The 72,089-nt window shown below is 35.8% G+C and overlaps 1 protein-coding gene across 2 annotated transcripts; it reads left to right on the top strand.

The window, feature by feature from the left end:
• The first annotated feature begins 37,374 nt into the window (after window positions 1-37,374).
• Window positions 37,375-66,116, top strand: LOC144321579 (tRNA-uridine aminocarboxypropyltransferase 2-like). Of its 2 annotated transcripts, none has more exons than XM_077910934.1 (5): window positions 37,375-37,414; window positions 39,912-40,002; window positions 45,800-45,894; window positions 48,089-48,281; window positions 66,078-66,116. In XM_077910934.1, exons 1-5 carry the CDS (start codon window positions 37,398-37,400, stop codon window positions 66,093-66,095), a joined length of 414 nt encoding a protein of 137 aa, XP_077767060.1. In that variant the 5' UTR covers window positions 37,375-37,397; the 3' UTR covers window positions 66,096-66,116. The 2 variants fall into 2 exon arrangements, with proteins under 2 accessions (XP_077767060.1, XP_077767059.1); XM_077910933.1 differs by lacking the exon at window positions 66,078-66,116 and adding an exon at window positions 62,467-62,571.
• Window positions 66,117-72,089: the final 5,973 nt, after the last annotated feature.

Genomic DNA, 72,089 nt, shown 5'->3' with positions numbered 1-72,089 from the left:
GAGTCACAGAATATGGATTACAATTCGATGTCAGAAAACCAATCAGAAGCACAATTATAAAGCTACTGGTGGCTCTGGAAAAAAGCATAAAGGATTCAAGAAACTTCATGACTGCAGAATTTAGATCTAATCAGGTTGAAATTAAAAACAGACTAAAGGAGATGCAATCAAAACTGGATGTCCTAACTGCTAGGGTTAATGAGGTGGAAGAAAGAGTGAGCGACATAGAAGACAAGTTGATGGTAGGGAAGAAAGCTGAGGAAAAAAAGATAAAAACAATTAAGAGCCCATGAGGAAAGGCTTAGGGAAATAAATGATAGCTTCAGAAGGAAGAATATACGTCTAATTGGGGTTCCAGAAGAGGCTGAGAGAGAGACAGGAACACAAAGTGTATATGAACAAATCATAGCTGAGAACTCTCCAACTCTGGGGAAGGAAACAGGCATTCAGATCCAAGAGATAGAGAGGCCCTCCCCACAAAACCAATAAAAACTGTTCAACACATCAACATTTAATAGTGAAACTTGCAATTTCAAAGATAAAGAGAAAATTCTAAAGCATCTCGAGACAAGAGATTCTTACCGTATATGGGGAGAAATACCAGATTAACAGGAGATCTCTTCACAGGAACCTGGCAGGCCATAAAAGGGCTGGCATGACATATTCAGGGTCCTAAATGAGAAGAAAATGCACCCAAGAATACTTCATCCAGCAAGGCTGGATTCCATTCAGAATAGAAGGAGAGAGAAAAAGCTTCCAAGGTAGGCAGAAACTGAAAGAATATGTGACAACCAAACTGGGTCTGAAGGAAATATTAGGGGGAATGCCGTCAAAGAAAGAGGGAGCCCAATGACATAATCCACAAAACGGGAGCTGAATAGGTAATATGATGATGACACTAAATTCATACCTTTCAATAGCAACTCTGAACATGAATGGGCTAAATGATCCCATCAAAAGATGCAGTGTATCAGACTGGATAAAAAAGCAGGACCCATCTATTTGCTGTCTACAAGAGACTCATTTTAGACCTAAGGACACCTCCAGCCTGAAAATGAAAAGGTGGAGAACCATTTACCATTCAAATGGTCCTCAAAAGAAAGCTGGGGCAGCAGTCCTCATATCAGATAAAATAAAGTTTATCCCAAAGACGGTACTAAGAGATGAAGAGGGACACTATAGCATGCTTAAAGGATCTCTCCAAGAAGAGGACCTCACAGTCATGAATAGTTATGCCTCTAATGTGGGAACTGCCAAGTATATCAATCAATTAATAACCAAAGTAAAGACATATTTAGGTAATAATACACTAATAGTAGGAGACTTCAACACGGCACTTTCTGCAAATGACAGATCTTCTAAGCGGAATACCACCAAAGAAACCAGGGCCTTAAATGACACACTGGAGCAGATGGATTTCACAGATATATACAGAACTTTCCATCTGAACGGACTGAATACACATTCTTCTCAAGTGCATATGGAACCTTCTCCAGAATAGACCACATACTGGGTCACAAATCAGGTCTCAACTGATACCAAAAGGTTGGGATTATCCCCTGCATGTTTTCAGACCACAATGCTTTGTAACTAGAACTCAAGCACAAGAAGAAACTTGGAAGAAATTCAAACACATGGAGGTTAAAGAGCATCCTACTAAAAGATGAAAGGGTCAACCAGGAAATTAGAGAAGAATTGAAAATATTCATGGAAACTAGTGAAAATGAAGATACAACCATTCAAACTCTTTGGGATACAGCAAAAGCGGTCCTCTTTTGGAGGATCGCAATACATCGCAATACAAGATTCTCTCAAAAAATTGGAAAAATCTCAAATACATAAGCTAACCTCGAACCTAAGGGAACTGGAGAAAGAACAGCAAGTAAAGCCTACACCAAGTAGAAGAAGAGAGATAATAAAGATTTGAGCAGAACTCAATGAAATAGAGACCAGAAGAACTGTAGAACGGATCAACAAAACCAGGAGTTGCCTCTGAAAGAATTAATAGGATAGAGAAACCATTAGCCAGCTTTATTAAAAAGAACAAAAGACTCAAATTAATAAAATCATGAATGAAAGAGGAGAGATCACAACCAATACCAACGAAATACAAATGATTTTAAAAATGTATTTTAAGCAGCTATATGGCAACAGAGTAGGCAATCTAGAAGAAATGGATGGGTTTCTGGAAAAGCACAAATTACCAAAACTGGAACAGGAAGAAATAGAAAACTTGAAGAGGCCAATAACCAGTGAGGAAATTAAAGCAGTCATCAGAAACCTCCCAAGACACAAAAGTCCAGAGCCAGATGCCTTCCCAGGGGAATTCTATCAAATGTTTAAAGAAGAAATAAAAACTATTCTAGTAAAGCTGTTCCAAAGGATAGGAAGGGAGGGAATACTTCCAAACTTGTTTTATTAGGCCAGTATCACCCTGATTTCACATCCAGACAAAGACTTCACCAAAAAAGGAGATTTATAGACCCATATCCCTGATGAACATGGATGCAAAAATTCTCAACCAGATACTAGCCAGTAGGATCCAACAGTACATTAAGAAGATGTGGGATTGACCACATGGGATTGACCACCATGACTAAGTAGGATTTATCCCTGGAATGCAAGGCTGGTTTAACATTTGTAAAACAATCAACATGATAGATCACATCAAGAAGAGAAAAAACAAGAACCATAGGATCCTCTCAGTGGATGCAGAGAAAGCATTTAACAAAATACAGCATCCATAAAAAAAAAAAAATTCGGAATCCAATCCTGATCAAACCTCTTCAGAGTATAGGCATAGAAGGAACATTCCTCAGCATCTTAAAAGCTATCTACAAAAAGCCCACAGCAAATATCATTCTCAATGGGGAAACACTGGGAGCCTTTCCCCTAAGCTCAGGAACACTACAGGGATGTCCACTCTCACCACTGCTATTCAACATAGTACTAGAAGTCCTAGCCTTAGCAATCAGAAAACAAAAAGAAATAGAGGGCATTCAAATGGGCAAAGAAGAAGTCAAACTCTCCCTCTTTGCGGATGACATGATACTGTACGTAGAAAACCCAAAAGACTCCACCCCAAGATTGCTAGAACTCATACAGCAATTTGGCAGTGTGGCAGGATACAAAATCAATGCCCAGAAATCAGTGGCATTTCTATACACTAACAAGGGGACTGAAGAAAGAGAAATCAAGGAGTCAATCCCATTTACAATTGCACCCAAAAGCATAAGATACCTAGGAATAAACCTAACCAAAGAGGTAAAGGATCTATACCCTAAAAACTACAGAACACATCTGAAAGAAATTGAGGAAGACACAAAGAGATGGAAAAATATTCCATGCTCATGGATTGGAAGAATTAATATTGTGAAAATGTCAATGCTACCCAGGACAGTTTACACATTTAATGCAATCCCTATCAAAATACCATGGAGTTTCTTCACAGAGTTAGAACAAATAATCTTAAGATTTGTGTGGAATCAGAAAAGACCCTGAACAGCCAGGGGAATATTGAAAAAGAAAACCAGAGCTGAGGGCATCACAACGCCCGATTTCAGGTTGTACTACAAAGCTGTGATCATCAAGACAGTGTTAATAATCTTCTCTATCATTCTTCCTGATAGATAGTTGCAGAGGTAAACTCATGTAACACAGTTCTAGGTCAGTAGGGGAGGGAGGAAGGAAGGGAAGAAATGGTTCTTCCTACCGCTACTAAAAATGCTTTGGGATGCTATGTATATAGTCAAGGGTGATAATTAAATATATAGGGCCCAACCGTCCATTCAGAATGGGTGCAAATAGCAGGGCTGGATCAGGGTTCCAGATGCCTCCTGCTGTGCTAAGTTGACCTCTTTGGTTGCTAGACCAAGAGTAGAGAATGTGGGCCTCTAGGAGGCAACTACCATGGATATGGCTGTATCTATGCATATTGGCTGATCACCAGGTCTGCACTCAGTGGTACCATGATCTAACCCCTTCAAATCTTTCCTTCTCTCATGTCAACAATCACTTTGAAGTCAAAGGCAAATAACCTGTCTTTATCTTGAGAAGAGAGTGATGGATTTTGTTAGGTTTTTCAAAATTTCATTAAGTTGGTTTTGGCACACAAATGTTTTATAGTCTTTTTTTTGTTTTTGTTTTTGTTTTTGTTTTTGTTTTTTTTTATAGTTTTATGTAACCATTTAACATTTATGCTTTTGTTGCATTGCCTTTACGCTTATAAGGACCTCCTTTATATAGATATTAGCTCAGTAGTCAGCTGACTTTTCTCTTAGTTATTAAGGATGATATATATATTTTTAAGGATGATATATTTATTTTTATTATTATATTTTTAAAGATTTTATTTATTTGTTTGAGAGAGTGAGCAAGAGAGAGTGAGCATGACTAGGAGAGGAGGCAGAAGGAGAAGCAGACTCCTTACTGGGCAGGGAGCCTGACATGGGGTTTGATCCTAAGATCCCAGGGATCATGACCTGAGCCAAAGGCAGATGCTTAACCAATTGAGGCACCCAGGGCCCCCAATGATATAATTTTTAAATTCAACTCTTATTTGCTATCTTTTAGTAGCAAATAGTTTTTGATGTCCTATGCAGCTTTTATCTGCTTTTCCAGTCTTTCTCAACATCACTATTTGAATAAGGTGATTTTCCCTTTGATTCCAGTTGCATTCTTTATCATGTTTTAGGTTCTTTTATATACTGTAAGAATTATAAGAGTTCAGGAATTATCCATTTTGTTCCATTAATTGGTCTCAATTATCATAGTTTCACATGGGTTACTATAAAAAAAATGCCCCCCCAGGAATTGTACAACATGACAGTACAATTGAATTTTACCTGAGCCTGGGCTCCTGGAAGAGAGCCAAGGTTAAGAAATTTCCCACCCTCTTGTGTTCCACAAGAGGCTTGCTTCCAAGAAGCACCTTTCCCAAATACCTTAGGTAAGACTACAGATGCCTCCTTTCTTTACTTACGACAAGGCCACATACAGTCCTCCAAATTCCCATTCATAAATGATTAACTGAACTGTTTTGTCCTATCCATCAATGGGAACAAAATGCTTGCTCTTCAAACTTTGGTTAAGATGCTTTCCTGCCTCCAGGCTTCTAAACTTTGATTTATCCTCAGTCCAAAGCCAGTATACAACCCCTCCCTAACTGCCTCTTCCAAGACTAGGCTGGCCTCAGAGTAAAAATAATTTTCCAATCCCACTCTTACTATTCTACCTCACACTGCCCCATTCTAACCTTGTTTATTCCTTGTATAAAAAAACAAATTCTTTTTACTCTTGAGACTCTGGCAGAGCTGATGGTAATAGAGTTCTTGTATTGCAGTCATTTCTTTCCCTCCGTGAGAAACAAGCCTTTCAGTAACATCTCTCCTTACTAAATCTCCATTTGCTTTTTATTTGAAAGGTCTTGCTCATGACCTTTTAGTACCAAATTTTTCTTCCCTATTCTTACATACTTCTAAGGAAAAAATTATTTTGTTAAATCTGTTCCCCTTCAATTTAAGCTTTTAAAAAAATTTATTTAAATTCAATTAATTAGGAGCACCTGGGTGGCTCAGTGGTTGAGCGTTTGCCTTTGGCTCAGGTCATTATTCTGGTGTCCTGGGGTGGAGACCCACATTGGGCTCCCTGCAGGGAGCCTACTTCTATCTCTGCCTATGTCTCTGCCTCTCTCTCTGTCTCTGATGAATAAATAAAATCTTTAAAAATAATGATAAATTCAATTAATTAACATATAATGTAGTATTGGTTTCAGAGGTAGATGCCAGTGATTCATCAGTGTTATATAACACCCAGTGCTCATCACATCATGTGCCCTCCTTAATGCTCATCACTCAGTTGCTCCATTTCCCACCCCCTCCCTGCCAGCGACTCTCAGTTTGTTTCCTATAATTAAGAATGTCTTATAGTTTGTTTCTCTCTCTGATTTCATCTTGTCTTCATTTTTCCTCTCTTCCCCTATTTTGTTTCTTAAATTCCACATATGAGTGAGATTCTATGAAATTGCATTTCTCTGATTGACTTATTTTGCTTAGCATAATATCCTCTATTTCCATCCACGTCGTTGCAAATGGCAAGATTTCTTTTTCTTTTCCTTTCTTTCTTTCTTTCTTTCTTTTTTTCTTTTTGATGGCTAAGTACTTAAAACCAACCAACCAACCAACCAACAAACTAACCAAAAAAGCAGAAACAGATCCAAGAATACAGAGAACAAGCTGATGGTTGCCAGAAGGGAGGGAGGTGGGGGAATGGGCAAAATAGGGGAAGAGGAGTGGAAAGTACTTACAGGCTTCCAGTTACACAATGAATAAATTATGGGACTGAAAGTCAGCATAGAGAATACAGGCAATAGTATTGGAATAGTGACATATGGTGACAGATGGGAGCTACGCTTGCAGTGAGCATAGTGTCATGGTATAGACTTATTAAATCACAATGTTTGACACCTGAAGTTAATGTAATATTGTGTGTCAACTACATTTCAAAAAATTATTGAGGTATAATTGATATACAACTACTACATCCATTTAAAGAAAACAGTTTGATGAGGGATGCCTGGGTGGCTCAGTGGTTTAGCACCTGCCTTCAGCCCAGGGCATGATCCTGGAGTCTCAGGATGGAGTCCCACATCAGGCTCCCCACATGGAGCCTGCTTTCCCTCTGCCTGTGTCTCTGCCTCTCTCTCTCTCTCTCTCTCTCTCTGTGTCTCTCATGAATAAACAAATAAAATCTTTAAAAAATAAGTTTGATGAGAATTGACTTGTGTACAACCTCTATTTAACTTCCACTCCAATCAATACATAGAACATTCCTATCATCCCTAAAAGTTTCCTTGAGCCAGTTTGTATACAACCCTTCTTCTGCCCTTGGCTTCATGCAAGCACTGGTGAGGATTTTTTGTCATTATAGATTCATTTGAATTTTCTATAAATAGAATCATACTAAGCATCATGATTTTTAGATTCAAACATGTTGTTACACGTGTTCGTAGTTCATTCTTGTTTTTCTCCATTGTTGTTTTCTATTCTTCCATTAGTATGGGTATACCATGTTTTGTTTCTTTGTTGGTTTATTGATAGATATTCATGTTTTCCCTCCAGTTTTTGGATATTGTGAATAAAGCTACTGTGAACATTTAAATAAACATTTTTGTGTGGACATACATATTCATTTCTTTTGGGGAGGAGTAAAAACGTTAGCTCCGAAGGCAAGTATATATTTAACTTTTGAGAGAGGGAGAATGTGTGTGCATGTTTGTGAGTGGGAGGGGGTGGACAGGGAGAGAGGGACAGAAGCAGACTCTGGTGGCAACTGTGTAGTGAGTCCAATGCAAAACTCAGTCCCCAGAGCCTGTGATCATGACCCCAGCTGAAACCAAGAGCCAAGGGCCAACACTCAACTCACTGAGTCAACCAGGTGCTCCTATCATTTTATATTTTTACCAAGTCATGATCCCAGAGTCCTGGGATCTAGTCCTGCATTTGGGCTCCTTGCAGGGAGCCAGCCTACTTCTCCCTCTGCCTATGTCTCTGCCTCTCTCTCTGTCTCTCATGAATAAATAAATAAGATCTTTTAAAAAAATTGTAAAGCTGGTACAGGAAGTTCCTTTATGTCTAGCACCCACTTCCTCTATTGTTAACACCTTACATTATTATGGTATATTTGTCACAATTCATAAGCCAGTATTAATACATTTTTAATGTATTAAATTTTATTTAGATTTCTTTTGTTTTTACCTGATGTCCTTCTTCTGTTCCAGGATCCCATCCAGGACCTTATACGTCTGCAACCATGTGTCTTTTGGCTCCTCTTAGCTGTGAGAGTTTCTCAGACCTTTTTTCGGTTTTTGGGTTTGTTTGTTTTTTTTGTTTTTTTTTTTTTTTTTAATCACCTTGATAGTTTTAAGAAATATTGGTCAGGTCTTTTGTAGTAAGTGCCTTGACTTGGAATTTGTTTGATTTTTTTTCAAATTAGATTGGAGCTATGGTTTTGGGAAAGGAAGAACTCAGAGAACAATTGCCATTTTCACTATAGCGTCTCTCATCATGACTTATCACTGTTTCATGTTGACCTTGATCATCTCATTGAGGGAACATTTGTTAAATTTCACCACTGCAAAGTTACTCTCCCCTCAGTCCCTTTCCAAACTATTCTTTTTCAGGAAGTTACTATGCACAGATTATACTTAAGGAGTGGGGAGTTATGTTGACATAAATTATTACATATCTACATAAATTATTTGGGGTTCTTCTGCATGGGAGATTTGTCTCCTCTTCCCCATTTTATTTATTTACTGGCTATTTATTTATATCTACATGAACTCATAGATTTTTATTTATATGTTGGGTTATTTATTTTGTGGCTCACATTGTTCTAGTTTTGGCCACTTGGTACTCTTTCAGTTGGCTCCTGTGTCCCTTTTTTACATATTCATTGTGTATATTTAAAAATTATTTTTATCACTTCCTTATTTTCCGGCACTCTAAAATGCCGTGTAGGTTCATTTTGTATATTTGCAGTCATAGTCCTAGAATTTTCCATTTCTCCAGGGATCCCTGGTTCCTTTTATTACCGAATAGCATTAGAAAGCAAGAGGTGGGTGTAGGTGTGCTTAGTGCTATGGGGATATGTTGCTCCTGAGTCCTGTCAGCTGACAGAACAAGGAAATATGTGCGTTGTACTGTGCATATACATATCTACACATTTTTCTCTGTGTCTGCCATCTGTACCCATCTTAAGCCAAACCTGAATTTATACTGATGTCTCCAATTCTGATCTATTACCATATGTATCATTCACACCTCCACCTCTTCTTACCTGTAAACTCACATATTAAAATTTCTTTCCAAAGATTCCCTTTCTATAAACCTTAGTGGCTTTAATGATATACTTTTTTTAATCCTCAGAAACCTTAATTTCTACTGGAAACTAAGTAGTAATTGTGAGCTATCTGTTGTACCAGCATTCTTTAGATGTGCAAATTTATGAATATATTTCATACTTTTTAGAGGATATGCCTTTTTTCTCTTTTTTAAACAATTTAAATTTATTTATTTATTTATTTTTATTTTTTAATTTATTTTTTATTGGTGTTCAATTTACTAACATACAGAATAACCCCCAGTGCCCATCACCCATTCACTCCCACCCCCCGCCCTCCTCCCCTTCTACCACCCCTAGTTCATTTCCCAGAGTTAGCAGTCTTTACGTTCTGTCTCCCTTTCTGATATTTCCCACACATTTCTTCTCCCTTCCCTTATATTCCCTTTCACTATTATTTATATTCCCCAAATGAATGAGAACATATAATGTTTGTCCTTCTCCGACTGACTTACTTCACTCAGCATAATACCCTCCAGTTCCATCCACGTTGAAGCAAATGGTGGGTATTTGTCATTTCTAATAGCTGAGTAATATTCCATTGTATACATAAACCACATCTTCTTTATCCATTCATCTTTCGTTGGACACCGAGGCTCCTTCCACAGTTTGGCTATCGTGGCCATTGCTGCTAGAAACATCGGGGTGCAGGTGTCCCGGCGTTTCATTGCATTTGTCTCTTTGGGGTAAATCCCCAACAGTGCAATTGCTGGGTCGTAGGGCAGGTCTATTTTTAACTGTTTGAGGAACCTCGACACAGTTTTCCAGAGTGGCTGCACCAGTTCACATTCCCACCAACAGTGTAAGAGGGTTCCCTTTTCTCTGCATCCTCTCCAACATTTGTTGTTTCCTGCCTTCTTAATTTGCCCCATTCTCACTGGTGTGAGATGGTATCTCATTGTGGTTTCAATTTGTATTTCCCTGATGGCAAGTGATGCAGAGCATTTTCTCATATGCATGTTGGCCATGTCTATGTCTTCCTCTGTGAGATTTCTGTTCATGTCTTTTGCCCATTTCATGATTGCATTGTTTGTTTCTTTGCTGTTGAGTTTAATAAGTTCTTTATAGATCTTGGAAACTAGCCCTTTATCTGATATGTCATTTGCAAATATCTTCTCCCATTCTGTAGGTTGTCTTTGAGTTTTGTTGACTGTATCCTTTGCTGTGCAAAAGCTTCTTATCTTGATGAAGTCCCAATAGTTCATTTTTGCTTTTGTTTCTTTTGCCTTCGTGGATGTATCTTGCAAGAAGTTACTATGGCCGAGTTCAAAAAGGGTGTTGCCTGTGTTCTTCTCTAGGATTTTGATGGAATCTTGTCTCATATTTAGATCTTTCATCCATTTTGAGTTTATCTTTGTGTATGGTGCAAGAGAGTGGTCTAGTTTCATTCTTCTGCATGTGGATGTCCAATTTTCCCAGCACCATTTATTGAAGAGACTGTCTTTCTTCCAATGGATATTCTTTCCTCCTTTATCGAATATTAGTTGACCATAAAGTTCAGGGTCCACTTCTGGGTTCTCTATTCTGTTCCACTGATCTATGTGTCTGTTGTTGTGCCAGTACCACACTGTCTTGATGACCACAGCTTTGTAGTACAACCTGAAATCTGGCATTGTGATGCCCCCAGCTATGGTTTTCTTTTTTAAAATTTCCCTGGCTATTCGGGGTCTTTTCTGATTCCACACAAATCTTAAAATAATTTGTTCTAACTCTCTGAAGAAAGTCCATGGTATTTTGATAGGGATTGCATTAAACGTGTATATTGCCCTGGGTAACATTGACATTTTCACAATATTAATTGTGCCAATCCATGAGCATGGAATATTTTTCCATCTCTTTGTGTCTTCCTCAATTTCTTTCAGAAGTGTTCTATAGTTTTGAGGGTATAGATCCTTTACATCTTTGGTTAGGTTTATTCCTAGGTATCTTATGCTTTTGGGTGCAATTGTAAATGGGATTGACTCCTTAATTTCTCTTTCTTCAGTCTCATTGTTAGTGTATAGAAATGCCACTGATTTCTGGGCATTGATTTTGTATCCTGCCACGCTACCGAATTGTTGTATGAGTTCTAGCAATCTTGGGGTGGAGACTTTTGGGTTTTCTATGTAGAGTATCATGTCATCGGCGAAGAGGGAGAGTTTGACTTCTTCTTTGCCAATTTGAATGCCTTTAATGTCTTTTTGTTGTCTGACTGCTGAGGCTAGGACTTCCAGTACTATGTTGAACAGCAGTGGTGAGAGTGGACATCCCTGTCTTGTTCCTGATCTTAGGGGAAAGGCTCCCAGTGCTTCCCCATTGAGAATGATATTTGCTGTGGGTTTTTCATAGATGGCTTTTAAGATGTCGAGGAATGTTCCCTCTATCCCTACACTCTGAAGAGTTTTGATCAGGAATGGATGCTGTATTTTGTCAAATGCTTTCTCTGCATCCAATGAGAGGATCATATGGTTCTTGGTTTTTCTCTTGCTGATATGATGAATCACATTGATTGTTTTACGGGTGTTGAACCAGCCTTGTGTCCCAGGGATAAATCCTACTTGGTCATGGTGAATAATTTTCTTAATGTACTGTTGGATCCTATTGGCCAGTATCTTGTGGAGAATTTTTGCATCCATGTTCATCAGGGATATTGGTCTGTAATTCTCCTTTTTGGTGGAGTCTTTGTCTGGTTTTGGAATTAAGGTGATGCTGGCCTCATAGAACGAATTTGGAAGTACTCCATCTCTTTCTATCTTTCCAAACAGCTTTAGGAGAATAGGTATGGTTTCTTCTTTAAACGTTTGATAAAATTCCCCTGGGAAGCCATCTGTCCCTGGACTCTTGTGTCTTGGGAGGTTTTTGATGACTGCTTCAATTTCCTCCCTGGTTATTGGCCTGTTCAGGTTTTCTATTTCTTCCTGTTCCAGTTTTGGTAGTTTGTGGCTTTCCAGGAATGCGTCCATTTCTTCTAGATTGCCTAATTTATTGGCGTATAGCTGTTCATAATATGTTTTTAAAATCGTTTGTATTTCCTTGGTGTTGGTAGTGATCTCTCCTTTCTCATTCATGATTTTATTAATTTGAGTCTTCTCTCTCTTCTTTTTCATAAGGCTGGCTAATGGTTTATCTATCTTATTAATTCTTTCAAAGAACCAACTCCTGGTTCTGTTGATCTGTTCCACAGTTCTTCTGGTCTCGATTTCGTTGAGTTCTGCTCGAATCTTTATTAACTCCCTTCTTCTCTTGGGTGTAGGATCTATTTGCTGTTTTTTCTCTAGCTCCTTTATGTGTAAGGTTAGCTTTTGTATTTGAGTTCTTTCCAGTTTTTGAATGGATGCTTGTATTGCGATGTATTTCCCCCTCAGGACTGCTTTTGCTGCATCCCAAAGATTTTGAACGGTTGTATCTTCATTCTCATTAGTTTCCATGAATCTTTTTAATTCTTCCTTAATTTCCTGGTTGACCCTTTTATCTTTTAGCAGGATGGTCCTTAACCTCCACGTGTTTGAGGTCCTTCCAAACTTCTTGTTGTGATTTAGTTCTAATTTCAAGGCATTATGGTCTGAGAATATGCAGGGGACAATCCCAATCTTTTGGTATCGGTTCAGACCCGATTTGTGACCCAATATGTGGTCTATTCTGGAGAAAGTTCCATGTGCGCTTGAGAAGAATGTGTATTCAGTTGAGTTTGGATGTAAAGTTCTGTAGATATCTGTGAAATCCATCTGGTCCAGTGTATCATTTAAAGCTCTCGTTTCTTTGGAGATGTTGTGCTTAGAAGACCTATCGAGTATAGAAAGAGCTAGATTGAAGTCACCAAGTATAAGTGTATTATTATCTAAGTATTTCTTCACTTTGGTTAATAATTGATTTATATACTTGGCAGCTCCCACATTCAGGGCATATATATTGAGGATTGTTAAGTCCTCTTGTTGAATAGATCCTTTAAGTATGATATAGTGTCCCTCTTCATCTCTCACTACAGTCTTCAGGGTAAATTTTAGTTTATCTGATATAAGGATGGCTACCCCTGCTTTCTTTTGAGGACCATTCGAATGGTAAATGGTTCTCCAACCTTTTATTTTCAGGCTGTAGGTGTCCTTCTGTCTAAAATGAGTCTCTTGTAGATAGCAAATAGATGGGTCCTGCTTTTTTTATCCAGTCTGAAACCCTGCGCCTTTTGATGGGGTCATTAAGCCCGTTCACATTCAGAGTTACTATTGAGAGATATGAGTTTAGTGTCATCATGATATCTATTCAGTCCTTGTTTTTGTGGACTGTTCCACTGAACTTCTTCTTAAAGGGGAATTTTAAGAGTCCCCCTTAAAATTTCTTGCAGAGCTGGTTTGGAGGTCACATATTCTTTCAGTTGCTGCCTGTCTTGGAAGCTCTTTATCTCTCCTTCCATTTTGAATGAGAGCCTTGCTGGATAAAGTATTCTTGGTTGCATGTTCTTCTCATTTAGGACCCTGAATATATCCTGCCAGCCCTTTCTGGCCTGCCAGGTCTCTGTGGAGAGGTCTGCTGTTACCCTAATACTCCCCCCCCATAAAAGTCAGGGATTTCTTGTCTCTTGCTGCTTTAAGGATCTTCTCTTTATCTTTGGAATTTGCAAGCTTCACTATTAAATGTCGAGGTGTTGAACGGTTTTTATTGATTTTAGGGGGAGATCTCTCTATTTCCTGGATATGAATGCCTGTTTCCCTTCCCAGATTAGGAAAGTTTTCAGCTAGAATTTGTTCAAATACATATTCTGGCCCTCTGTCCCTTTCGGCGCCCTTGGGAACCCCAATTAAATGTAGGTTTTTCTTTCTCAGGCTGTCGTTTATTTCCCTTAATTTATCTTCATGGTCTTTTAATTGTTTGTCTCTTTTTTCCTCAGTTTCCCTCTTTGCTATCAACTTGTCTTCTATGTCACTCACTCGTTCTTCCACCTCGTTAACCCTCGTCGTTAGGACTTCTAGTTTGGATTGCATCTCATTCAATTGATTTTTAATTTCTGCCTGATTAGCTCTAAATTCTGCAGTCATGAAGTCTCTTGAGTCCTTTATACTTTTTTCTAGAGCCACCAGTAGCTGTATAATAGTGCTTCTGAATTGGCTTTCTGACATTGAATTGTAATCCAGATTTTGTAACTCTGTGGGAGAGAGGACTGTTTCTGATTCTTTCTTTTGAGGTGAGCTTTTCCTTCTAGTCATTTTGCTCAGTGCAGAGTGGCCAAAAGCAAGTTGTATTGGGAAAAAGAGAAAAAGAGAGGAGAGAAAGAAGGAAAGAAAAGAGAAAGAGAAAAAAAAGGGAAAAAAAACGAAAAAAAAAAAAAACGAGGAAAAAGAGAAAGAAAAAGAAAGGAGGAAAAAAAGGGGGTGGGGGAAGGAAACAAATCAAAAAGCACAAAAAAAAAAAAAAAAAAAAAAAAAGAACCACGGGGGAGTATCTTCTGATTCTGTGTACTTTAAGTCCCTTGGCTTCTCCTGGAAGTTGTCAGTCTAGCTGGTGTTCTGGGGGAGGGGCCTGCTGTGCTGATTTTCAGGTGTTAGCAGTTGGGGGAGCTGCTGTGCCCCTGCCTGGTGCAGGGCTCAGTGGGGGTTGTTCACCCCGTGAGGCCGCAGGAGCAACAGCCCCAGTGGCGGGGCAGCTCTGGAAACCTGGATTCAGCTCCGGCAGGAACTCCGTCTGCAGGGCCTGGAGGCTCCGGGCGGGGCCGCTGATCTGCTCAGCTGGGGCAGGAGCGTCCTCGCTGTCCTGGGCCCTCCCGGCCTCTGCCTGTCCCGGGGGAGGCGGGATCCTGGGCTGTGTCCCGGCGCCCTGTGCTCCGGAGCCTGCGCTGGTGGATTCGCGCTCCCGGGCCGCGCAGCCCCCTCCGCGGAGCCGCCGCCCGAGCCCCTCCGAGCTGCTCCCGGGGCCGCGCAGCCCCCTCCGCACGGAGCCTCTTCCTCTGCCCGAGCCCCCCGAGCTGCTCCCCCCCCCTCCGCAGCCCCCTCCGGAGCCGCCCCCGAGCCCCCCGAGCTGCTCCGGGTCCCGCCGTGCGCGCTGCAGCCCTTAGGGAGCTCGGCGCACTCTCCTGGGCGCACAGTTGCTCTGTTAGTGTCCCCGGGAGCCCGAGGGCATCCCCGCCCTCCTGGGTCCTGCTCCAGCTCCCCGCGAGCCCCTTTCCCCCGGGAAGGTCGGTGCAGCTCCTGCTCCTCCCGGACGGGGCTCTCCTGTCCTGGGGACACTCGCCCCGGCCTCAGCCCGGCTCCTCGCGGGCCCCTCCCCCTTGGAGGCCTTTGTTTCTTTATTTCTTTTTCCCCGTCTTCCTACCTTGATAGAAGCGCGAACTCTTCTCACTGTAGCATTCCAGCTGGTCTCTCTTTAAATCTCAGGCCGAAAAAAAAAAAAAAAAAAAAATCTCAGGCCGAATTGATAGATTTTCAGGATAATTTGAAGGTTTTCTAGGTAATTTGGTGGAGACAGGTGATTTGGGGACCCTACTCTTCCGCCATCTTGCTCCTCCCCCCAACAATTTAAATTTAATTAATTAACATATGGTATATTATTAGTTTCAGAGGTAGAGTTCAGTGATTCATCAGTCTTATATAGTACCCAGTACCCATTATACTATGTGCCCTCTTTAATGTCCTTCATCCAGTTACCCCATCACCCCAGGATATGCCTTTTTCAATTTTCTTCTTTTTTAAACAAGATTTTATTTATTTATTTATGAGAGACGCAGAGAGAGAGGCAGAGACATAGGTAGAGGGAGAAGCTGACTCCCTGCGGGAGCCTGATGCAGGACCCATTCTGTGACCCCAGGATCACAACCTGAGCCAAAGGCAGATGCTCAACCACTGAGTCACCCAAGCGTCTTCTTTTTCAATTTTCTAACGTAGCAGTAACACAACCAAATATATTTTAGTTTCTCTAATAAGAAGCTAAATGTAGATAAACCTATGCTTGGTATTTAATATTTCAGTATTTTATCTTATTTGGAAATGATCTAAAAATTTAATTGTAAGCAGAAAGCATTAGAGGTCTCTGGAAAAAGATAAGACATAGCTTTCTTGACATAAGAGTCATTTTAGGCTCCCTGCCATCTTGTGATCTGAGCCTGACCAACACTACTGGCCCAAAGCACCTTTCTTGCAGAACTTCCTGGAATAGGTAGAAATTGCATAAGAATAGACTTCAGCAGTCTGAAATAATTTTAAGGGAACAAAAGAATGCAAGAAGAAACAGCCAGTATTAGGCCAGGAGATAGCCTAATCATATCAGGAACAATAAATCAGTGGTAAAACTTCCAGAGCTGGTTCAGAGGTAAAGATCTCCCTGAAGCTCATTCCTGAGCTATCTTTGCAGGATTTAAACTCCTTTGAGCACCTGATCTGGTCCACCAGATCCTGGACCAACTCAAGGCAGAGAATTGATGGTGTTGAGCTTTGTGGGCCCTCGTGACTTCAATCCAACTCCAGTTTTATGCTGAATTCCCCCCATTGCTCAAGCCCCTTCACGAATATGTATGCAACCTTACCTTAAAATTTTCCCAGTTGTGCTATTCTGGGAGACACTGCTACCTTGGAAAATAACCCTAATGTCCTCCTTCACTTATAAGATCGTTCCTTTCCCTATTCTTTGGTTTGGTTGTATGTTTTGGCTCAGAAAGGGGAACCCAGTTCTGGGTAACATAATGACTCTCCAGAGTTTAATTTAACTTAGCCAAACTCTAAGGTTTTAAGTTACCAAAAAGATTTGGGGGAAACTATTTAAGAACAAACAAGAAGACAACAAATATTACTGAAAACTTCATTTATAAGCTTTGATCTTGCTTTCATCTATTTAATTCACTTGTTCTTAACAATCATTTTTAGATTACCTATAAAATTTTTATTAAACATTAGACAAAATCAGCCATTATCCCAAGTTATTATTTTTTTGGTTGACAGATCTTTTAGGACTTTAAAGGAGCTTATTTTGCTAGTAAACTGAGGTGGAATAAAACCTTTATATTTAATGCTGATAACTTTAAAGATACATCTCTTTTAATTAAACCATCAACCTTAAACTAGCTTTCATAGTGAATATTTTCCTGCATCACTTGAACATGAACTGTATTTGAATTAGTTTCTATTATATTTCTGATAATTTTTATGAATACTAATTTATATAATCTCTTGTTTAAACCAATCAACCAATTAAACAGAATTCTTTCACAATGAATTTTGACAGTACCATCCAGAGGTAAAAAAATTTCACACATCTGCTGTCACCAACTAGATGCCAACACCTGACCTTTAACTGCCCACCGGCTTGCACTCAATAACCTTTGTCCCACATTATTCCTTAAATTCTTCTTTCTGGCTCATCCCCCCCACCCCACCCCCCATTCATCCCTTAACTCAGGGCAAATGGAAAGCAAAATTGCCCCTCCAGCAATAGCGACTGTCCTGACAAGACCTCCAGCCAGATCAGGCCACCCAGACCAGTTTGAACTAAACCCCTGACCTTGCCTACAAAGGTAGACCTTGAAGTGACCTCTAGATTGACTTATGATTGCCTTTCGCTAATTATAATGAGATAAAGGAGGAGCACAAGCCTCATTTACAACATAATACACAGTATGTCCCACAGTACATTTCCTTAAGGTGCATGTGTGGCTTAATGCTTGCCTCTGCATAGGATGACAAAACTTCTCCATCTAAATATTCATCCTAACCCCAAATAAAAAGAACCCATCCACCTTTACTCCGAGAGGCTTTGGAAGTTTTCTCCGTGCTGCCTAAAGTTTTATTTGTGTGACAACTCAACCTGCGGTGCGGTTTCTGACTCACCAAGGAGCAAACTCATGGTGGTTTGGTTACACTACCACACATATATAGACACATATGAACGTACAGATGCAAACAGAGACCTTACAGCTTTTGTTTGACATTTAAAGCCAGGAAATAAAATAGGTACAAAATTCACTAGTTATAAAAGAAGTTGGCCCCAAATTACTTTCTCTTGTAGACAGAATAAGTTAACTTTACTTGTCTGGATATATAAAACTTTTTAAATTTAATATGTGTGGAGAAGATTTTTAAGATTAGTATTTGCCTCTGGAATTAATCTTGAGGAGGCTGTGCTAGAGTTTGGGCACAAGAGCCCTTTTAGTAGTTTTTATTTTAAAAAGGCCTTTTTTTCCTTTTGCCCCCTACTGTTTCAGAAGGTTGGGGGCTATGTTTATATTTCAAAGATATGACAAGATTTATAACTTAAAGAGACAGGGAAAGAAGGGTGAGTTCCTCCAAGAAGGTCTTTGCTTTCCTAAGGCAAATAATTTAACAGTCTTTGAGATAACAGATGTTTTGCAATTGGAAAAAGGAATGGGTTAATTGTGAATTGCTTTTAGAACTGACTTTTGCTTTGCAAAAGATTTGTAAGATAAGGACAGTTACTCTCAATTCCTCAAAAAATTAGATTGTAATTTAAATAACTTAAGTTGATCCACCTACCCAAGTACATTATCTTCAATTTGCTTCCTTTCCTCTGGATATAAAGTTGTAATTTTAAGTATTTCTGGCAGTACTGAGTAACTCTCCTTTGGTGCAAGAGGGGTCCCCAAAGAGGGTCCTAACTTCCCAAGATTCAGGGTCACTTGCAAAGAAAGCCAGAAGGAACTGATAACCTGTATATCCTAAGCAGACAAAAAGCCAAGCCCTTTCATGTAAAATAAAAATCACTATCCCTGGAAAGAAAAAGATCAATCAATAACCAATTGGTCTGAATTTGGATGGGAAGAGACAATTTGAAATTTTATATTCCTCTTTAGATTGGACACTATAGACAGAAATTCAGAGGAACAGATTCTGGTAAGAATTTTCATCTTTCACTGCCTTCTGCCAGTTTTTCCAGGATCCTCTCTTTAGGCTCTGGTATCTACCAGAGTTTCCCATTAGGTGTTTAAGGGAATAATGTAGCAGTTTACCAGAATGTCCCTCAGTTTTGTAAACTCTGGCAGGGGCCCATGTGAGTGCCCTCCTTTGAAGGTAGCTTTGTGGGTATTTGCGAGGCCATTTATTTGGTAGACTTTTGATTATGGTTGTGTGGTCCTTTCAGAGTGGAAAAATAATTCAGACAGAGGATTAGTAGGATGAGTACTTGAAGGAGCAAAGAGGGGAGCAGTAGGAGTTAGCCAGACTTACAGCCTTGTTTTAGGTATCTCTTAGGCTCAATTTTTCATGAGCCTTTTGCAATGAATCTTTCAATGAAACTTTCAAAGTTCTTTTTGGAACTTCAAAACCTTTTGGAGGTTTCTGCTTGGCAATTAAAAAAGGAATCCCATTCTGTGTAATTTGCCTTGCTTTCAGGTGTACTTCTCAAATGAAGATATCTAATTGGAGCATTCCCCCAGTAGAGACTATTGTATTTCTAGGCTGTAATTCCCCTGAAGGCTGATAGCAGTTTGGTAGGACCCTGGGTGCAAATGGAGGTAACCCCCATTTCTTTCCCATCATATCTAGCTACAGATAGGGTGCAACTCACATTTCTGCCCAGCCTTTTTGCCCCACCCCAACCAGCTCAAACTGGTCTGGGTGGCCTAGTCTGGCTGGAGATCTTGGGGGTGGTTTTGCTTCCCATTTGCTGGAGTTAAGAGGTAAGCCGGAAAGAAGAACTTAAGAATATGGGGCAGAGGTCGGTGAGTACAAGCAGGTGGGCAGTAAAAGTCAGGTGTTGGGGTCTAGCTGGTGACATAACTAAAGAACTAGGGACTAGGGGAAGGATGAACCAGCAGACTTCAAAGAATGGAAACTACAGGGCAGTCCGGGTGGCTCAGCAGTTTAGCACCACCTTCAGCCCAGGGCGTGGTCCTGGAGACCTGGGATTGAGTCCTGCATTGGGCTCCCTGCATGGAGCCTGCTTCTCCCTCTGCCTGTGTCTCTGCCTCTCTTCTCTCTGTGTCTCTCATGCATAAATAAATAAAATCTTAAAAAAAAAAAAAAAAGAGTGGAAACTGCAGGCTGATTTTCAAACCAGGGGAGGACTATAGCTGCCCATCAGCAGTTCCCAATATGGAAACTGAGGACAGAATTGAAGGCTGGGGTTTTGATTACCTGGACTGTGCAATGGAAGCCCCTGAGCACGACACGAGCAATTCCCAGCATGGCCAACACCAGCAGACTCCCCTGGTGGAGGCAGATTAGGTAACTTCGCCCATTATCAGCATCCCCTGCCAGGGGGGTACATTTGCTAAATTGGATGAATGTCATTGTAACTCAATGTCTGTAGTTTTACATTAGGGTTTACCCCTGGTGTTGTATATATTTTGATTTTGGACAACTTTATAATAACACTTTATAATATCCACTATTATGGTATAATACAGAGTATTTTTATTGCCCTAAAAGTTCTTTTTGCCTTTTCATTCCTCCTTAAAGCGTAAGGCTTTAACCTAATCTGCCTTTTTTTTTTTGTTTTTTTTTTTTAGATTTTATTTATTTATTCATGAGAGACAGAGAGAGAGGCAGAGACACAGGCAGAGGGAGAAGCAGGCTCCATACAGGGATCCCCATGTGGAACTGGATCCTGGGATCACACCCTAGGCCAAAGGCAGGCACTAAACCGCTGATCCCCCCAATCTGTTTTTTAAAAAATAAAAATGATGTGGATATTAGCTTGTTTTCAGTTACATTTAGTTAATATTTTAGGATTATGATTCATTCCAACAATTCTGCATTTTGCTTTTTCTAGTGAAATTTTACACCTTTTAAAAACTCTTCTCTGCCTTGGCATAGTATGTATTTTGCTTGTTTTAATTGGTTAGATTACAGTTCTAGAAATCAGAGAATACTTAGGTGTTGTTAGTGAAATATGACTAATTGATGGCTCTTTATATTTTATTTCATTAAGCTCTTGGAATTTTACTGCCCTGGGTGAACTTACCTACATTTATGCTTATAATAGTTTTTAAAACTAAAATGCATTTTTAAAAAAAGATTTTATTTATTTATTAATGAGAGATAGAGAGAGAGAAGCAGAGACACAGGCAGAGGGAGAAGCAGGCCCCCTGCAAGGAGCCTGACGTGGGACTCGATCCCGGGGACTCCGGGATCAGGTCTTGGGCCTAAGGCAGGTGCTTAAACTGCTGAGCCACCCAGGGAGCCCCTGAAATGAATTCTTATATTTGGGTGACCAGCAAATATCAATTATTTGGCCATTTACTTAAAACAGTATTCCTTTCTCTAAACATGTAACTGTCATAGCCTAGGGAGTTCCAAAAATTGGTTTTATTCAGCCAGTCCAAACAGTTTAACTTTAGAGCAGAAGCTTGCTAGTTGGAAGTATAAGATCTCTTCAACATGAACAGGATATTTAAAAAAAATCCCAAACTGGTTTGTTATTGCTAGATATATATTTTATTAGAAGTGTGTTCCTGTTGAGTAAACAGAATGTACAGGTGTACAGAGTATAGAAAAGAGTGTGTTTAGAGAGCTTGTTGGAAAGGAAGGAGAGGAGATAGCTATAGAGGTTAGTGGTGGTTGCATTGGGAAGGGCCAGGTAATCTGTGTTAGGGAGGTTAAGAAGAATTCAGCCAAATGTATTAGAATCCACCAAACTAAGCCCTGGAGTATTTTTAATATTTGAATGGTTGTCACAAGTGTGATTTCATCAGGTGACTTTTAGCTATAATAATTTCTATTTTATTAAAAAACACAGACTGATTTGTGATATAGTGGTAAAAGTCTTGACTGAGAAGAGTTCGAGCCTCATTCTAGTAAAGAAGTGAGACATCTTAATTATACTTTTATATCTTCTATAATTACTGCCATGAGCCTGAGGATAAGAGTTAGAAATCACTGACAAATCATTGATCCTTAGAATAATGGAATAATGTCAGACCACCCAGTATTTTTTAATTGAGGAAGGGAAACAGCAAGGGCTTGCACACCTACGAGGCCTAGGTATTTTATATGCAAGATTTTATTTTTCATGACAACAATTTTAGTGTTGGTTTTGTTGTTAGCTTTTATTTTTTATTTAAAAAATTTTTAAGAAGTTTTTTTGTTTAATCTCTATGCCTCATGTGGGATTTGAAATCTCTATACCTCATGTGGGATTTGAACTCGTGACCCAGAGATTAAGAGTCACACATTCCTCTGACTGAGCCAGCCAGGTGCCCCTGTATGGTTAAGTATGAAATTATGGAGTAGGTGCAACACCCAAAAAAAAAAAAAAAACAAAAAAAACAAAACCCAAATAATCAGATTAAAATGGGCAGAAGACCTAAATAGATATTTTTCCACAGAAGACATATGAATGGCCAACACACACATGAAAAGATGATCAAACCACTCATCAGGGAAATGCAAATCAAAAACCACAATGAAAGATACCAATTTATACCTTTCAGAAGGGGTAAAATTAAATTAAAAAGTTGCAAAATAGCAAGTATCAGTAAGGATGTGGAGAAAAGGAAACCCTGGTGCACTGCTGGTGGGAATGTAAATTTGTGCAGAAACTGGAAAACAGGATGGAGGTTCCTCAAAAAATTAAAAACATAAATACCATCTGATCCAGTAATTCTATAACTGGATTCTTATGCAAAGGAAGTGAAAACCCTAATTTGAAAATATATATGCACCTCGTATCTGTTGCAGCATTATTTACAGTAGCCAAGTATGGAAACAACCAAAGGGTCTGTCAATTGAGAAAGGGATAAAGGCTATATGGTGTGTGTACACATACATATGGTATGTATAGTGGAATAGAGAATCTTATATAGATTATATCTTATACAGATATAAGATATAGATAATCTTATATCTTGTAAGTGGAATCTTATACAATATGTATATGTTTATATGTATTTGAAATAGAATATTACATGACCAAAAGAGACTGAAATCCTGCCATTTGCAACTACATGCATGGACATAGAGGATATAATGGCATGTGAAATAAATTAGACAGAAAGACAAATACCATATGTTTTCAGTACATGAAATCTAAAAAAACAAAACAAGTGGACAAAGAGACAAACAAAAAAACCCAGACTCTTAAATGCAGAGAACAAAATGGTGGTTGCCAGAGGGGAGGTTAAAGGGGGATGGGTGAAATAGGTGAAGGGGATTAAGAGGTACAGGCTTCCAGCTATAAAATAAATAAGTCATAGGGTTAAAAAGTACAGCATAGAAAATATAGTCAATAATATAATAATGTTGCATGGCGACAGATGGTGATTACACTTAATGAGCACTGAGTAATGTATAGAATTGTTGGATCATTATGTTGTACACCTGAAACTAGTAAAACATTGTATTTTAATCATACTTGAGTAAAACAAAAAAATTAATGATGAGGAGGTAGAGGTAACAAGTAAGTAGCAGAGTTGGGTCTCCAGCTCCAGTCTGCCTGGCTCCTGGGCTCAGCAAGCACTTAACCTAGCTCCATGTTTGCTGCAAAAGTCTTATGATTTTGTTGGCAGAGTAGATAGATGTAGTCACTAGTTAAAGTGGAGCCACCAAGTCTGCAAGAGTAGCTCTGATTTTCATACTATGTATATATGTATGTATTTTTATTTTTTAAAAATATTTTATTTATTCATGGGGGTGGGGTGGGGCAGAGACACAAGCAGAGGGAGAAACAGTCTCCATGCAGGAAGCCTGACATGGGACTCAATCCCAGGTCTCCAGGATCACATCTTGGACTGAAGGCGGCGCTAAACCGCTGAGCCACCCGGGCTGCCCATATGTATTTTTAAAGTAGGCTCCACCCTGGGGCTTGAACTCACAACCCTCATGCTGTACCGAGCCAGCCAGGCACCCTGATTTTCATATTTTTAAAACTTAAGTATGTTTACTTCAAGCTTAGTAACAAGATACCCCAGCTTTAGTGTTCTCTAGCTCCTTTTCTAAAAAAAAATTGAGGTGTAATTTGCACATAACATTATCTAAGTTTCAACTATGCATTGTGTGGATTTGATGCATTTTTATGATACAGTATGATTAGCACTGGTAGTGTTAGCTTTGGTCACATAATTATCCTTTTTTTTTTTTTTTTCTGGTGAGAAGATTTAAGATCTAGTCTCAGAAAATTTGAAGTATAGATGGTCCCTGCCTCACAATGGTTCATTTTAGGATTTTTTGACTTTATGGTGGTGTGGGTGCAGGAGCAATATGCATTCAATAGAAACAGTACTTTTGATTTTTGAAGTTTTGCATTCTCCTGGTCTAGTGACATGTAGTATGATACTTTCTCATGATGCTGGGTGGCAGCAGGGAACTACGTAGCCTGGAGAACAACAACCAATGCACTTAAAACCATTCTTTGCCCAGCCAGTCATTCGGTCTTTCACTTTCAGTACGATAATCCATAAGTTACATGAGATATTTAGCATTAGTAAAAATAGTCTTTGTTAGATGATTTTGCCCAACAGTAGATAAGTGTCCTGAGCATGTTTGAGCAACGTTGGCTAGGCTAAGCTATGATGTTTGGTAGGATAGGTGTATTAAATGTGTTGTGACTCAGGATATTTTCAACTTGATGCATTTATGAGGATGTGACCCTGTCATAAGTCGAGGGAGGTCTATATATCATACATTACTGTGACTATAATCACTATACTGTGTATTTGATTTTTAGATTTTTAGAACTTACTCATCTTCTAGTTCCTGGTTCATACCTTTTAGCAACATATAGCTCCTTGATTCCACATCTTAATCTTTCCTTATTCTTTAGGTTTGCATATTCTGGAGAAAAAGGTGGTGGGGATAAAATCATGAAAGAGGGACAGAGGGGAAACTGCAGATGTTTAAGAATGCAAGAGCCACACACATTGGCAGCCAGCAGATGTTTTGTTTTGAACTGGTGTTTTACATTTTTAAATTAGTTCTAACAGTTGAAAAACAAGACGTTTTATATATATAAAAAAATCCAGATTTCTGGCTTCTGTGAGAATAGGAAGATCTAGCAGCTCAGGGACCACCTTTTGGAGCAGTAATTGATTGAGCTGAGCATTGGTTATGACGTTGGGTCCGGTGTGATCTGTCCAGGGCACTGAAGCTCCTAGCTATTCCTGCTTGATTCATTCTTATTAACTACCTGCCCTTTGTAGGCATTTGCTTTTTGATTCTAGGTCTCATTTACCATTATGGCTGGTCTGCTTAAGCAGCAAAGTAAATCAGCCTACGAGTTTGGTAGGTACAAGTGAAAAATGATGATTCCCAAGGCAATTAGTTTAGGATATATTAAGAGTGTTGAACTGGTATCAGCAATTAGGTTTAGAAAACAAACTATTTTGGTAAATTTAAAGTCACCTAATTCTTGATGATAATTTTTAGATTAAAATTTAGATAATTTAAAAATTTAATTCTTTGTTCATATCAAAAAAAAAGTATCGTATTCCTAAGAGAAAAGTATTAAGTTAATATGTTCTTTCCTATTGGTTTAGAAAATATATTTATTCTTTGAAGTTGTTAATTTGTAATATATGTGGAAAGCTAACTGATTTACAAATTACTGTGCAAGCTAATCTTATGTTCAAAGTTCAGCAAAGATGATATATGTCAAGAGGGATTTTTTTTTCTTAATTAAGTCTCCAAAGAGGAGTGACCAATTTTAAAAACCACATTAGAGCTTTCTAAATGTTTGATTTATTTTCCCTAAGAAAAATAAGAATTATATCATTACCTTCCAATGGATAGAAGTTTTCTTCAAAGAACATCAAAGCACATTAATTTTTAAAGTACATTTGCCCAAAATTAATAATTCATTGTTATGTTCGTACTTATATAGTGAGAGAAAATATTCAGAAATAATCTAGTCCAAAATTTGGTATCATTTAAAAGGGGTTCACAGGTTATAAAGTGCTCTTATGTACGTAATTTATTTAATACATGAGACAACTTTGTGATTTTAATAGTTATTCCCTTTTATAGACCCTCAAGGTGAGGGAACTAGTAAGGGGCAGACTGCTTTAGCTTTCCTACTTCTATTATTACACCACTTAATAAAGGATTGTAATAAAGGAAGCAAACAGTATAACTAACCTTGTTTTCCTGCTACATATAATAAATACTTCCAGTGAGGTGTTTATTTGTGGTCTTCAAATCCATAGATTCTTTTCTTTTTCCTTTTCTTTGGCTATTGTTATTTTGGGAAAGGGGATTTTTAATTACTATTTTTTTTTTTTAAGGTTGAGCTTTTATTTCTTAAATCCTTTACTTGGCTAAGGTCAGCTTCTTATTTCTGTTGATAGGTCCTCATTTTTTCAGTCAGAATGGCAAATTTGAAGATATTACTGATAGGAATTTATTTTGTTTTCCCCTGTTTTTTGTTTTTTTTCCTTTCTTTTGGTTTTTCTCTGCTGGAAGCCTAATGGGAATGCTGTGGGAAAAAAAGCAGCAGTGAAATGAAGTAAATACAAGTCTTCTAGAGTTAGGGGGGAAAAAAAGAAAAGTTATAGGAGGAGTCTTTGGACTTTGCAAAGGTTGAGAGAGATTAGCCTGTGGGAGAAATATCTGACCTGTTCGTTTATGTAGACATGTTACTTGGCAGGCTACTCTCTCTTTCTTTTTTAAAAATTGTGCTAATATATGTATAACAATATTTACAATTTTTATGATTTTAACTGTATAACTCAGCATTATTAGATACATTCATAATATTGTATAATCATCACTACTATCTGTGCACCAGACTTTTTCATCATCTCTGACGTTAACTCTGTACCCATTAAATAATCATTTCCCATCCTCCATCCCCCCCAGCCCAGCCTCTGGTAACTTCTACTCTATTTCTATGAATTTTCTTTTTCCAGATCCTTTTTATATCATATAGTATTTATTTTTCTATGTCTAATATTTCACTTGGAATAATGTTTTCAAGTTCCATTCATATTATAGCTTATCAAAATTTCTTTCCTTTTTATGTTTGAATTGTACGTATATATCACTTTTGTTTATTGAGTATTTTTTTTTTTTTGCTTATCTATTATCCATTCACTTGTTGATGGACACTTGTGAATAGTGCTGCTATGAACATTGGTACGCCTGATTCTGTTCTAATTCCTGTTTTCAATTTTTTTGGTGGTATATACCTAGGAATAGAATTGCTGGGTAGCATAGTATTTCTGTGTTTGCCTTTTGGGGTATTTTCAAACTGTTTTCCAGCTCCTTTTCAAAAAAGCTTATTTGATTTTTAACATTTGGGTATGCTTATGTTTATTCCTTTCCTGGAGACCTTCCATGCTTGTATTTCAGGTGAAGAATGGAGTCCAGGCTCTAATGTGGCTTGCAAAGCCTTGCACATTTCTTCTTCATTATACCCTTCCCATACCCTCTTCTCCAGCTACCTGGAACTAATCCCCCAAAATATGTTTTTTTGTGTTGTAATTCATGCCTTTGTTCTGTTATTCCCTTTGTATCAAATGCTGTTTCCTCATCCCTGGTGTCTGAGATGCTATTCTGTTTCAGGGTCCAGCTTAAATACCTGTCTTCTAAGTTTGAATTATTTACTCTTCTGACTGTTTTTTCCATGATACTAGTGGATTCCTGTGGCTTAGCCTTTTCCTACTTCTTGTGTCTTTAACCGTATATTCGTAATTACTTGTAGACATTTTGAAGAGTTTAAAAAAATCTTTTTTTTTTTTAATTTTTATTTATTTATGATAGTCAGAGAGAGAGGCAGAGACACAGGCAGAGGGAGAAGCAGGCTCCATGCACCGGGAGCCCGACGTGGGATTCGATCCCGGGTCTCCAGGACCGCGCCCTGGGCCAAAGGCAGGCGCTAAACCGCTGCGCCACCCAGGGATCCCTCAGCTCAGGTCTTGATCTCAGGGTTATGAGATCGAACCCTGTGTTTTGCTCTGCACTCAGCCTGGAGTCTGTTTGAGATTCTTTCTGTCCCTCTCACTCTGTCCCTCCGCCTTCTCACATATGCACGCATGCTCTCTCTCAAATTATAAATTAAAAAATTCTTCCTCTTTATCTTTTCCCTCCATTTTTTCCTCATTTTCTTCCCTTCTCTTCCTCTACCTTCTCCTTCCTCCTTTTCCCTTTTCTTCCCCTATTCTCCCTCTTTTTTTCCTCCTCCATGAAATATCATTATTATTATTTATGAAATTGGTCTATTTTGGAGTTAGTTAACTCTTTCCATGTTAGAGTAGTTTTTCTAGATTTAGAGATTAAGGGCAAGTAAATAATGTTACATGTATTGTGCTCACTATGTATTGTGGTCACTATAAATAAATTGCCTCATGATGGAGATTTTGTTATTCTGGGCTTTCCAAGGTATTCATTTTCCAACCACAAATAAATGTTACATTGATGAAAAACACTTTTTTAGGTACATCAAAATCAGTGACTTACTCCATAGCATTATTATAGTCCCTTAAGTATGTAAGCATCAGTAAATTAAACCTTATATTTTCTCTTTTATATCAAAGAAAATTCTCAGGTCTCTTGAGAGTCCTAATTTTATATAAAATTAGGAGGAATACTTCCTTAATGAATCAGCTATATAAGGATCTGTATTTTAAAATACAGTTTTTAGGTAAGGAAAAGAAGAAGAAAGAATAAACAAAATGAAGATGTTTTTAGTAATGTCATCACTTAATTCTGTACTGTTCTTTGTAAAACATCTTTAATGAGGAAAGCTGGTCCTTGAGACTTTAGTATTTAACTGCGTGCTTGTCAGGGTGGACATTCATGCAGTTGACTTTCCTTGGCCAGTGGATAAGAAATAAAATTCTGTTACACACAGACCTTGAAGCTCACTTTGATAAATCATGTGGATATTCTTTATTCATTCAATCATTATTAGTTCAATATCCAGTTTCCAATAAATGTATAGGTTGGGCCATAGAAAATGATTGAGAGATTATCTCCTCCAAAATTTGTAGTCAACTGAGTGTAAGTGCAAATATATCTAAGTAATATTTAAGACAAATTATGAAATCATAAAAGAAGAGTTTGCAGAGGAAAGAGTGATTTAATTTGCTACTAAGAAGGTTGTTTTGTTATTTTTGTATTTGTTTATGTTTCTATAAAAGAAAATAGAAAGTAAATAGTATGATAGCAATATAGATGATTATTTATGATTACTTAAGATTCTCAGTCTTAGCTGATTTGTCACTTTGTCATTGAAGTTTTGGTAGGGGCTTTATATAGCTGTTCTGTGTAGTCATTGGTCTGGACACAAGGCTTTGTTATCCAGGCATCTGGCTCTTCTTAAGGCTTCTTATATGTAATAAAATTTACTAAAAATTTTCTTGATTATAGTTTCTGTAGTTGGAACAAGCTTATCTCTAGGCCAGTGATTCCAAAGTTGATTACATACCACAGTTAGTTAAAAAGTTTAGGATGAAATTCTAATAGATATTTTTTCTATGGTTGTGTGTATTTATTGTATATTAATGTATGATGTGCCTCATAAACCATACACACACACACACACACACACACACACAGATTTTAAAAAGGAAGAGGCAATGTTGAAATAAACCATTTAAAAATGTTTTGCATATTGTGATGGAGTCATGCTACCATTACCTGTTATTTTGAGGCATAATGTATATATATGGTGGGGTTCACTGTTAAAGGCAGTAAGATGTGAATCCACGTTCAACTAATCTTTATATTGCTTTTTAAAGTTACTGTCATAAACTAAAAAATGGAAGAACAGATAAATGAAACCAGGAGCAGGTTCTTTGAAAAGATCTACTTTTCAAAGAAGATCAACAAAATTGATCAGCCTCTAGCCAACCTCATAAAAAAGAGAGAGAGAGAGAGAGAGAGAGAGAGATAAGACTCAAACAAAATCACAAATGAAAGAGGAGAAATAACAACCAATACCAAAGAAATGCAAACAAGACTAAGAGAATATTATGAAAAATTATATGCCAAAAAATTGAACAACCTAGAAGTAATGGATAAATTTCTAGAAACATATACCTACCGAAAACTGAAGCAGGAAGAAGTAGAAAATTTGAACAGACCAGTTACCAGCAATGAAATCAAATCAGTAAACAAAAGTCCAGGAACAGATGGCTTCATAGGTTAATTCTCTCTAACATTTAAAGACAAGTTAGTACCTATTCTTCTCAACAATTCCAAAAAATAGAATAGGAAGGAAAACTTCTAAATTAATTCTGTGAAGCTAGCATTACCAAAACCAGCTAAAAATACTACCAAAAAAGAGAACTACAGGCCAATATGTCCGATGGACATAGATGCAGAAATCCTCAACAAAGTATTAGCAAACTGAATCCAATAATACATTAAAGAAATCATTCACCATGATCAAGTGGGAAATATTTCCAGGATGCAAGGGTGGTTCAGTATTTGCAGATTAATCAATGTGGTATATCACATCAATAAGAGAAAGTATAAAAAACATATGATCATCTCAATAGATGCAGAAAAAACATTTGATTTTATTCATTCATGATAAATTCCTCAACAAAGTAGGTTTAGAAGGAAATAGAACTGAATATAACACAGGCCTTATATGACAAACCCATAGCTAACATACTCAATGGGGAAAAACTGAGAGCTTTTCCCCTAAGGTCAGAAACAGGGCAAGGATGTCCGTTCTCACCACTGTTATTCAACATAGTACTGGAAGTCCTAGCCACAGCAATCAGACGAGAAAAATTAAAGATATCCATACTGGTGAGGAAGAAGTATAACTCATTCTTTGCAGATGACACGATATTGTATATAGAAAACCTTGAAGACTCTACCAAAAAACTGCTAGAACTAATAAATGAATTCAGTAAAGGCATAGGATACAAAATCAATGTACAGAAATGTTGCATTTCTATACACTGAAAATAAAGCAGCAGAAAGAGAATTTAAGAAAACAATCCCATATACAACTGTACCAGAGATAATAAAATACCTAGGAATAAACTTAACCAAGGGGGTGAAACACCTGTACTCTGAAAACTATAAAACATTGATGAGAGAAATTGAAGACAACAAAAAGAAGTTGGATTTCATGCTTATGGATTGGAAGCACAATTATTGTTAAAATGTCTATACTACCCAAAGCAGTGTGTAGATTTAATGCAATTACTATCAAAATATCAGCATTTTTCACAGAACTAGAACAAACAATCCTAAAATTTATATGGAACTACGAAAGATCCTGAATAGTTAAATCATTCTTAAAAAAGAAGAAATTGGAGGTATCACAATCCATACTTCAGGTTATAATACAAATCCCTAGTAATCAGTATGATATGGGCACAAAAATGAACACATAGATCAATGAAACAGAATAGAAAGCCTAGAAATAAATCCACATATGGTCAATTAATCTTTAGCAAAGGAAAGAATATATAATGGGAAAAAAGTGTGTCTTCAACAAATCGTGTTGGGAGAATGGGACAGCTACATGCAAAAGAATGAAACTGAAAAGAATGGAATATTATGCAGCCATAAAAAGAATGAAATCTTGCTATTTGCAACAGTATGGGTAGAGCTTCAGACTATGGGGCTAAGTGAAATAAGTCAGAGAAAGATGAGTACCATATGATTTTATTCATGTGTGGAATTTAAGAAACACAATAAATGAGGAAAGGGAAAAAAGAAGAGTGAAAAACCAAGAAACAGACTCTTAACTATAGAGAACAAACTGATGGTTACCAGTGGGAGGCGGGTGGGAAGATGGGGGAAGTAAGTGAAGGGATTATAGAGTACACTTATCATAATTAACACTGACTAATGTATAGAATTGTGGAATTATATTGTACACCTGAAACTAATATAACACTGTATATTAACAATAATGGAATTACAATGAAAAACTTAATAGAAAATGTTATTGTCATACCAGGTTTTATTTCTTAACTCTGATGAAGTACTTGAAGTAGGAATAGGTAAGAAACAGCTCTCCCACAAATTTACTCATTTGTGATTGTGTGATCAGAACTTCTTCAATATAGATTCTTTGACAAGTGTATGTCGTTTCTTTGTGGGTGCTATTGTTAACACTCCATGTTATGGAATGCCTTGTTTTCTATCAGGATCTCACTTATCTAACACATTACCATATGACCTATCAGCATAAGGAGGGAGTGTTAATCCATATACTAAATATTAGTAATGCTTAATTCGAAGTAGAAGTGGTAATGACCCATTTGCTCATTTTACTTAATCCACTTCGGAAATCACTATTGTAGACATGCCCTCTGGGGGCACAGGTCTTTGAAAGTCTCATCAAAACATATTCTCTTTATGGAGTTATTTTTTCTCTTTTAACAGTGATTTTCTTTTCTTTCTAAGCCTATCCTTCCTTTACTCCTCGAAGAAGTTATAAAATAAGGTAGTGATAAAAGCAACCTTGGCAGGTATGAGAATATCATTGTTATTTATATTTGAAGTAGTCAGATATGGTAGATGTTAACTGTTTTTATTCCCTTTATGAAATGAAAATTTATTTAATGTATTTATTATACAAAAATTTAATTATAGTAAAAAGGAGATGTTTCTTCTCTCATTGGTTATATTGAATATAGTTTGAGAAATTTAAAAACTAGTTTATTTTATAGATTAACTTTCTCTAAAATGACAGTAGAGGGCACTGTGGTATTTGGTTTTTCAAAGCCTATCTTAAAATTAGAAAGTTGTTGGCATTTTTGTGTGTAATATAGTGTATCTATTCAACTAATCTGTTGAAAAGCTATGCAACTCTTTGTTCTTTGCTTTTTCTCTCCATTAGGACTAAAAAAAATTTTGTTGAGTACTGGGAAGTGTGACGTATACTCTTTTTCTGGGTTCTACATTTGCCTTTGTTTAGTGGATGAAAGAAATCCTTTAAAAATAGTCATTCTTGTAAATCTCTTCACTAATTTTTAAAGTTTGCCTATGTGAGATTTTCTTGATTAAAGTCAGTACGATGAGAAAAATAGCTTTCAGTGAACATGATATAAGAATTTAATTAAACTTTTGAAAGATGATTTTTTTAAGTCCTAGCATCTCTAACCGTATGTCAGATATAATTTTATTTGCCTCCAGCCTGTCAGAGATAGCGTGCCCAGAGTGACAGATTACCCGTGTATTACAGCATTCACTGAGGAAGCCAGTCAGTCTGAGTCTGACAGGAAGCCTACATATTTATTCCTACCTCCTTAACGAGAAAAGAAGAAAAAGATTATTCCATAAAATTTCCTCAGGGAAATTATTTGAAAATCCCATTTATATTTTAAGAATGTAATTAACCTTAATTGGGTTGTATAGATTTTAAAGAAGATAAATCTCAGTGATGGAAAACAGTATTTATAACACATTTGCAGTGCACTGTACATTTTTCTCTCTTCTCCATTTACAAAGCATTGCAAATCTAGAAGACAGAATGATCTCAACTCCTTCTTTGGTCATTCTGTTATAAATTAGCTGGAAACTACTAGTATTAATGATTATATTTTTATAACCTTTGTCTGCAGTTCAGGAGCTATTCCAGGATCTACTTGATGTGTTACCAGTTTTATGAAGGTGGACACTGAGAATCTGTGATGTGTTCAAGATCACATAGCAAGATAGTGAATGACTTTGTCAGTGATATACCTTAATAGTTATTCCCTAAACCTATACCCAATTGACCAGTTGATATTTCTTCAGATATTAATATTCTTCAGAGCTATATAAATTCTGGAAGTAGCTTGATTTTTATTTAATTAATTTATTTTTTAAGACTTAATTTTTAAAAGTAATCTCTCCCCCCCAACATGGAACTCGAATTCATAACCTGAGATCAAGAGTTGCATGGTCTACTGACTGAGTCAACCAGGCATCCTTTGATTGATTTTTTTTTTTTTAAGATTTTATTTGAGAGACAGAGCACAAGTGGTAGGGAGCAGCAGATTCCCCACCGAATAGGAAGTGCGATGCTGGGAATCGATCCCAGGACCCTGGGATCATGACCTGAGCTGAAGGCATTTAACCAACTGAGCCACCCATGCACCCCAGGCACCGCTTGATTTTTATTTCAAAATGAATGTTTACTATTATAAATAAATAATCAGTTTTGATGTGTAGTTGTTTGGTATTTATTTTCCTATCACCTGTAATAGTTCATAGGAAGCAAGGATCTTTAAAAAATTCCTTCTGGCACAGACAGAATAAATAAGTTCCATGAGGGCAGGAAATTTTGTCTGTTTTATTGTCCCAAGTGTCTAATGTCTGGCACACAAGTGTGCAGTAAATATTTGAAAAAAATTGGTTGAAGTTGGGACACCTGGGTGGCTCAGTGGTTGAGTGTCTGCCTTTGGCTCAGGGTGTGATCCTGGGGTCCTGGGTTCAAGTTCTGCATTGGGTTCCCCTCAGGGGGCCTGTTTCTCCCTCTGCCTATGTCTCTGTCTCTCTCTCTGTCTCTAATGAATGAATGAATGAATGAATGAATAAATAAACATAATCTTAAAAAATTTGTTGAAGTTATAAGTTATTTAATCCATTATCAATTTAAAATATTTAAACCTCCTAGAGTTAAGTTTGGATATAGCAAGACTTTTTTGTTCTTTGGAAAAGGTTTTATTTATTTATTCTTTAAAAAGATTTTATGTATTTATTTATGAAAGACAGAGAGAGAGCGAGGTAGAGACATAGGCAGAGGAAGAAGCAGGCTCCCTGTGGGGAGCCTGATGTGGGACTCCATCTGAGGACCCTGGGATCACAACCTGAGCCAAAGGCAGATGCTCAACCACTGAGCCACCCAGGTGCCCCTGGAAAAGGTTTTAGAATGAGGAGAGGGGCACCTAGGTGGTTCAGTCAGTTAAGCATCTGCCTTCAGCTCAGGTCATGATTCCATGGTCCTGGGATGGAGCCCCATGTTGGGCTCCTTGCTCACCAGGGAGTCTACTTCTCCCTGTCCCTCTGCCTCTGCCTCTACCCCTGCTTGTGCTCTCTCTCTCTCAAATAAATAAATAAAATCTTAAAAAAAAAAAAAAAACATAGAATGAGGAGAACAAGTACTCTGCTACTTATCCAGCAGTGGTAAGAGATGGTTTGACAGTTTGAACAGCTAGGCACCAGAGTAGCATATGCAGACCATTGTCAAAGAGGAAATTATGAGAAAAAGTGCTGTTAAAGTAGTAAATAAGCACAAATTTATATTGTAAAGTAACTTGCTAAACATAAAGTTGATCAGTTGGAATGCAAAGTGTTTTAAAGTACTATAGTTTTATTAGTTTGAGCTAATTGGAAGTAGAATTAGGTTAATAAAGGGAACATGCTTTAAAATAAATAGGTAATGATGTTTTATGAGCCTGTCAAAGTAGAAGCCAAAATAATTAGTTTTAGCTTAAATCATAGTTATGGTTTTTACTCATAAAATGCTGTGTTTTTTAAAAATAAATATTTCCTTCAGTAAATATTTTTGCCCCTTATGTATTGTTGTTTGGCCAGAATGATCACAAATTACAGCAAAGGGAGATCTGAGATTCTGAATTTCATTTATAATACAAACTAATTGCTCAAGTATTAGGGAAGAAATGAAGGGGAGATCAATATTTGGTATGTTAGACAATGAAGAGGTAGGATAAGAAATTGTGTAGGAGAAGAAAGGCATCCCAAGGTGGAGCAAGGGGAAGAGCAAAGCTATTCCTTCATGTATTGAACAGTATTTATTGATAGCACAGTATTTACTGTGCTAGGTGCTGGGGTGAAAAGTGAAAAGGCAAAGTCTTTGCCCTCCTGCAGCTTAACACTGTAGGGAAGGAAGCCCACCTTCAGAAAACATGATGCTAAGTAGTAACAAAATGCCTCTCTCTTACTAATTAGGTTAAACATTCTGTTTCCACTGCATTTTTACATTTTTTTTAAAACAACAGCTGTATTGAGATATGATTCACATACCATGGCATTCATTCTTTTAAGGTATACAACTCAGAGGTTTTTATTAATGTTAGCAGAGTTGTGCAAACATCACCACTATCACATGGTTTTAGCAGGATTTTCTTTGAAGACCTCTTTTCCAGATCTTTCTCTTGAGCTGCCTTCTTCTTTTGGTATCACATCCTGCTTGTTAGGCTCCACTAATTACTAGCTGATTGTCCTGTCATTTTCGTACAGTGCCTTCAGCTGTAAATTTCTCAGCCTGATCCCGTTACATTCAGGCAGGGATAGCTTTTGAGGCCCCCTCTTTGAGGTTTGCTCTGACTGCAGGTGTGCACTTCTTAGCTGTCTCTTCCCTAGGTTCTTGCTGGTTTATCATACAGCTTACTGGTCTTCATTAAGGGGAGTTATTATCTTTGAAAGCACATGGAAGCTTGAATTTGCTCACACTCTGTTTCAAATGAATTTCAGTTCCTTGGGGGAAGAGCTTTAGAGCCCTGTTTTCTTATAGTCTGCCTGTCTTGGGCAGACTGTCTTAGCCACTATTCTGGGCACAGGGTTGAGCAATAGCCTCGCTGCTTCTGGAATAGAACTTTTGTCCTGAGGGCAAACTAGGTTGGTTGAAGACGCTTGGGGCTCCAGCATTGCCAGCCTCCTGCACTATGGTGAAGCTTCTCTTCTATAGGTGGAGGCTGTATGGAGGAAGGCAGCCTCTGCTCTTGGCCACACTTACCAGGAATGTAACCTCTTCTCTTAGGGTTGGAGGGGATGAGAAATGGCCTACCTTTTTTGTGACATATGGGGTAATCCCCGATGAGGAGCTGAGAGGGAGCTCTGTTCTTGCGGCCACACCTACCTGGAGTGGAGTTTGTGAACTTGAGCTGGGGCAATGTCAGAAATTGGTTATGGTTCAGATGCCAGACTGTCCCAGTACCAAGTTTTAGTAGATTTTCTTGAATAATGTTTCTTCCTTTGGATGTGCTACTAGGACAGTCTCCAGAGACTTTCAATGATCATTTTTGTTGTTTTGTTTTAAACTTTTAATTTTCATTCTAGTTAGTTATCATACAGTATTATATTAGTTTTAGGTATATGATTTAGTGATTCCAGAATTCCATCCATCACCTGGTGCTCGTCATGCTCATCGTAAGTGTCCTCCTTAATCCCCATCACCTATTTCCCCCAGTTCCTTATCACCTCCTCTCTGGTATCCATCAGTTTGTCCTCTATAATTAAGTCTGTTTCTTGGTTTACCCACCCACCCTCTTATTTTCCCGCTTTGTTTTGTTTCTTAAATTCCACATAATAGTGAAATCATATGGTCATTTGTCTTTCTCTGACTTATTGTGATGCGCATTATATGCTCTCACTCCATCCATGTTGTTACAAATGGTGAGATTTCATTCTTTTTACTGCTGAATAATACTCCATTGTGTGTGTGTGTGTGTGTGTGTGTGTGTGTGTGTGTATATATATATATATATATATATATATATATATACCACCTCTTCTTTATCCATTCATCAATCCATCGACACTTGGGTTGCTCTCATAATTTGGCTATTGTAAATGATGCTGCTATAAACATAGGTGGTCCATGTATCCCTATGAGGTGAGTGTTTTTATCAGCTTTGCTTATTTCATTGGGCTTTGGGTCTGTGAAGCACTTTCCCTGTCATCATAGAAGTGGAACTTTACATACTACTTAATTCCAAATCTTCCTAAAATTCAAAGATGTGTTCCCAATCCAGGTAACTGAATTTTTGTTTTCTTTTATGTACAGAAGTTTTGGTCATATATGAAATCCAGAGCTACCAAAATCCAGAGCAGTTCCTTGCACTATCTCCAGTGTCATACTGAGGACTTTTATAACCACTATATGTGCGATGAACTAAAGATGTTATTTTCAGAGTTTATTTTACCTAGTGTTTTTTTGCCCACAGAAATCTGCAGTGTCTACCCAGCTTATTTACGTGACTGGATTTTGCAGTCTTTTGACTTCACTGATATGTGGATGTTTCCTTTATAGGATAGTTGACGTTTTTTCACTTTCTTTCATAGTTTGTCATATAACTTACAGACATCTAAGATGACATCTATTTTTTAATAAATATATATTTTTAAGTTTATTTAAGTAATCTCTACACCCAGCATGGGGCTCCAACTCATGACTCTGAGATCAAGAGCTGCATGCTCTACTGACTGAGTCAGCTAGGCACCCTGGTGATACTCATTTTAATTCTGAATTTTTAAATTGGCTCCATCTGTTATTAAATTATATTTTGTAAAAGAATTCTACTGACATCTGATTGTGCACTTCAGTCATATAGAATTTCATATAAAAATCAGAATCTTAAAATTTTAGAATTTGAATGTACTTTATCTTCTTCATCTTTATACCCAATGAGTAATCTTTTTTTTTTAACACTTTATTTTTTCATGAGAGACACAGAGAGTGGCAGAGGGGGGAGCAGGCTCCCCACAGGGAGCCTGATGTGGGACTCGATCCCAGGACCTTGGGATCAGGACCTAAGCCACAGGCAGACGCTTAACCACTGAGCCACCCAGGTGCCGTGTAATCTTTTTTTTCTAATTGCAGCCCTCTTTTATCACTTTACATAGTATAGTATGTCACTATACATAGTATAGTCTTTGTCACTATACATAGTTCCATCAACCACTCTCTTTTCCTCTCTATATTTACTTGTGTTTACTCTTCTTGTGACCACTGAAAGATATTCTTCATCCCTATTAATCTGCTCAGATTCCTGAGAGTTAATCCATGGTAGGGCAGAGTAATCATGGTGAATCATTTCAGACATCACTGGAAAGGGAGTATATTGGTTTTCCTTGGGTTAACCATCTATTCTAGGTTCAGTGATGGAGAGGGGAGATGGGATCATGTTGTACAATATATTTCTATTTCTAAGATATCACCTAGACAATTTCTTCAATAGGAGCATAGGTTTGACAGTTTCTTACAGAATGAGGTGGTAGATACAATTGAACCAATTTGCTCACATTCTATGGCTTATTAATGTAATCATTTCTTACCTCAAGCTATAACTCTACATAGGTTAAATTGAGGAAGGTGTTGATAGCAGTCAGTTTTGTAGTAGTAACAGTATGCTGTTGGGAATTCCCTTAAATATAACATTCATTTGTATACTGTTGTAATGTCATGTAACATCTGCCTGTGATAGTGATCTGTCATGAAAATTTACTCCCATGATATCTGGCTGCTTGATGAATTTCATACTATAAACACTCATATCAAATATGGGATTTAATGGTAGAAGATTCATGTGTATTTTTTTTAAGATTTTATTTATTTATTCATGACAGACACACACACACACACACAGAGAGAGAGAGAGGCAGAGATACAGGCAGAAGAAGCATGCTCCATGCTCCCTGCATGGACGTGGGACTTGATCCTGGATCTCCAGGATCAGGCCCTGGGCTGAAGGCGGCGCTAAACCACTGAGCCACCTAGGCTGCCCTCATGTGTATGGACACACAGAAACTGGTCATTGGTTGCTTCTAAGGCAGAGAATCCTCTGGTTTGGAGGACCGAGATGGACGTATGTACTTTATTCTATTTGAATTTTGTAATGAGTTGTATGTGTTACTGAAACAGTAGTAAAACACTAAGAAGTAAGTAAAATAAAAACAAAATAAACAATAACAAAAGAGAAAATAAATGAATTAGACATTCTGTGGATATAATTCTAGCTAAATATAATCTGGTGGCCTATTTCAGTTTCTTCTTACATTGATAAGCTCCTTGTGTTCACTGATGGCAGATTTGATTAGAACTCTTTTCTAGGTGGTAATCATATTCTTATATTTTATCATTATATTGTTCCTTCCAATATCAGATGATTAAGAAGAGTTGCCAGGTTTCTCTTTGACATAAGATCTATTCTTGATTTGTAATGCCAGTTAGAAGTGTAGCTTCACGAATAAAAAGACCATGGTGGTGGCTTATGAGTATTCTTCACTAGTGATAACTAAGATTTTTTGAGGTACTTTAATCTATATAGATGGTACAGAATTTAGCTGAATCTTTTTCCAAACTCTCATTTCTAAAGTCTAATTGATTAAATTCATTCTTGGTGTTTCATTTTAAAAGACTTTAGCAAATCTCTTTACATAAAGAAGAGGCATTATGTTCAAGTTTTAGGTTATTGTTATATCATTGTACTTTGAACATTTACAGGATTTCTTTTTCTTTCTGCCCTTTAGCCGGCCTCAGAAAGTATGTTTGTGTCCATTTCTACCATTGCATCCTCTGCACATCTCTACTCATTTGTACATAATTCAGCATCCGGCGGAGGTGAGTAAATTTTGTAAAATACATAACTTCAAATAGAATATCAGTATATAAGAGGAAACACCTTGATGAGCATATGCATACCTTCTAGCTCTTTAACATTTCTGAAAATAAATTGATGATAAATGCTTTGTCTTTGGGAAGAAATTTCTTTTATATGTTATAGTATAGTGTCTTAACGCTTTAGAGACAGATAAAAATTGTTATTTCATAAAACTGTAATTCATACAAACAATAATTGAATAGTGGAGAAATTTAGAATGCCAACAATTTTGTGTGAAGATGAGATTTTTGTGAGTGAAGAACTAAGAAAATCATTGCTTTTAAATTTTGATCATAGCTTATATTTCTTGATATTTCTTGTTAAAGTAGAAGTAACTGTCAATATTTTTAGCATTACAAAATGAATGTATAGTTTTATTTAAGTGAATAGAGCAAATATGTATAAATTATATATTTTGCTTATAAAGACTTTTAAATTAGTACTTTCCTGTATAGGTGAGAATTATGCATGTGCTGGTGTGTATGTGTGTTTGTAATTCGTAATTAACTGCAATAATGAAGGGAGGGAGGGAAAGATTTCATTGATAACCATAAATGATAGTCACTGTAAAACTAGTTGATGCATGATACGAAGTGGGTTTTGATTAACTGAAGTTAAAATTCTTTTAGCGTTTGGGAACTCAGGACATAATCTACTGAATCAGACTTCTGAAGAAGGAATAATTTTTCTTTTAAATTTCTGAAGAAATCTTTAACAAAGACTTAAAAGATATCAGTCTGTCTTTTCCCTTTCCAATAATGAAAACACTTATTTTTGTATTGTAAATTGTTAAATATTCCATTTGTTGGGTAGCCTTTTAATTTTTTAATTTTTAAGTTTTTTAGTGTTAACAACATGCTTTTGTTAGGATTTGAATAATTTGGTCACTAGCTTTTTTTTTTTTTTTTCTGCATTTAAATTTGCAACACTCTGCAGCTCAGATTTTTTAAAAATGATAGTTTACTGGCCATAACAGTTTTGGATAAAACTTGACTTTTGATGGTGAATGCTTTTTTCCTTTTGCAGTGTGTATAGTATGGTGTCTGTTCATTATCTCACTATTTTGTATATTTCATTATTTCCAGACATAATATTGCATTTAAAATGTAGGTGGTTTCATTGATTTATGGTAATTTTGTTTTCAAAGGCCTCTACATTGGTAAGAAGGAAGTAAAACTGTCACTATTTGAAATGACAGGGTACTACAGAAAACCCTAAAGACACCACCAAAAACTTTAAGAACTAATAATTGAATTCAGTAGAGTTGCATGATACAAAATTAATATACAGAAATCTGTTGTGTTTCATTCTAACAATGAAGTAGCCAAAAGATAAATAAAAAAAATCACAGTTATAGTTATGCCAAAAAGAATGAAATACTTAGCAACAAATTTAACAAAGGAGGTGATGGGGCGCCTGAGTGGCTCAGTCAATTAAGCATCTGCCTTTGGCTCTGGTTGTGATCTCAGGGTGCTGGGATTGAGCCCCGCATGGGACCCCTGCTCAGCAGGGAACCTGCCTCTTCCTCTCCTCTCTGCTCATGCTCTCTCTCACTACCTCTGTCGTGTGCTCTCTCCAATAAAATAAATAAATCTTTTAAAACAAAAACAAAACAAAAACAAAAACAAAAACAAAGGAAGTGGAAGACCTATAGTGTGAAAACTATAAGACATTGATGAAAGAAATTGAAGATGACATAAACAAGTGGGAAGATATACCATGCTCATGGATTGGAATAATTAATCTTATTATAATATTTATATTGCTCAAAGAATTCTACCAATTCAGTACAATACCTTTTAAAATATCATTATCATTTTTTCACAGGACCAGAGCAAATAATCCTAAACATTTGTATATCACCACAAAAATAGCTAAAACATTCTTGAGAAAGAAGAGAAAAACTGGAAGTATCACAATCCCACATTTCACAATATACTACAAAGCTGTAGTAATCAAAACAGTGTTATGGTACTGGCTCAGAAATAGACACATAGATCAATAGAACAGGATAGAGAGCCCAGAAGGAAACACGCTTTATGGTTAACTAATTTACAAACAAAGGAGGCAAGAATATACAATGGGGAAAAGATGGTCTTTTCTATAAATGGTATTGGGAAAACTGGACAGCTGCCTGAAAAACAGTGACCACTTTCTTATACACAGAAATAAACCCAAAATGGATTGAAGTCCTAAATGTGAGACCTTAAACCATGAAGCTTCTAAAAGAAACATAGGCAGTTAAGTCTTGGACATTGGCCTTAGCAAACATTTTTATAAATATGTCTCCTCAAGCAAGGGAAACAAAAGCAAAAAAATAGTGTAATAAATAGTGTTAGTGGGAAGCCTGGGTGGCTCAGTGGTTCAGTGTCTGCCTTCAGCCCAGGGCATGATCCCGGAGTCCTGGGATCGAGTCCCACGTCAGGCTCCCTGCATGGAGCCTGCTTCTCTCTCTGCCTGTGTCTCTGCCTCTCTCTCTTTCTCTCTCTCTGTGTCTCTCATGAATAAATAAATAAAATCTGTAAAAAAATAAATAAAAGTTTTAAAAAAATAAATAGTGTTAGTACTACACTAAAATTAAAGGTGTCTGTACAGTGAAGGAAACCATCAGCAAAAGGAAAATGCAATCTGCTGAATAGAAGAAGGTATTTGCAAATGATAAATCTGATAAGGGGTTAATATGCAAAGTATACAAAGAACTTATACATGTCAACATCAAAAAACAATAATCTAGTTGAGAATAATCATTGTACCTGAAAGAAGACATACAGATGGCCAACAGACACAAAAAGACATTCAACAACATTTATTAGTAAAATGCAAATCAAAGCCACAATGAGATATCACCTCACTCCTGTTAGAAAGACTAGTATCAAGAAGACAAGAAATAACAAGTATTGGCGAAGATGTGGAAAAAAAGAAACCATTGTGTACTTTTGGTGGTAATGTGAATTAGTATAACCACTATGAAAAATATGGAGGTTCCTCAAAAAATTAAAAATAGAAATACCATATGACCAATAATTCCATCAGTGGGTGTTTGCCAACAGAAAAATGAAAACACTAATTATGTATGTAGAAAAGCGCTTAAGGATAAAATAAAACTGTTATCTCAAAAGTAACAAAATTATCTATAAGGAAGAAATGTTTTGTGAAACTATGTTGCCTTTGCTTATGAACAATGTCTTTGTAGCCATAGTGATGTAAGTGCTGCTTATTGATTTAACTAAAAATATTAGAAGATGTGATGGTAAGGAGTAATAGAAGAAAGATGAATCCTCATTTATTATAAGAGGCTGTGGTTATACAGTAAGTACATTAGTTAAGAGTAAAGGCTCAGGAGCCAGATTGTTTGAATGTAAAGCCTTAATAGCTCTGTAAACTGTAACTCTGGGCAAGTTAATTAAACTCTTTGTGCTTTAGTTTCATCATTAGTAAAATGGACATGATAAAAGATACACTTCTTTACTGGTGTATTGTGGGTGGTAAATGAATCAGTTTATCTTTCTATCCATTTATCTATAATGCACTTAGAATTATGCACATTAGAGTCAACTGTGATGATGATAAATGGTAGTTTGTAAAGAATATTTAAAATTGATAAATCAAGAAATAGTAAGACACTCATATTTTATAGAAATATGGCGATAACTACTAGAAGAAATAGCCAAAAGAGTTGAAGTGATTGCCTCTGGGAAGTGGTGGTGGGAAGTGTATCTGGGAATATTATAAATCTTTTGGCACTGCACTATTTAATTTGACATACATACATATGTTGTTAGAAGTTTGGAGAGTAGGGCTCATGGGTGGTTCACTTGGTTAAGCATCTGCCTTCGGCTAAGGTCATGATCCCAGGGTCCTAGAATCAAGTCCCACAACTGCTTCTCCCTCTCCGTGCTGTGCTGTGTTCTCTCTCCTTTATCTGTCAAATAAATAAATAAAATCTTTAAAAAAAAGTTTGGAGAGTAGTTTAAATAGTATGTGTCATAGTCTTATAGAGAGAGTAAGGAGGAAAGAAAACAGTAGGACATACTAGAGAATGTCCTAAGCCTCTCTCCTCACCTCTCCTCATCCCATTTGTCATAGTTGCTGCCCTAAATTGGTTTCAGGCTCGTCACAGCTCCAGCTGCTACATGTTCTTTTTAGTTGTAAATCCCTGCAAATTCTGACCCTCCTGTTTTGTTATCCAACTTAAGGGTAGATGAATTTACTATCAGTATCTCTAGATTTACCCTTTTTTATTATTTTAATCAACATGTCAGAGACCTAGGACAAAAGTGGTTAGCACAAAGATGTTCCTGAAGGGTGAGTGTGTGTGTGTGTAGTGTGTGTGTGTGTGTGTGTGTTGAATACTGTTACTAACATACTTTTTGTTTCTGTTACAAAGATAAGTAATGTAATTATAAACTTATTTTTAGTTACTTTAGTAAATTCACATATAACATTACTCTTGTGCATTAATATGTTATACATATTAATGTGCTATAATAGTCAAATTGTTTACTGTGAGAATGTATGTAAAGCAGTGTTATATAAATTGATAAAGGTAATGGGTCTATCTGTAGGTGAACTGGCTAGAGAGGGGGTCTGTCACTTACTTGATCAGGCTTAACATACCCAATTGGGCCAGTGGAGAAGAGCCAGACAGTGACTGATCATTATAGACCAAAATAACCAAGAGGGAGGCTCAGGCAAAATAGCAAATCAGCTGGGTATACCAGGATAAAGGATACAATTCTTGTGACAAGAAAGGTGGTTTTCAGTGTTGTAAGCTAGGATGTTGGGAAAAAAAAACACTGATAGTTTAATGGAGTTTACAGGAATGGTTACTAGATTTCTCTGTTCTAAAGTTGTTATATTTTCCCCCTTTCCATACTCTTTATTGTTGGAAGTGGGCCATAAATCTAGCCAACATTCAGGTGAGTAGGAGAGATTAAGCTCCAACTTTTGGAGTAGGGAGTACTTATGTTTATTACTTGGAATTCTTCTATAAGGAAGATTTGTCTCTTCTCTCCTATTTATTTATTTTATATTTTTGGATCATGATCCATACACTTTGCTACTTCCTTTGTTACTCAAATTATTCCATTTTGGTCATTAGGAAGTTCTGTGTCACTTTGATATGTCCCATGATTTTGTTTTTTTCAGCACTTCTTTCTTTTCTGGACACAAAGATTTAGGCAGTTATCTTCAAGTTGACATAGTACAAAATGTAATTACTACTGAAATAAAATTTCCCAGAATGAATTATTCATTTTAGTTAAATAAAAATGTCATTTTTCATACTTTTAACAAAGATTTTAAGAGAGAGAATGAGAGAGAGAGAGAGAGAGAGAAAGCATGAGCAGAGGGAGGAGTAGAGGGAGAAGCAGAGGGAGGGGGGAGAAGAGAGGAGCCCCACTTGGGGCTTAATCCTGGGACTCCCGAGACTCCAGGATCAGGACCTGAGCCAAAGGAAGATGTTTAACCGACTGAGTCACCCAGATGCCCCTCATTTTTCATAATCTTAACCATTATTTAGGTTAATTTATCTTCTTATTCCATCAGTAAACCTCTAAACACAAGTAGAATAAAAATAAGCAGTAGTATTTAATACTGATGAATCAGAGAAACTATAGCTCTTATTATTAAACTGTGGTCTGTAATAAAAGTCATGTGAAAGTTTTATATCATGTAGTGTATCAGATATTCATCATGAATGTTTTAAAAGTGTGTTTGTCTAAGTGAAAATCTATGTTTTAATTATTTTTTTTAAAGGAAAGCAAAGTGTTGCGGACAGTTCCCCTATTAGCAGCATGCCTCCCCCAGGACAAGTGTAAAGTCAAGATTGGTCGTCGCTTCAGTGAAGAAAGGTAAATTATCTGGTAGGGCAATTCAGAATAAGTCTTACTTAAACAGATCTTTAAAAAATGGTTCCCTTCACCTTATCCATCAGACCAAGAGCATGGTACATTGGAGGAGGTGAAAAAAAAAGTGAAGTTTTGCTTTCTCCTTCAGAATAATACAAGACAAATCAAAATATGAACAAAAACACCCTCAGAAAACATAGACCAAAATGTAATAAACAGAGGGATTATCTGAATTCCATAATAATATCTGTTGAGCCTAAAGGGTGTATATTTACTGTTTATTTTTGTTAAAACTGTCTTTAAGATGGTAGAGTACTTAGATTTAGTTGTGTTTTTCTTTTTTTCTAGATTAACAATTATATGTGATACACATTTATATAAATGTACACATATTTATCCAATTCTAGCTCATTAAGGCTTTCCTGAGGCATAGTGACTAGGACTATATTGAGTATTCTTGTTATAGGCACACCACATTTTCTTTTAAATGATAGAATGCCTTCTCCTGTCATATTTAAAATATTCTTTTTAATGAGGCCAAGTATTTTTATAGGCAGCAGTCTATTAGTTGATAATTTCAGTGACAGTTCTATAATATTCTTGGATCTTATTTCATACTCTATTATGTAACCCAATATCATAAATATATACTGTGTGCATATTTGCATTTTTCTACAAGTCTTTTCTTATCTTTGAAGCATATTTTTTTTGCTTTCATGCCCATTCACAAAGCCTTCACTAATTATTTTGATCCTATCTGCAGTTAAGTATATTTTTATATGCAAAATTTAATTTCTTTTGAAAATATGGAGATTTCTTTTTCAGTCCAATTATGAACATGCTAAGTAAGGCTAGTACTAGCTCCAAGCCCAGGAATTGGCCAAAATTTTCTCTTCCTTTATTATTTTAGGTTCTTTTATTATTTAGTTTCAAATTATGAAAATAACATCATGTTAGAACTTTATAAAATCATTTTTTCCTTTCTCTGAAACTATTTTTTAGGGGCAATTTTCTCATATAAAATTTTCTTTTACTTTGGCCTCAGAGATGAGACTTGCTCTGAGGTTGGTGCTGCTATTGTGAATTTTCCTATTTTGTTGGGAATGCATATGAAATCCAGATCCCTTCACATGGGGAGCATTCACATCATTTACATTGTGACATTTCTTTCATATAGAGGCTCTTTATAATGAATGGTAGTCTCTTTATAATTCATAGGTGTATATAGATATATCTGAATTTGATCAGCTGCCAGCTTGGATCCAGGTTATTTTATTGCAAAAGTGGTGAGTATCTATACTGGTAGAAATAGAAACTATCTGGGTCATCCCTGACATTTGGTTATCTAACCCTTCCACAAATGTGTTTGTGGATGAGAAACTTGATGCTTTTTCAAATAGCTCATCCCATTTTGAATCTATTATATTAAGTAATTTGGTTTTTTTCCTCTGGAGCCTAATATAGTCCTTACTCAGTAAATTATTATTCACTGATGGATTTTTGAACTAAAGCCAATTAAGATTGTTATTTAGATGGTAATCTGGCAATCGAATGATATTAACTTAAGCTTTTGTTAGAGTACCTGTTGTAACCATGGAGGAATGGTTAAGAGATCTACTGCTTTTGGTGTCCTTTGTAAATGGAATTTAAAAATAATTACCTTCAATTTTTTGCCTCTAGTATATACAAAAATTTGGGTTTGGTGTATCAACTCTACATCCAGTGACTTTCTAAATTCATTTGGTACTTATTGAAATTGTTTTGTATGTTCTCTAGAACTTTCTGTGGGAGTATTATTTGCAAATAAGGTTATTTCTGATCTTTATGCCTTTTATTTCTTTTTCTTGCTTAATTGCAATAACTGGGAACTTTAGTACAATGTGTATTAGGAGTGGTGAAAGCCAACATTTTTACTTTGATCTCAATCTCAAGGGACACTGTAAAATATGATATTGACTGTACATTTTTGTAGATGTTATTTATCAGTTTGAAGAAGATGCCATTTATTGTCTTTAATTGACTCTTTAACTTTTCCCTTTAGGGTTATTTTATTGCTTGCAGACAGAGGCTGTCTCATTCATTATTATATCTCCAGTACCAAATACTTTGACATGTGTTTTTGAAAGAAGTACAATAAGAATAATTAAACTTTTTTTTCCCTCCCAAGCCATTAAAAATATTCTTTTTAAATTTTTAGAGATCCTGAACTTTCAAATGTTTGTCGGAAGTCTGATACATTAATATTATATCCAGGGGCTGAAGCTGCTAATTTGGAAGAATTTATATTAGATTCTCCTACTTATCCTTCCACAATCATCATCATTGATGGTACATGGAGCCAGGCTAAGGACATTTTCTATAAGAATTCTTTGTTCCGACTCCCCAAACAGGTAAGCTAGTATTTTAACATAGAATATATACAAATATGTAATTATGTACATTGTATATGTTTTCTGTGGGGGGATACACATTTCTATATATGAATTAGATGCTATTTATGTGTGTGAATGCTTGTACATAGATATGTATATGCTTGCTTGTGTGTTTGGTATGTAGATGTAGAAAATTTGAAACCTATTTACCTTTCTCAATTCCTACCACCAAACTTCACCGTAATTTGGGCATTTGCTATATTAAGAGTATCTCAAACATTTAATCAGTGAAATTTAAGGATTAATTATTTCTATGTGTATTAATGTTTTGTTAAGTGTTATGTTTAAATACTTTCATCTGGTAACTAAATTACCTTGTTCTTACTAGGAATGACTGAATTTTTATGAAATACTTTTTTGTCATTTGTTATTATAATTAGATTATCCCTCAATTTGTTGATGATGATACACTTCCTATAGTGAGCCATTCTTGTGTTCTTGGAGTGAATTCCACTTGATCATTTTACATTATCCTTTTGATATATTGCTGAAACTTTTATTTGATTCTGTTGAATTATAATTTATATGTTTTTTGTACTTTTATTATATTATCAGATTTGGGTACTAAGATAATCTTAAGTTCACCAAATCAGTGGAGAGATTTTAATATTTTTCTATGACCTGGAATAGTTCAAACAATATTGGAATTCCTTGCTTCTTAAAAATTAGAATGAACTCATTGGTGAAACCACCTGCTCCTGGTCTTTATAAAATGATAACTTTTAAACCCTTCTTTCAAACTCTTAAGTTTTCTCCTATTTGGTTCAGTTTTTTAATAACTTTTATCTGTTTTGGGTAATTATTCCTTTCACCTGAGTTAACAAATTGATTGCCATACACCTGAATATATATATATTCTTAAATACTTAATTTATTCTGAATTATGTCCTTTCTTCTTTCTAATCACTCACAGACACAGACACATGCACTTTTTTCTCTCTGAACATACTCAAAAGATGTTTCTCAATTTTAAATATGTTTTGAAAGTATTAGCCTTTAGATTGTTTTAATGGCTATTATACTTTATTCTTATTTCCTTAATCTGTTGTTTTATCTTGATCACTTGCTTTCACCTTTTTCAGTTAATTTTTCCTGTTTTTATAAGATTTTACTGTGTATTCCTTCCCTTTACTAAGAGTAGTGAGTTCCTTCTTTAATAATAGAGAGAGAAGGCTGTGATATTTCTTCTTAGTGTGACTTTTACTGTATCTTAAAGGGTTGGGTTGACATTTTTATATCTATAGCATTGGTATAATTGTAATTTGTTTTGATTTCTTACTAACCATGGATTATCAATGACTTCTTAATTCTTAGGTGTTATAACATTTTTGTCCCTGTTTTATTTTTATTTCTTATTTTGTTGAATTTTGATAAAAGAACATTGCCTGCAGAATTTTGAATTTGCTTATGATTTCTGTGTAATTACATGGCAAATTTTTGTATCTGTTCTGTGACTATAACAATTCACATTCTCAGATTTTTCTTTTTACTCTTATTTTTGTCATATATGAGGTGTTTGATACTGAAAAAGGTATTTGAAAAGCTTCTGTTTTTGTCTTTTAAATGAAGTTAGCTCTGCATTTCTAGTAGCTTTTGTGTTATATGTTTATCTGTTTTGTTGTGAACATAACAAGACTTGTACTTAGTGACAAATAACAGTGAACCTTTGGTTCTGAGATTCTCATCTCAAATTCTTTATAGTTCTCATTCCCTTTGATAATGCAGATACGGCTTTTAGATGAGACTCATATGTAAAAGAGATGTAAAAAACAGCCAACATGCTGAATGCTTTCAATGGGCCAGTCCCGATTCCAAGTGGTTTACTTGTATTAACTTGCTTACTTAAGTGTTCCCCAAAGTATCGTTACTGTTTTAGGTAACACAGGGAGGAACATAGACACAAGACATGTTCAATAGTTTGCTTTAGAGCACACAGCTATTTCAGAGCAGAGCTGCCACTTTAACCCACCTAGTTTAGAGCCAAAGCCAGAGTGACATACTGCTTCTGAAAGGGAAATGCCATTGAGGCTATTTACCTAGGATAGCTTCCACAAGAACCAACTCTGAAAAGGCAGGCAGACTGTTAGGTTGCCACACACTTTAGGCAAAATTTATGTTCACATTACAATTAGATATCACCCAACATACAAAGGAATTTTAATGGAAGTCTTATATCTGTAAAATGGTTTACTGCAGATATTTGAATTTTTTTTCTTTTTCTGCATGCTTGTGTTGTCTGCATCTTTCATTTTGTGGTAACTACACAAGTACCATAGAAATGAGTTACAAAGTCAGGTTAAAAAGATTAAAAGATATTTTAAAATATATAAGGGCAGCCCAGGTGGCTCAGCGGTTTAGCGCCGCCTTCAGCCCAGGGTGTGATCCTGGAGACCCGGGATCGAGTCCCACGTCGGGCTCCCTGCATGGAGCCTGCTTCTCCCTCTGCCTGTGTCTCTGCCTCCCTCTCTCTCTCTGTGTGTCTCTCATGAATAAATAAATAAAATCTTTAAAAAAAAATAAAATAAAATATATAATTTAGCAGATAAGGACATAGGTAAATTAAATAATTTTCCCAGTTCTACTGGGCCATATATTTTTATCACTTTTTCCTTTTCTTGTTTTTCCAAACCAGAAGCAAATATAGGTGGATATTTGTTTAACCTTGAAATGCATATATTACAACCATCAGATAAAATAAAGTGCTTAAAAGAAATATTAGATTTGACTACATGAGGGGAAATCTCACCATAAGCTAAAGTGAAAGGCAAATGGCTTTCTAGAAATCTGTGAATCAGATAAAGGCTTCATAAGCTTGGAATTCTTAGAAATCAGGTGAAGGTGAAAAAAACCTGAAAAAAAAAATGGGCCATACATGTGAAAATAAAGTCACAAAATAGAAAATAAATGTATTTATAAGTGTATTATAAAATATCCTATTATATAACAATATGATACTAAATTGTCAACCTTTATGTTGAAAGAGCATCAAATTTCCCGAAGTTTCAAGAATAACAAAGGTCCCTTAAATGCCCTAAAGTTTTGACATTACTCATTATCAGTCTATGTGTGTATTTTATGCTATTCTGAACTTTTTGAGAGTTAAGGAATAGGTATCGAAATTTACTTTTTGAAATTGAAATGTTGCCATCTCTAGCAAGAGCTCTAGCAAGAATGTCTTTTCCCAAATATTATTCCTAAATATTTTTTTTTGCCCTGAATAATACTTAGCCCAAATATATGAGTGTGGGTTGTTGGTTAGACAAAATGTTTCTAGAAGTTGTAAAAACCAATGAAATCTGTACATTTACTCTTTCTTAAAAAAATTTTTTATATACATATATATACACACACACATATATATAACATACATCTACACAGATAGGTAAGTTGAGGTGAAGAAGGGATTGATTTTTTAAAAAAATATTTTATTTATTTATGATAGACATAGGGAGAGAGAGAGAGGCAAAGACACAGGCAGAGGGAGAGACAGGCTCCATGCCGGGAGCCCGACGTGGGACTGGATCCTGGGGCCCCAGGATCGCGCTCTGGGCCAAAGACAGGTGCTAAACCGCTGAGCCACCCAGGGATCCCAAGGGATTGATTTTTAAATGTAACTACATGTATCTCTAGACATTCACAAAATAATATTGATAATTGTAGTGATTTTATAGTAAAATATAGAACTACATTCTCTAACACTAAAAAGATTTGCTTATTTTTAATATATTCTTCCATTCTTAAAAAATTTCCCATTCATATGTAATGATTTTTATTTAATCAGTAACTGTTCCCTGGCTTTCCCGGAAAGAATTTTGTTTTATTACATAATAAACTTTCCAAGGGGCCACACTTTAATAAGTGAATGCAATTAAGTTATAAGTAGCGTGCATTGCTTATGGATAATTAATGACAGAGCTCCAACTCTAACTCCAACAAAAAAGAAAGTACACCTGTCATGTCACTGGGAAACTGAGAACCAGTAGGAGTGGCTTCAGGCTTGCCTGGATCTGGTTCTCAAGCAGCTCTCTGGTTTTGAGGTTTGCTTCCCTATGTGTTGGGTTTAATTTTTTACTTCCTTCCTGCTACTGGAAGTAATCTGTAGGAAGCAGCTGATTAGTCTCTTCTTGGCTTCATTTGTCTTAACAGAAAGATGATTTCTCCTTCCCAAGGCAGATTCCTGGATGGTCCTATTTTTGGGATTGGGGTAGATGGTGGTATCACTATTGACAGCAAGACTGCGTGAATCTGGAAATTTCTCCAAGGACATGAGGTGTTGTTTTCAGGACTATTTAAAAGCAGGGATGGGCAGACCAAAAACCCATAGATAACCAGACACCACTGTACATCAGTTGTTTAATTATAAAAACATGTTTGTTCATTTCTTGATTCCTTCACAATCAGTGCTGGATAGCAATATTTTAATAATTCTCCCTTATGGTCTTGCTCACCAAGGGAAAAACAAAAATGGAAAACATAAAATGAAAATTCAGTTCTTCTCTAAGTTTCCCAAATCTATAAATAATGTATAAGTTAATTAACTTTTATTTTTAAATGTGATTTATCAGTTTTCTTTATCCCATCAATACACATATACTTATCCACCTGCTTTTTTGCATAAATTTGTCTTAGCTGTTACTCTTAGTTTAGCTGATCTATTCAGTTTTTGTAGTAGTATAAATATTTTGCTACAAATACAGAAGAAAAAATGGTAGAAAGAAAAAAATCAAAGGTATTGATTATTTTTATTGGTAAAATCCAAGGTATTGCTTCCTTTACAGAAAAAATACATAGCTTTTTTTCCCCCCAAATAAGAGAATAATCATATGTAAACTGTACTTAACCATGGAATGAAGGAATTGTAATACAAACCCATTAAGTTGGCCTCTTTTTAATCTAGATTTCTAATATATCCAGACCATTTGGCAGTGAATATCTTCCCACAGAGGAATTTTACACAGGACACTCTTGACATTGGCTAGGAATAAATCCAAGGTGAATATGGAAATGTTTGTGGAGGCTCCCACCTTTCTTCATAAACTTATTTTCAGTGAGTTAATTTGCATTTCCTTGCTTTACTGCCTATAAAACTTCCACTAAAGCTGAATTTCTTACTTGATAAACAGAGCACTGTTGGGAGCACTCACAGACTAAAATATCTTCATGAAAACTATTTCGTGTGTCTACATAGACCTGTTGCGGACCGGATTATGTTACATTTCTAATTGTGTAGTTCAAATTCATCATTATCCTCTTAATTTTTAAATTGAGATATAATTGATATATAACATTATATTAGTTTCAACTGTATATAACATAATGCTTTGATATTTGTATTTATTGTAAAATAATCTAAGTCCAATTAACATCTGTCAACATAGTTGTCTTTCTTGTAATGAGAACTTTTAAGATCTTTTCTCTTAGCAACTTTCAATGTACAGTGTGGTATTATTAGCCATATTTACCATGCTGTATATTATATCCCCATGACTGACTTACTAAAAGTTTGTATCTTGTTACCCACTTCACCTATTTTGCTTCCCTCCACCTCTGGCAACTACCAATCTTTTCTCTGTATCTAGGAGCTCATTTTTAAAATTATTATTATTATTTTAGATTCCACCTATAAGTGAGGTTATATGGTGTTTGTCTTTCTCTGCCTGACTTATTTCACTTTGCGTAATACTCTCAAGGTCCATCCATGTTGCAAATGATAAGATTTCCCTTTTTTAATGGTTGAATAATGTCTACTATGTGTGTGTCTGTATATGTACATATGTGTGTATACACATACGCACACACACATCACATTTCCTTTATGCATTCATCTGTCCATGGACATTTAGACTGTTTCCGTATCCTGGTTATTGTAAATAATGCTGTGGTGAACATGGGGGTGCAGATACCTTTTCAAGTTTAGTGTTTTTGTTTTCTTCAAATTATTTTAATTTTATCTGAACGTTCATGTTTGTTTACTTCTATTACCAGCATTGGGAGTTGGCTTACTTTTTAATACCCTTTCCTTTTCAGAAGACACAATTAAAAAAAAATTTACAGAGTAACATGTAAAAGATTCTGGAAAACAAGGGCACAGTACAGCCTCATGGAGACAGAGATTCTGAATAGTGTGTTTTACTTGTTTGTTTAGTGACTTCTATGCTGTATCTTCCAATAAATATGATTTAAATTATTGCCACAGCAAAGTACGTATTTCATGTCATGAAACTTCAGTATCCTTGGGGCATAGTTAGAGGAGATGAATGTTAAATACAGAATGCCAAAGGTTTATGATGTCAGTGATGAACTTTTTTGATCTTTGCACATCATTCATAATTTTTATGCAGACTGTATTCATACCTCTCTGGGTCTCTTCTGGCTCATGTGTTGAAGTGTTGTGTTCTCCTCATGGGCTATGAGGCTTATCTTCAAGGTTGTAGATGGCATTGTATTTACATATGGAGCTTGAGTTAACTTGCTTCTGTTGAGTGTATGATTCTAGGTTATAGAACGTAAATTGGTAAGAACTATGATCTTGTTCTTTGTGAAAGAATAATTTAAAGAAAGTTCTGAGAAATATCTATGTGAGGGACACCTGGCTAGCTCAGTCAGTAGAGCATATAACTCTTGATACCAGAGTTTGTGAGTTCAAGCCCCACATTGGGCCTAGAGCTTACTTAAAAAATATATTAATAAAAAGAAATCTCTATGTAAAAATCATTGCTTCCATACTTCCATTGTTCCTCACTGAATTCTTAGTTGTGAACTTGTCTTTCTGAGAGAAATTCTTAAATCCCTTGGCAGTTAATATTACAAATTTTGAAACAGAAGGAATCTTAAATATTAATAAATTCTTAGCATTTTAGAAGGGAGGAAGCTACAGGCCAGCAAGAAATGATTCTTCAGAAGTTGCAGCCAGTTATGGGGAGAACCAGAAGTGTAATCTGCTTCTCCTGCATTCTAATTCACCATATCAGGCTAGCTCTAGAATTGGCTAATTAAGAAAATTTAGATTGAATTTATTTGAAAATTAACCTAAATTTATGATTTTGTATCATCAATCATCTGGTCTAACCAAGTGCTTAAAGTTTAAGACATTTTTATTCTTGAATAAGTCAGGTGGAGGTGTACCATAGCAGAGCGTGGAAGAATGTACCCTGCCTTCCTTGTCAGACTGTGGTTCATGGACCAGCAGCATTGCCATCACTAAGGAGTCGGTTAGAAATGCAGAGTGTGGGATGCCTGGGTGGCTTAGCAGTTAAGCATCTGCCTTCAGCCCAGGGTGTGATCCTGGAGATTGGGAATCGAGTCCCGCATTGGGCTCCCTGCATGGAGCCTGCTTCTCCCTCTGCCTGTGTCTCTGCCTCTCTCTCTCTCTCTCTCTCTCTCTGTGTGTCTTTCATGAATAAATAAATAAAATCTCAAAAAAAAATACTGAGTGTCAAGTCCCAGAATCTTCATTTTAACAAAATACCCAAGTAATTCTTCTGTATATTAAAGTTTGAGAAGCACTGCTGTACTAGAGATTTTAAAATTGAGATATAATTCACAACCTTTAAATGTAGCCTTCTAGAGTGTACAATTCAGTGGATTTTAGTATGTATACAAAATTGAACAACTATCACCATTATCATATTCCACAGTATTTTCATGTTTTGAGTTTCTTTCCCCCCAAGACTTTCTACCCATTAGTGGTCACTTTCCTCCTTCCCCCTTCACAAACACAGGCAATGCACTGCTCTATTTGTTGTCTCTGTAGACTTACTTATTTGTGTCAGGCTTCTTTCACTTAGCCATGGGTATTTCTTTCTTTCTTTCTTTCTTTCTTTCTTTCTTTCTTTCTTTCTTTCTTTCTTTTTTTTTTTTTTTAAGATTTTATTTATTTATTCATGAGAGACACAGAGAGAGGCAGAGACATAGGCAGAGGGGGAAGCAGGCTCCATGCGGGGAGCCCAATGCAGGACTTGATCCTGGGGCTGTGGGATCATGCCTTGAGCTGAAGGCAGATGCTCAACCACTGAGCCACCCAGGCATCCCAAGCCATGGATGTTTCAGACTTGATCCACGTTGTAGCATGAGTCAGTCAGTACCTCACTCTTTTTTATGGCTAAATAATATACCAGTATGTGCGTATATCACATTTTGTTTATAATTAATCCATTAATGGACATTTGGTTTGTTTCCACTTTTTGGCTCTTGTGGATAATGCTGTTATAAATATTTGTAGGTTTTTGTGTGTATACCCCTTTTCAGTTCTTTTGGGTATAACCTGGAAGTAGAATTGTTGGGTCATTTAGTAACTCTGTTTTTAACTTTTGAAGAACTGTGGAACTATTTTCTAAGGCAGATGCACTGTTTTACATTTATTCTAGTGATGTATGAATGATTCAGTTTCTCCACATCTGAGCAAACCTTGCTTACGTCTTGTGTGTGTGTAGTGTATTTCCCCACTGCCTATGATGTTGAGCATATGTATGTGCTAATTGGTCATTTGTATATCTTTTTTTGACAAATATTTTTCAAGTGCTTTGCTGATTTTTAAGTTAGCAATGTTGCTTTTGTTTTTAAAAAAGATTTTATTTGAGAGAGAGAGAGAGAGAGGGAGAGAGAGAGAGAGCACTCATGAACAGAAGGTAGGGGCAGATGGAGAGGAAGAAGTAGACTTCCCTCTGAGCAGGGAGCCCGATGTGGGGCTCTTTCCCAGGACCCCAGGATCATGACCTGAGCTGAAGGCAGATGCTTAAAACCCCCTGAGCCACCCACGTGCCCCTCGTGATTTTGCTTTTTATGATTGAGTTGTAAGCATTCTTTACATATTCTGTAGAATAGCCTTGTATCAGATATATGACTTGCAAATATTTTCCTCTTTTCTCTGGGTTGTTCTTTTACCTTCCTGTTGTGTTCTGTGATGTAAAGAAGTTCTTAATTTTGGTGAAGTTCAGCTTATCTATTTTTTTCTTTTGTTTCTTGAGTACTAGATGTTTTAATGCTTAGAGAAAATAAAGTAGAAAAAGACTGGAAGCCTTGTGTGTAAAAGTTAAAGAAGAGTTCAGATCTGGGAGAAGGGCTTATGAGTCTCTGGATACCAAATGCTAGAAATATTTTCAGAAGTTAAAAAACTGTTACTTTATTAAATTTAGTTTTCCAAACATTCGTATAGTGGTTATTATGTGTCAGTTACTTTTCTAAATACAAATATTAACTCATTTAATTGACATATTGATTTAATATGATTTCCATTTAGTAGAAACAGAAATTGAGACACAGACTGGTTAAATAACTTGCCCAAGCTCACACAGCTAGTATGTGATGGGATTGGTAAAGAATTCTAACATAGGCATTTAAAGCTTTTATGTCAAATACAATGTTGATATTAAGGGGATGGAAGAATTAATTTATAATCTTAATTACAGACAAGGACATTGAAATTCCTTGTGAGAGTGTGTGGAGAAAGGTTTAGGGCCAATTTGGAAAAACTGTAGCAGTTTGGGTAAGGATCCGACGCCATACTAGAGTATTTTTCAATCAGTAGTGTGATTTATCTGAGAATTCATTAAATAAACTTTATTTTTGTGATTTTAAACTAGACTTGCCTATATAATCTTTTACATATATTTATGTACCTTTCTTATGAGAGATTAGAAATAGTTACATATATTTTCTCATATCTCTGTAGTAATTATCATCTAGCTGGTGTTGAATGTCAGATACTGAAAAATTTTATTATGGCCTACACGTTGTTCATATCATTTGGACAACTCGTTAAATCCATAAAAAGATATAATTTCATGAATCAAATAGTCTACCTTTGAAAGAGGAGAGGGAAACTGATGATTCTTGATGTATGGCAATACAGGGCCTGTTAACTATTGAGACAAATCATCGTTTAAAGCAGTAATCATCTCCCTTGCCTTTGTTCCAAGTAACCCCCTAACTGCATTTCCTTCTTTGCATCTTTTTTAGAGTTAAAAGTATCTTGCATTTCCTTCCAAAATTTTTGTGTGTGCTCGTATACATTATAACAATATATACTCACTTCTAAGGCATGTGCACCATTCAAACATGCTTTAACTGAGGTACCAGTGCTCAGAAAGCTCTGAGTGTACACACACATGAAGATATTTACAGAGTATTGTTTCCCAAGGCTAAGATTTCACTTCTGGTCATTAAGTCTCATATATAAGGCTCAAAACAGGGGAATTCCCAAAGATGGTGATAGTCAGAAGCCAGCCTGTGGTATTTAGTCATAGCAGCCTGAGCTAAGATACATCTCTGTATCTTAGAGAAATGTCTTCCTGAAAAGGAAAATGGCAATGTAATGTATATTATTAATTGTTATTCAGAAAAGCCTTTTCATCTTTTTACTCAAGTAGTTCATTTATCTGTTTTTTCTTTTGTTACCTGTGTTTTTGGTTCATATCCAAGAAATGATCGCCAAATCTAATGTCCCTAAGCTATTCCCCTTGTTTTCCTCTAGGAGGCTTTTAAAAGCTTTGGGTCTTTCTTGAATCCATTTTGACTTCATTTTTGTGTATGGTGTAAAATAAGGGTCCAACTTTATTTTTTGCACGTGGGTACCCAGTTTTTCCAATACCATTTATTGAAGAGACTGCCCATTCCTCATTTTCCTAATCATCTTTATCTCATTGTTTTCTGATGTATTTAAATGATTTTTTCTCATGCATATTTTATTTTTTTCTTCAGTTTCATTTCTGCTTTTTTAGAGTGTAATATTATTTTTATTTTTTTAAATAATAGCTTTAGAATTTTTCTTTTATCTTACCTATTATTTCATAGTTAATGTTTAATATCCTTGAAAAGACAGAAAAGTTGTAATCTAAAATTTTTTCTTCCAGAATCAGTCTTCTGATGTGTTCTCTTTGTCACTTGTTTGTATGTTTGCTCAATTTATTCACTTATTCATTGGTTTACTAACTCATTCATGCAGCATGTATCTGTTGAATGCTTTTTGTACTCCCATCCTCCACTTTGATTGTTCTCTTTATTTTTAATGAACTAGAGTAGACCTGATCTCTGTCTTCATGGAGCTTACATTTTACAGTGATGATAATTTATTAGGTAAATTATTATCATTATCATTATAAATCATTATATTAAAATAATTTATTAGGTGCCCACCCTATACCACTCTTTCCTTCCTCCCCCTCTTTTTGCTGTAGGGTTTATTATATTGGTGTTGGGCTAGAATTTCTTAGTTTACTTTGCTTGGGATATGGGTATTCCCATCAAGGCCTTTTCTTTAGACAAACAATGGTGCAAACAGTCTTCATTTACCTGGGAGCACTATTTTAAAACTTGGCTTCTAGCATTGGGGATTAAGTAGAAAAAGGAAGCAGGGTTATTACTTTTCTTCATAAAATGTTATTACAGTGAAGATAGTTTACTTGATAATTTGGACATCATCGCCCTTAAGATATAGCATGCGGTTTAGGATGGAAGTCACTAGAAGAAACAAATGCCCTTAAAAATGTATATCTAACTTAGAAAACTTTTTATTTAAAATGAATATATGAAGAGAATTGAAGAATATACAGAGTATCATTTTATTTTGTACTAATGGAAAAACTTCATTGCTTGGGGTTACCTGAAAGCTAAAAAATAACAGATTATATGAAATCTTAAATATTTATAGTTGTAAACACAGTAGATACATTTTCCTTATGAATTCTCACATTGACATTGAAAATTTTCATTGTAAAGTCATTTCTCAAGAACAGCAAAAGTGGTCATTCAGTAATAACAGAAAATGAAAATTTCATTTCTCAGGAGTTTCTTGTTGATCTTTTAGACAGATATATCTATATATCTATATCTATATCTATCAAGATAACTTTCTGTAAAGATTTTTTTAGGGTATCAAAGGATACCTTTGTAGGTACCAAAGGAGAGCATGATGTGGTAGTTCACTTGCCATCTCTCTCTCCTTGTTTTTCCTTTTTGCATTTCTCTTTTTGTGCTGTGTCGGAGTATAGTAGGTACATAGTCTCCAATAGTAATATTTTGAATTGTCCTTTATCATTTGCATTATCCTGCCCACATGATAACTATCATGACATGTTTGACTTGTGACTAGCAGCCCAGTAAGCCCATCATCAGCAGTTTCCTTGTTTGGATCATATGGTGAATAGATGCCTATAAGATTAATCATCACGTACTTACCTTTCTTCCCATGAAGCTTCCTAAAAATTTCATATATCATTGCCTTGTATTTATTTTGCAAATGTATAATCCTTTTCCTGTTTAAATTTTGTTTTGTAACTCTCATGCAACAAACTGCACATTTAAAGTGTACAGTTTTCTAAGTTTTAACATATGTATGCACCTGTGAAACCATCATCACAATGAAGATAGTAAACACATGTCCATCACTTACCAGATTTTCTCGAGCTTTGTGATCCTTTATTTCCCACTTCCCCCATCCTCAGACCACCAGTGCTCTTTCTGCCACTATCAATTAGTTTGCATTTCTTAGAATTTTATATAAATATAATTATACATTAATACCATTTTTTGGTATTTCTTTCACTTGGCATAATCATTTTGCAGTTTATTCTTTTGGCTATGTATCAGAAGTTCATTTTTATATTATGTGGCTAAACCTGCACTTTGTTTATGTGGGCATCCGTTGTACACGGATCTTTGTACAAGTGTATGCTTTTTTTTTTTTTTTAATTGTTTTCACCTAGGGATGGGATGCTTGGATTCATATAATAGGTGTATGTTAAAAAAAAATTTTTTGGCACTTTTGGAAAAGTGCCAAACTATTTTCCAAAATGCTTTATACCATTTTATATCCCTTCAGTAGTTTATGAAAGATCCAGTTTCTTCACATCCTTGACAACACTTGATATGAGCAGTCTTTCAAATTTTGGCCATTATAATAATTGTATGGGAATATCTTTTGTGGCTTTATTTTACGTTTACCTAATGATTGATGATGCTGAGCATCTTTTCACATGCTTGTTTGCTATCTCTCTTCTTCGGTAAAGTGTAAAAAAAAGCCCATTTTTAAATTGGCTTCTTGGTTTTCTTATTAATGAGTCTGAGAGATCTTTTTTCCTCCCTCTTCCACTGCGGACCCTTGAATCTGACAGTTCTTTATATATTCTGGGTACAGGTCCTTATTATGTATATGATTTGCAAATATTTCCTCTAGTCTGTGGCTTGTCTTTTCATCCTCTTAGCAGAGTCTCTTTGGAAGGGTAGAATTTCTTAATTTTGATGAAATCCAATTAATGCATTTTAAAATACATGTACGTGATTTGTAAGATAAGGAATCTACTAGATTTGTCAGCTTATTTTGCCTTTATGGATAAAGAATGGAAAGAGATAAAGTTTCAAAATTTTTATGGCTAACAAAGCCATGTTACAGGTATTTAAATCTTCTGAAATAGAAACAAGAGTTAAAATTCTATTACCAGGGCAGTCACTTATGAAGGAAGACAACCAATTGAAAAAACAGATTTGTTAGATAAAGGCTGTAGTCCCAGGACATGCTAGGACTTTTTAACTCTAGATGATTTGAGAGACTACTTTATTACAAATAAACGTTTGAAGGATGGTTTTATCACAGAAAATAGAACAGGATGATTACAGTTGTAGCTTAACAGCCTCCATCTAGACTTGTGTTCTTATAAATGCTTTCTGTTGTGTGTTATCGGGACAGGCCTTGTGACTTAGTGTTTTGCCCTTTGCAGTCACAGGAGAAAGAGCCTGAGCATCTCTTCTTATCTTTCTGAGATTCCTTTCACTAGCAGTTGCTAATTAGGAGTGCCTGTGTTCTCCAAGATAAACCAGAAATTCCATTAGTTACCAGCTCCTTGGAGGAAAGAGCAAGGCTGAGAAACTTAAATATTTATAGTATGAAACAAAAAAAGGGGAAATGTATTTTAACTCAAATAGGGGGCAAATAATGTTTACATACATTAACACATAACATACACATATAGATGCTATATGTACATACACACAAGTATCTAATGCAGCTATTTAACAAAGATTACTTTGTGTTTTGAGATTTAAATAAAATTGTCTCACATTTCTTATGAAATATGCTGTGGAAGTTTTCTGTAAAAGTATTATGATCACCTCTTGTCTCAGTTCCTGTTCTTGTCTTCCATGGATTTAGCCTCGTGTCTCTGCAGATGTGGAAGGTTGCCTGTCTTCTACAGTTTGCCTGACATCACTGACACAAAGTGTTCATGTGTATGTATACTAGACACTAATGACTATTGGGTTAGATGAAATTATAGGGCTTGCAGAGGGTTATAACATGGTGAGCTATTTAACACTGAATGTTCAGGAACCTTGTTCTTTCTCCACATGCTTCTAGTTCTTTTGCCATGGTTCTCTCTCCCTCTTTGTGTCTCTCTTTCTGCATGTCTGTTTCTTCTGTCTTCTCTCTTACCTCTCGACTTGTCACTGCTTATCAATTAACTAGAGATTTAGACATGTCTTTGATTCACTGTTTGTTTATATATCTCATTTTGTGGAAGGAATTTTCCTGAGCACAGGTAGAAACCTTAATGTTAGCTGGTTAAAAAACCTTAAGAAAATGCTTATTTCTGCCAAATAAATGTGTATATTGAAAAAATGGTGCCACAGTTACATATATTACTCTGTAACCTTTTTTTTTGATATATGACATATTGTTGTGGGTCTTTTTTGTGTCAGTACAGTACATAACTATGATAATTTATGTAGTTATTCCTTTCACTGGACATTTAAGATGTTAGTATTACATTTTAGTGAGCATCTTTTTTTTTTTTAAGATTTTATTTATTTATTCATGAGAGACACACAGAGAGAGAGGCAGAGACACAGGCAGAGGGAGAAGCAGGCTCCATGCCGGGAGCCCGATGTGGGACTCAATTCCAGGACTACAGGATCATGCCGTGAGCCAAAGGCAGACGCTCAACTGCTGAGACACCCAGGCGTCCCTTTAGTGAGCATCTTTGAACGCATTAGCTTTTTGAACATTTGAGAATTTTTATTAAATTCCTAGAAGTAAATTTTGAGTCAAAAAGTATGTACTTTTTATATTTTGAAAGAAAACAGTCTCCACTAACAGTCCATGAAAATGTCTATGGCCCCATACTCTCAACAATCCTGGATATTATGTTAATCATTCTAACTTTTGCTAATGCGATGGTATAAAGTGGTATCTGATTATTGTTTCAAATATCTTTTTGATTGAATCATCTATTCTTGCTGTAACTCCAAATTTAATATAGATGCTAATGGTGTGCATTAAAAGATGTTGAGTATAATTAAAAACAAGGAAATAGATTTTGATTCTGTATTCTTTGTGATATAATTTCACACTAACATATATGTAAAATTACCTAATATAAATGTTATTTATATGTAGCAAAATGTTATTTCTTTTTAGCTCTGTCATTTCATTTGATTGAATTTCAGATATGCATTATGATATGGTAATTAGATTATGGTGATGATAAATATGGCAGAGACTATTACTATTATTTTTATTATTTAATTTTTTATTTTTGGTATATAACTTTTTTTTACATTTCCAGGAAACTCAACTTTATTATTATTTTTTAAAAGACTTTATTTATCCATTCATGATAGACACACACACACACACAGAGGCAGAGACACAGGCAGAGGGAGAAGCAGGCTCCATATTGGGAGCCCGATGTGGAACTCGATCCCGGGACCCCAGGATCACGCCCCGGGCCAAAGGCAGGCGCCAAACCACCAGCTACCCAGGATCCCCTCAACTTTATTTTTAATGGGATTTTTGTCTTCATAATGACAGTACATCATGTTCAAATACTCAACTTTTAAAAAAGAGTTAATTTTTTTTATTTTAGAGAGAAAGACAGAAAGCACTCGAGTGGGGAGAGAGGCAGAGGGAGAGAGAGAGAAAGAATCTCAAACAGGCTCTTCTCTGAGTGTGGCGCCTGAAGCTGGGCTTGATCCCACAACCCCGAGCCCATAACCTGAGCCAAAATCAAGAGCTGAATGTTCAACTGACTGAGCCATCCAAACACCCCCATAATACTCAACTTTTTTTTTTTTTTTATTTGTGATAGTCACAGAGAGAGAGAGAGAGAATGAGGCAGAGACACAGGCAGAGGGAGAAGCAGGCTCCATGCACCGGGAGCCTGACGTGGGATTCGATCCCGGGTCTCCAGGATCGCGCCCTGGGCCAAAGGCAGGCGCCAAACCGCTGCGCCACCCAGGGATCCCAATACTCAACTTTTAAAGAACATGTAGAGGTGCTCAGAATCTTCTGTAGATAGTTAGCTAGAGATTTGGAGGTCCTTCCTTTTTCCCTGAAAATCCTGACAGGCTTCAGAGGACCAGATCAGATCATACGTGTATTTTCAAAGTATTTTAATCCAGCCTTAAGTGTTACTGAGTTTTTACTTTGTAGAATTGTAATCCTTTTAACAATGATGAGTATTCCCACTAGATTATAGTTTATAACTAATGTTTTAAGGAGGCCATTTATTTATCTTTAGTTACTATGATGTACAGTGTCCATTTCTCTATCAAAATTTCTGTCTTTTGAAAAGAAGAAATACTGTCAACATTCTTTGAACTTACAAAAACACATTTATAATCCTTAACCAATTGTGTGGCAGTTAGTTTTCAAAGCTATTTAAAATTTATCTCATATGTTTCCCTGAAAACCTTTTAGGCAATATTGTTCCCACTATGTAGTAGGAATACTGACTGTGGTTTTATCATTTTGGCCTTTGAACATCAGTAAACAAGTCTTTGGTGAAAAAAGTGGAGTTTTACGATGTATTGTTTTCACTCTAATAATATTGAAGATATTTTTAATGACTAAAAACAAAGATAAATTAGTAATAAAATCTGGTGTCCATATGTATAGATACACCCAGAGAATACAATCTAATGTCAAATATATAGAAGGTTCATATAGTAATACAAATATATATTTATATGTAATAAAAGGATATAAACAAATATTTTTTTTTTTTTTTTACAAATTTTTAGTGATTTATAAGCTTAGAGCATCTGGTCCTTTGATATCATTAAACTATGCATGCAGTCCAAATCTCAAGATCCATATGGCAATCAATTGCATATACAAGAAAGAAGATGTCTCAAAAATTATTATAGACTTATGAGTTCTAGTATGTTTTAAGTCTGTTGTGAATAATATGTTGATTACCATATAAAGTAATAGGCATACTTTTCCCAAATGGAAGTGATTATGATTGAAAAAAGTACAGTTCTTGGTTTTACCCTCTGCATTGATCAGAAACATTTTAAACTATAAAGTATGTTCTCTAAGTGTGAATAAGATCAATTGTGATCATTATGTTGAAGAAAAGTTATGATAAATATTTGGATATAACTATGAATTTAACAGCAAATACTCATTCTTATCTAAAAATGTGATTTTTTTGGTTTATAGAAATTGGGTACTCTTACCAGTTTATGATATATTATTTGATCTTTATTTGAGTATAAATGGGTTATACTTGTCACATATGCTAATTTTAGCTGTACATTCCCACAGATATACTACTTATATTTCATCTATCATATAAATGTTTATTGAGTCCCTATTTTGTTTAGGTACTATTCAACACAGACAACATATTTAAAAAAAATCTTTTTGCCTTTGAACATCTGATAACTGATATTTCAAGTAGCACATTTGCAACTCTCCACTATTCAGTACTCCATCAACTGAAATAATGATCTTTTCATGAATTATTTTGTTTCTCAAAGGATTACTGGATACAGTGATAAATGTTGATACAGCATAAGGTGAGACAAGGTTTTATTATGTGATCATATCGACAAATTCTTATAATATGCTTCATAGTAAATTGCCCAAAATATAGAAATAATAAAAGAGAAATAAGTATGAATCATTAACAAGAACTTAAGATTATAGTGAACCATCCAGTTTAATTTTGAGTTTAGCTTGTGTTAAAAATAAATATACCTAAGGAAGTCATTTTGATCTCTTGATGATCTGAATTGGTAATCTATTTTATGGATAATTAGGACACACTTAAAGAACTTGTCTAGTTTATGTTGACGGATCTCAGACACAAATTGCAGCCCATTGCCATACTTAATCAGATACAATATATCACTTTTATTTAAACTCACATGGTATATACCACAACGTATGCATATCAGCGTATAGCGTTTTTTCCAGTTACATGAAAAGTGTGACTTAGGCTAGATAATGAACTTTACAGAAAGAATCATATCATATGCATTTTGGTGTGTGTTTTAACTTGATTCTCAGTAAAAATCAAATTGTTGAAAACTGAACTGGTCAGGATTGTAAAACCAAAAATTTGGTTTTCCCAAAATGTGATTGTTTTATGCTGCTTAATTATATATGTATTTAAACATAATTTGACATTTGACAATGTTAGATTGTCAGGCATACTTATGGTGCAATGTATATACTTATGTATTTGGAATCCCCCCTTTATTCAGTGTTTAGAATTTTGCAATTTAAAGAGAGATCATAGGTTGTTGATATTGTGGTTATCAAAAAATGCAGGCAAAATATCCTGGAAAATACCTAAACTGATTACAAGTTTTGATCATCTTTAATATAAATAATCATAAATTTAATTTTATTTGCATATTAAATTTTTTAGTATAGTTAAATCCTGGGGGAATGTAAGATATATGTGAATAAATGCGTGGGTAGTGATAATGATTTTCAGACCCTCTGATTATTTTTTCCACTATTGTTTTTTGTTTAAATCTATTAACTCTCTTGTCCAGTCTATCTTAAGGCAAAATATCTTATCTTTTCTGTATGTTCTGATTGTGATTATGCTTCCTGGGTGGATAAGAGGTTTTCTTTTCTGTAAACTGAGATATCCTTAATTCAGCTTTAATTTTGCCCTCATTATCTTCATAGTAACACCATGCCTGCTAAACCTGCACAAAGTTTTATAGCATTATTTTGTTTACAGTTATTTATTTAGAGATGTTCATATGACAATAAGTAAGTTTTATTTGCATTTAATGTGTTATAAGCGGAAATATTTCTAAGGTCCATAGGCTAAAAAGTATAAAAATGTTCATATTAGTAGGATTTACAATAGTCTCAATTCTCATGAACAATAGAATAGATAAATTGTAGCATATTCATTGGAATATTCCAGGTGATAAAAACTAAACTATGAGTAGTAACATGAGTGAATTTTATCAATATAATATTGATACAATGTTTCAGTTTCTTTTTGTGGATGTGGGGGTGCAAAATGAAAAAGGAGCATATGAGGTTTCTGGATTCCTGTTATACTCTATTTCTTGATTTGGATGATGGTTACAGAGATATGTTCACTTTGCAAAGATTCATTTATGATTTGGGCCAACTTCTCTATGTATTAAATTTTCTTTTAATATAGTAAACTTGAAGAAGTTTATATATATATATATATATATATATATATATATATATACACAGTCGATTCTTGATATTTGTGATAGTTAAGTTTTATAAAATTACTGTAAACACTGAATATTCAGCCATTGGCCCTAGGAGAAATATAGGATTAGTTTCCTACAAGCCTCTGGTTCCAACAGTTTTGTCAATCAGTCAATGCATAATCTTGTTTTATGTGTGTTTTTGTTTACAGACACCTCATTTAATACATACCATTGATTGATGAACTGAACTTACGGCCAATAGCACCATATAACTCATACCTGAGTGAAGCTTATCTAGCATGCATATTTTCTCAATAGGGTACATCACAGCCTTTTTGTGCTTAGAAATGCTAGATAGCACTTTATTACTATGCTGGGGGCCATTTTAAATGGTGAAATCACCAACTAAAAGCACAAAAATAGACAAAATGTGATATTTTAATATATTGAGAAAAGGGTACTTGTAAACAGTATGAGAGCGGAAAGCCAAGAAGGCAGAGCATCACTGTGTTCTACACTGTTGGGATAACATGTGCTTTGAGCAGCTACATTTTTCACTCTTCTTTGCATGAGCATGTTTACAAATAACACTGAAACCCAGAGTATTGATCTTGGACTTAAAAATTAATTTTAGCAAGTAGATAAATTTACAAATACAGAATCTATGAATAATAAGGGTTGACCATTAGAATGTGTTTCCTGCTATTAACCTAAGTAAATATTTTTAGGTCAAGTGTGCAGGAGGGCTAAGGATAACTTCTTGTCTCTTTGAACTAAATATTTTTAATGACAATTAAAAATATTAAAATTAGAGCACTTGTCTTTTTTTGCATCAAATTACCAGTTTTCATAATAATCATAATTTTTGATGACAAACTTTATTAGATTTAAATTTTTATCTTCTAAAAAAAATAAATAAAAAAAATAAATTTTTATCTTCTGATTTTATACTGATCAGGAATTCATTGTAACATTGCATATTTATTTGTTTTTGCCCAGTAGCAAGTTAAATTAAATTATTAATTTTCAAGTAGTGTCATGTATCTTTTTCAGGATAAATTCTTATCAAGGTCAACCTTTAGAAGACTTTAAATATACCATTATTAAGAATTATATTAAGAATTAATTTTCAAAGAGTAATTTTACTCTGAATTATTTGCAGTGATGCATATTTCAAAAAGAAATAGCTTTTAGTATAGTTGATTTTACACACTGAAACTTTTTAACCTCTTTTAAGTTTTTCATAGGAATAGAAGATGTGCCATTTTAGATCAGGTCAGGCCAGTGATTTGTACAGCCTACTATACTGTTTTTGACAGGCAACTGCTGGTTCCAGGTATCTATTGCTGTATGTACAGAAAGCAATTAACATAGTAGGCTCAGGGCTGCTTTTCTTAGAAACATGCTTGCAAGAGTGGCCTCTGGGAATGTGAATGGTAAATAGTTTGCTACACAGATACAAAATTTTCCCTAAATGATAGTGGCTCACTGTTCTTAAACTCTGTGCAAATGCTGTGGTCTATGATGAACACCTGCTGTTCTCTGGGTACAGAGAAATTTGGTATGTGCTGGGCAGAGGGGTGCTTACATGACTGTAATGTAGACTGTCTGGTAGACAACACTTCACGCAGGCTGCCACAGTTCACTGTTGGAGGATTTAAGCATGTCCTGTGTGACTTTTCTGCAAGAGGTGTCTTTGAAGCTTGTGGTTGGTTTCCTTTGTACTGTGCCACATGTGTCTTTTCACTTTGCTGATTTTGCTTTATATTCTTTTGCTGTAATAAATCTTAGCCATAAGTTTGACTATAAGCTGAGTTCTGGGAGTCCTAGTGAATCACTGAAGCTGTATGTGGTTTTGGGGACATCTGACAGACTGCATAACAAAATCCTTTAAAATTAGTATCTTAAAACAACCACCATTGTATTGTACCTTATAGTTTTGTTGGTCAGGAATTCAGTCATGGTCACTTGGTGGTTTTCATCTAATATGTAATCTGGGTCCATGAGTTTTAGGTATGTATCAGGCACTTTGGCAGTGATGGACAAAAGGCTGTGTTCAGCTAGAATTGTTGACTGGAGTGCCTATATGTGGCCTGTGCCATTAGAACCTTGACATTCCAAATAAGAAGTCACACTACCCTGGATAAGCAGATCATTCATTCATTTATTTTATACTTCTGAGATGGCCTGTGGTTTTTTTTTTTAAGCTTTATTTATTTATTTGAAAGAGAAAGAGAGGTTTACAACCTCAAGTAAACTCCCTGCTGAGCACAGAGCCTGTGTGAGGCTCCATCCCACAACCCTGAGATCATGACCTAAGCCCAAATCAAGAGTCGGAGGCACATCTGACTGCACCACCCAGGAGCCCCTGCATTTTTATTCTTAGCTAGAACAACTGGAATAATACATTCTCTGTATCACCACTTATTTAACAAGTTGTTAATTCCTTTTATATTTCCCCAGACCACCTTCTCCAAGTTAAGGAATTTATTTTTGTTCTGTTGAATAATTCTGTGTTCATATTATCCATACCCTGTGTGATGTTATTAACATGTAAAATCTCTTGGTTCTCATATTTATAAGCAGAGTATGTTTTTATTATTTCCTCTTTAGAGAGATATTATTCTGGTTGATTTTTATCCTAATACTTCCCAGATTTCATTTTTTTCATTTGAAAATGAAAAATCTGACCTGTGGGCAGTATGATAGGCTCAGATGCACCATAATGTTTGTTCTCTAGAAGAACTCTGGAAGCATGAATTCCCTTTGCAGAAAATATTATTGCTTTTTATGACTAGAAATCATTCTTACTTAATATGGGAAAGTTTCCAACCTGTGATAAATGTTTCATGTTTACTCACAGGTTTGTTATTCTTAGAGACCTCTTGGAGCCTTTTTAAATGGATAACATGAAATGCTCTTGAATGTTCTCCATGGTTAATTTTAGCTCATAGTTTGATATTTTCACATTTGAGTTCCTTCAGAACTCCTGAATGTTATTCAATTCTAATTTATTTTCAATGATCATGTTTATTTTTCAGTATTAACAGTATATACTATCTTTATGGGATATTAATGCAAGTTAGAAAATAATTTAGCTTGTTTTGTATAATTTCATTTTAGCAAATTGTAAAGTGGTTTAAACGAGTATTTTTTTTTAATTTGTTTATGATAGTCACAGAGAGAGAGAGAGGCAGAGACACAGGCAGAGGGAGAAGCAGGCTACATGCACCGGGAGCCTGATGTGGGATTCGATCCCAGGTCTCCAGGATCGCGCCCTGGGCCAAAGGCAGGCGCTAAACCGCTGCGCCACCCAGGGATCCCGAGTATTTTTTTTTTAAACGAGTATTTTTAATAGTCCCATGTCATAGACAAGGAACCTGAGCCTCAGGTGTTTTACCAAACTTAAAAGTCTAAGAACTGAAATGAAAATGGTGGTCTCATGACCACAAATCCCATTGCTTGTCTTTACTATCCCTGAGCACCCCATTCAATTTTAGGAGCACCAGTGCTTCCATCCTTAGGGTTTAGTGTTGAAATTTTGTGTGGTGGTGGGGGATCATCCTGATCAAGATGGTGTAGATTATTAGGCACTTTACTTGCATCAGGTTTGAACAGTTGAGGTTTTGAGCTTGATATTTGGATACTCAGGGTGAACCCTGAACATACATGGTTGCATATAGTGGACTTTCCCTCACTGAGAGTGGCTCAGTATAGATGACTGAATTTCAGCCTAGATTTCTTTTTTTTTTTTCAGCCTTAATTTCTGATTTAACGTTCCACTTTCTCCAGTGGTACTGAACTCTGCCTTAAATCCCCACTTTCCTAATTCTTGCTCTTAGAAATTGGATCACCAAAGCTCCACCCACAGGCTGGAATCTTATTCTAAAGAAGAATCATGATGGTGCTCATCACTCAGTAGTTGGAGTGCTTTTAGCTATTTAACCACCATTTCAGTGCCACTAAAGACATGATAATTTACATTGAAGGTCACACTCTTCTGAGGCTTGCTATTCCCACCTTTTTCCTTTTACTCATTAGCATATGTTGAAATCCATGCCATGGTAAAGGCTTTCAGATTCTTTCCATCAGAGTATGCTAATGCCTTAGAACAATCCTAAACTCTTAATTAGATGTAGAATCTTTGCACTTACCATGTATTCATAGTATCTTCTGAACTGTTCTCATTAAAATGGAATTGAGAATTCAGGATCTCTTTAAAGTAATAATTTTCAATCTGGAGTTTAAAGCAGTCATTAATTAGAGCCTAGGTATACATTTCTGGGTCATTTCTAGGTAGAAGCTAAGGGAAAGGCTATGGATGATGTTATC

This window comes from Canis aureus, chromosome 10, assembly GCF_053574225.1.
Source record: "Canis aureus isolate CA01 chromosome 10, VMU_Caureus_v.1.0, whole genome shotgun sequence".
NCBI lineage: Eukaryota > Metazoa > Chordata > Mammalia > Carnivora > Canidae > Canis > Canis aureus.
The sequence above is the reverse complement of the archived record's forward strand: the minus strand, read 5'-3'. Positions and strand labels throughout refer to the sequence as shown.

Coding starts and splice junctions, on each gene's coding strand:
- LOC144321579 (XM_077910933.1), top strand. Junction 40,003..45,799: donor TAATTCAGCATCCGGCGGAG/GTGAGTAAATTT, acceptor TTTTTTTTAAAG/GAAAGCAAAGTGTTGCGGAC. Junction 45,895..48,088: donor CGTCGCTTCAGTGAAGAAAG/GTAAATTATCTG, acceptor TTAAATTTTTAG/AGATCCTGAACTTTCAAATG.